Source organism: Corylus avellana, chromosome 2, assembly GCF_965113065.1.
Source record: "Corylus avellana chromosome 2, dhCorAvel1.hap1.2, whole genome shotgun sequence".
NCBI lineage: Eukaryota > Viridiplantae > Streptophyta > Magnoliopsida > Fagales > Betulaceae > Corylus > Corylus avellana.
The window spans coordinates 26852961-26925049 of NC_142491.1; the positions used below are offsets into that span (position 1 = coordinate 26852961).

At 37.8% G+C, this 72089-nt stretch overlaps 2 protein-coding genes and 1 pseudogene across 2 annotated transcripts; 1 reads left to right on the forward strand and 2 right to left on the reverse strand.

The window, feature by feature from the left end:
* Positions 1–11532: 11532 nt before the first annotated feature.
* LOC132190294 (Nucleotide-diphospho-sugar transferase family protein) lies at positions 11533–26354 on the reverse strand. Its single transcript, XM_059605243.1, has 4 exons — positions 26024–26354; positions 25031–25396; positions 11796–12277; positions 11533–11690 (listed from the first exon to the last, which is right to left on the reverse strand). Exons 1-4 carry the CDS (start codon positions 26183–26185, stop codon positions 11627–11629), a joined length of 1074 nt encoding a protein of 357 aa, XP_059461226.1. The 5' UTR covers positions 26186–26354; the 3' UTR covers positions 11533–11626.
* Positions 26355–28736: 2382 nt separating this feature from the next.
* On the forward strand, positions 28737–30079 carry LOC148587575 (uncharacterized). Its single transcript, XM_088512699.1, has 2 exons — positions 28737–29384; positions 29966–30079. Exons 1-2 carry the CDS (start codon positions 28737–28739, stop codon positions 30077–30079), a joined length of 762 nt encoding a protein of 253 aa, XP_088368825.1.
* Positions 30080–45851: 15772 nt separating this feature from the next.
* On the reverse strand, positions 45852–52746 carry LOC132167433 (uncharacterized; annotated as a pseudogene).
* Positions 52747–72089: the final 19343 nt, after the last annotated feature.

The following is a 72089-nucleotide window of genomic DNA, read 5'->3' on the forward strand; positions in this document are numbered from 1 at the left end:
TTGATGTCATTGTTTATTTCATTGGAAATCACTTTATAACTGGATTCCGCTTCATCAGAATGCTCAGATTGCTTATCATTTTCATTATCAGAATTGTGATCTTGAAAACAATTTTGGATTTTTAGTATTAACAATTGTTGTTTTAAATCATTATTATCAGTTTTAATAGTAAAAATGTCATTTTTTAAATCTGCAATTTCTTTCTTGATGTTACTAATCTCATGCTGCAAATCTAAGATAGTAACTTCTTTGGATTTTTGTTTAGAAAATCTTTCCAAAGTTTCATCAACAGAGATTTTTGTATTATTAGGTTTATTAGCATTTTTAACCATGGTATTCTTGAGTTTTTTAAGGTAGTCTTCTTTTAATTCAGGATTTTCAAATTTTGAAATTAAAGTGATTAGTAAATTTTCTTGTTCTTCAGTTTTTGAAAGAACGTTGCAGGTTTTGACATTTTTGTAGCAAGAATCATTGCAACCTATTTTGAAATCATTATCAGAAAATTCACTGGCAGAATGATAATCTGAATCACTTGAAGTAGTTAAAAATTCACAATCAGAAGAACTTATTGAATGTAAGATTCTAAAAAGATTTGCTTTTTCATTGTCGTCAATTTTTAAAGTATTAATTTCTTTTTTCAATTTTTTGGGTGGTTCAGGGCACTTGTCAGCAAAATGTCCTGATTTACCACAATTAAACCCATCTTCAGTAAGACTGACCCCCAACTACTCATTTATCACAGCATTTATTTCGATAAAATCATTCTTGAAAAGGATGGGGGGGAACATCCCTCACATCTTAGGAACTTAGATGATTTCCCAATCCCTTTTTGCTATTATGATTACATTAATGCTTGGTACAAATTTTTCCTTTTCCAAAATTCCAGATTTGATCATTCCTGGTTCTTAAGCTTTGATAAAGAATTTGGAGGCATTCTCCCCCTCCGGTTCTCCGATTGGTGGAAGAAATTTGGCCTCATCTTTGACATTCTCCCATTAAAAATTGTTGAAGCTTTTAAATCATTCAAAAATCTTTACCACACTGATGAATATGGGAGCAAATTCCCCCATGCTCTCCATTTTGCCAAAAAATTCAAAGTTCCTTGGATCATCAAGTGGCAATATGTTATTCTTGATGACAAATTGGAACGCCATTGGTATATTAAGTGGTGGGATAATTACCCACGAACTAATCATTTAATTGAAAATGTCAAAGCACTAGCCCAGTTACCTAGAATCCAAGCTCCTTTTCCTTCCAAACCATTAACCATTGGCAAACTTGCCCAATTGATAACCCCCAGTGCTTTCCTTCCTCCTCCAAAAGAAGTTGTTACCCCTACTACTTCTTCTAGTTCTTCTAAGAAAAAATTATCTTCAAAGAAAAAAGAGTAGAAGGAAATCTTAAAAGCATTACTCATTTCCCTCGATGACAGCTCCAGTTCTGATGAAGACCAAAAACCCGATGATAATGACAAGAAATCCGATGCATCTTCTGAAGCAACCTTCAATCCCATACGGCAATGGTTCGGGAATTCTGGTTTTCCCGGAGATAGTGATAACTATTATCTTGGAATTGAAGATTTATAGCTCATTTGCCCTCCGTGGCACCATTGACCGCTCATTTGCCCTCCGTGGCACTAGACATCATTAAAATCTACTGAAGACATTTACCAAATCATCCTGGCACAGTTCCTGCCGACATTACAGTACCTGCCGACACTACAGTATTGCTACAATACCTGCCGACACTACAGTATTTACTTTCACTGTTCCACTGTTAAAAGCTCTGATGTAATTTTATTTTACCATTGGACTTCGTCTATAAAAGGACGCGTCCCCTTCATTGTAAGGCAGAAGTTTTCAGCCCAAACACCTGAAATCCCTCTGCTATTTGCCTACTGCTTTCAACTTGTAATCCTTTCCGTTTTCAACTTGTAACTTCACTACTTCCAATTTACATTTTAATCTGTAAGTTCTCTTGTTAATCATTAATTAAATCTTTTGATATCTTTTATTATCTACTTGCTCTGGAAACTCTTGCATCATGTTTATTTTCACTGCATATATCTCCTACATGGATGGTTCTACCTCCTACATGGAAGGTTTTACCGCTTTATTTTAAGTTATTTTAAGTTATCTTTTAAAGAGTTCTTCGTATCTCTCTTAAGGTTTTACTGCTTTAATTTTTAGTATTTTAATATCTCTCTTGGTATCAGAGCCGTAAGAGTTGTTGATCTGTGTTTCCATCTGCTCCGATCTTTTGTTTTCTTTGAATCATATCTCTTTTCTCAGTTATAAACCAACCACCCCGTTAGGTAACCTCGGTTGACCTTTAAGTCCCGTCTTAAGCCTGGGTTTGGCGTCTTAGGGCATGGTGAAGGGTTAGTTTTAGCCAAGGGTATGTGTTGTGAGTTATTGGAAGAGAGCCTATGATTAAAAAGAGAATTTTATATTTTAGCTTTCGAAGATGTGGAGATCCAGTTCTTCCGTTAGCTCTAGGTCTTCTTTGCCACCATATATTGTTAATTCTAAACAAATTTCTGTTGAAGATGATAATTCTTTTAGTTTTGATAAATGGAATATTTCTAAACTATCCCCAGATGAAGTTTACACTACTTCTTGGATAAAATCCACCTTTAAAGCTGAATACTCTGTTAAAACTGTTGAACAAACATTTGCCATTTCTGGCAACAATGAAAAATTTCAATTGTTTAAAAAAAATTTGTCAATGATTCTCTTGCTAAAAAATATAAATTCATGCATGTTGGTTATGTTCAAGTTGTTGTTAAACCTTTAACTAGATTAGGTATCAATGCTTCCATTTTATTATGTCTTCGTGATGCTCGATTTGTTAGTTTTCAGACTAGCATCCTTGGTATGATACAATCTTCTTTATTTAATGGTCCTGTTCATTTTGACACATTTTCTAACTTAACTCTTGCTTTAAATGATATTCACATTCTCAAAGCACTAACTTTAAATGTGTTAACCTCTGGTTATGATATGGAAGAAGGTAGCAGACCTCTTGCTATCATCTACCGTATCTACTATAAGTTATTAAAGATCAATCTAAATCCTCAGACTATTATTAAGAATGCTGGTGGCTCAACTGTTTTAATCCAAAGCTCTACTCAAGATGCTAATTTTCGAACTCCTAGAATGATTCGATGGGATGAAATTAATCTACCCAACGATTGGCTCTTGGAAAACGTATCTAAGCCTGCCAGAGTAGTAAATGACACCAGTAATCTTGATTATATCCAGCAGTATTTAGATGGATCTGTAAAAATTAGTTTTTCTGATTTAAATCTTACTAACAGAATTGAAAGACCTCTAATGATCAATGAAAGAAGAAATTCTTTTGCTGGCTCAACCACTTCAGAAGGCCTCCGACGAAGAGACCAAGATATTGATAAATTTCTGTCTCACCCTGATTTAAAATTAAAAGGTGTTTCTAATAATTCTCAAGTTTCTTCTGCTTTTTACACTGCCAAGCAAACTCCTCCCACTACTCAAGTTGATGATGATGGAGGATCCCTATCTCCATCCGCTTCAGATTTTAATGCTCCTCTTCCTCCTCCTCATCAGCTAAATGCCCTTCATACTCCTCTTAAAGATTTCTTTTCCCAAATTGATTGGCCTACTTTACAAAAAGATTTTTCTTCAAAAGAAAACCAAGCACTACGACATTCCTATAGATCTACTTTTTTCTGAAAAAGAAAGATCCATTATAAAAATACGTTGGACTGAAAAAATGATTGAAGCACAAAAACATATTCTGTTTTTTGATTTTCTTCAAAACTATTACCTCAGCAATAATGTTTTAAATGTTGTTAAAAAATCTTTTGTTAAAGAAAATAAAACCACTGTTAAAGCTTCACACCCACCTCTTGAAAATTTACTTATCAAGACTTATGGAACTGACACAACTATTAAAGCTTCCCCTTTTAAAACTCCTGATTCTGCTACTGTTCATAATGAAACCAGAAAAATCATTGAGCAAAACAATTTTGTAAATCAATCCCTTCATATCATTGGCCAACAACTAGATCATATTGAAGACAAAATTGACACTCCTACTTCCTCCGGAAGTAAAATTGAAAAACCCATCATCTCTCTTCCTGAAGAAAGAAAAAATCTTGGATTTAAAACCACTAACCAAAAAAATGTTGATAGAATTGACAAAATGCTAAAAGATTTGAAAACCAGTCAAGTTTCTGGCTCTGGACAAGCATGTACTGTCCACAAAATCAATGAAACATCTGATTCAGTTGATTCTGAACATTCTCAATATCCTTCTGATTTCAACATTAAAATGATTGAAGAAAATTTCGATCTTGATTAAAACCTCCATAGAATTTTTGATAAATCCAAACCCGTTAACCTCACAAAAAATTGGTATTCGAAACCCACTCCTCATGATTTACAGTTTGAAGAAAGATTTTTTCAATCCCAATTTTTTGTTTCTGCTGACAAACTCTATGAATGGAATATTGATGGTTTATCTGAACAAGAAATTTTGAATAAAATGAATCATATGTCCATGGTTGCTAATGCTTATGTTACTAATCACAATTTAAGCCAATCAGAAATTGTTGATTTGCTTTCTACGGGTTTCTCTGGAACTCTCCGAAATTGGTGGGATAAACACCTTACTGAAGAATCTTGATAAACAATTAGAAAAGCTGTCAAGAAAGATGAAGATGGCTTACCAATATTTGATGAGCAACATGGCACTGGTGAACCCGATTCTGTTAACACATTGATTTACACCATCATTAAACATTTTATTGGAACACCTTCTAACATCACTTCTCGCATTTCTGATTTCTTGAATAATCTTCGTTGTCCTACTATGTATGATTATAGATGGTATCAAGATGTTTTTCTTTCTCGTGTTATGGTTAGATCTGATAGTCAAAAGCCATATTGGAAAGAAAAATTTATTGATGGATTACCTTCATTATTTGCTCACAAAGTTAAAGATGAACTCATTAACTCTAATACTAGATTAATTGAATATGAAAACTTAACTTACGGATATTTGTTTTCTACTGTTAAAAAACTTGGCATAAAAATGTGCATTGATCAAAAAATGATAAGACAACAGTTGAAGAACAAAAAGAAAGCTAAATATGAAATGGGTAATTGCTGTGAACAATTTGGGTTACCTCCTATGGCTCCCTCCCGGAGAAATAGAAAGAAATCTGATAAAGTTTTCAAGAAAAAACCTGCTCCATATTACAATAGCTACAAGAAAAGAAAATTTAATAAACCAATTAAAACATATCCTGCAGCTAACAAATCCAAAAAGAATAACTCAAAATTTGATAAATATTTTTCCAAAGGAAAATATATATATATATATATATATATATATATATATATATATATATATATAATAGCCAAATGACTCTTTAGAGGTAGTCTAGAATTGCAACAAGTGTCTTTTTAATAATTTATTGCTACAACCACTGCATAGCCACCGGTTTAAGTATATACAATATATAAATTCCTTAATCAACTATTATTAAAGTTCAAATCAAATAAGGAAACAAATAAATACAAATCAAATTATATTGAGGAATTAATATTTACCAAATTATACAATAATGTTTTAACTTATTTCTTTTTTTTTTCTTTTTTTTTTCTCTCTCGATTCTAACTTTTTATGAATTTTTTTTTTCCACGTCTCTCTCTCTACTCTTCAAATGTAACAACCTAAAGTAATTATTCTTCTTAACCTTCCACGTGTATGCTTTTTATTTGAGAAAAACTACAACTCCAAAAATTAACTTTTTTTTTTCTCTCTCTCTCCACCCTTCAATAGTAATAACCTAAAAGTTCAATCCCGAGGTAATTTTTATTCTTAACCTTTTGTGTATCAGTTTCACAAAAAAAGAAAAAAATTGTATTTAGCTATCGATATATAGATATGAAACTAATGTTTTGTATTACTTAATAAGAATAACACAACACTCTCCAAACAACTGTAATTGAGTACTAACTGTATTTCTAGGTTGTTTTTTTTTTTTTCAATTTGTACATTGTTTGAATGTTTGTTCTTTGATAAAAGTTGAAACTTTTGAATTAAGATAATAAATTGTTTGGACTTTTACTAGGCTAATAGAAGATTATAGTGTGTTTATTTGATTGTTGTGCCCAAAAAAAGAAGAAGTTAGAATATAATCTTTTTCTAAATAGTAAAGAGATAATTAAACATTGAATCTGAGAGGATTTATTTGATTGCGTTAAATGTTGAGTGAAATATTTTGTTTTATTAGGTACTCATAAAAGAAAAAAGATTTTGTTTATTTTGCTTTGTATTTGATTTAGTCTAAGGTTTCTATTTAATCGAAAATTTCATTACTTGGATTTATCTTTGTGTATTTATGTATGAATTTTTCACGACTATGAATTGATTATTTTTATGTTTGTTTCTCTTGAAATTTTATTTGTATAGAAATATAATAGGTATCACACTAATGAGATTTTAGGTTTTAATTCATTTGAATATTTTACTTTATTTATTTTTTTCGATTTTGTGATTTACTCGAATTGCTTAACTCTTTTTTGAGAGTATTGAAAGAGATTTATTTGATTGCATTAAATATTGAGTGAAATATTTGTTTTAATTTGTACTTAAAAGAATAGAGAATATTTTGTTTATTTTGCTTTGTATTTTTTGTAATGATTAGAACTTTATGAGTTTTATTTATATTGAAATATAATAAGAATCATACCAACAATATCAAAGTTACACTAATTTTTTATTACTGTTTTGATAATCAAAATTCAAGCTTTCTTCTTGTTATTTTTATTTCTTTTATACTTTTCATTGTAAACTACAACTATGGGAACAAAGATTTTAACATGTTTTAGTTTATGTGGATTAAACTAAAACTAAGGGTCTTATGTTGTAATTCCTTAGAATTTTTTTTTTCTTTTTTTTTTGGGCGCTTGTGTTATACTCGAATTTTCATGCAAAAGAAAGCAAAAATTTATTTGATTACTATGCAAAAAAATATTTTCCTTTTTTAGAAATATGAAATAGATAATTAAGCATTGAATCTAATGTGAGAGCTTTATTTGATTACATTAAATTTGAAGTAAAAAATTTTGTGTTGTTTTGTATTCATAAAAAAATATTTTGTTTCTTTTTCTCTGTTTTTTTTTTTTTTTTAATCTCTTTATACTTCTTTTTATTTTAAACTGCTCCGATGGGAACAAAGATTTTACCATCTTTTAGTTTATATAAATTAAACTAAATTCAATGGTCTTATGCTTTTGTCTGTGTGATTGTATTATTAAGTACATGTTCAATACACTTAAAAAAAATGCATGTTCAATAGTGTACTGGTGTATAACCTTTAATATGTATTTTCGTTAAAAGAGGCATGATAAATTTTTTCACATGAAAAGTAAAATGGGGCTGTGTTTAAATTTTAAAATTAAATTATAATAAAGAATCACGCGTATAGCGCAAGTTATGTGCTAGTTAACTAATAAAAACCCTAATAAAATTGACAGAAAAAATTATTTATTTTTCCTTCTCTTCCTTCTCTTAAAAATAATCTCATCCTCGAGTTTAGCATATTGAGAATGATTTTGGTCCAAGCCCAATTCTTGGAGTTTAAAATGTAACTGGGCTTTCTTTACTTGTCCTTGGACTCGCACTTTATAAAACTAATCTCTATAACTGAGCCTTACTTTTTTCATTTTCTTTTTTTTTTTTTTTAATTTTTTGATTTGAAACTTGCTGGGATTTACTTTCTAGCAACTCCAGCAACTTAGGTAAAAGAGCAATATTAGCTACATTTAGCTACTATTATTCTTTTTTCAGCTTCAACAGATTAGCTTCAGAAGTGCTAAACTAACATTTTTGCTACGGTAATAGCAATATCTTACTATTCACTGTAGCACCATGTTCATGTTGTTTAATATTTTTTTCTCTCTCCTCTCTCCCTGTCCCTGTCCCTCTTCCTCTTCCTCACCGAGGCATTCTTGGTTTTCTGGACAAACCCACCCAATAACCCCTCCTCCCATATTTCCTTCTAGTATCAAATCATTCTTCCTCATCTACACCTCATGAGACTGACCCAATTCCTCAAGACCAAGCTTTTGATTTTCTCATGTTTGTTGCATTAGCTTTCGATTCTGTATGGTTTGCGAGTAAGGGAGCTGTCCATTGCAGAGAAAGCACCCAAGTCATGCCCAACATGAGCACCAAAACAAACAAAGGATCTGAAATCCAACTCCTAGCTTCAAATTAACCAAACCTAAAATCATCTGAAATCCAAACAAAAAATTTCCTAACATGAGCACTATAACCCATCGTCGCAAATGAGGTTTAGATCCACCATAGGCTGACCATATCAAATCCTTCTTCTGTAACAATGTTGTTTAAGCTCCAAAATTTAAAGTTTTCTTGAGTTGTGGTGGTGTGGAGGGAGAGAGGATAGGGAAGAGGTCAGGTTGGCCATGGGGTGAGAGAGAGAGAAAAGTGAAAAAAAAAAAAAAATTTAAAAAAAGTAAATAATAATATTTTTTTTAAAAAGTAGAGAATGAAATAAAGAACTTGTTGGAGTTTGTATAACAAAATGAGTAGGTAAAATTGAGAATAGTGCTTTTTCACTGGTAAAATACCTAGATGTCAAAATTGACTTTTCCAACAAGTCAAACATGAAAGGCATGGAACTTCGTTTTTTCTTTTCTACGCCAAACTTTGAAAAGTCCTATTTTTCTCTTCCTGAGGAGCCACGAAAAGTCCTTTGAGCTAGGGTGCAGAGGAGATGCGACTGGGGTGTGCAGCTCGACTGAAAACCGATCTGTAGTTGGGGCGGTGGAGCGCGAGCTGTCTGGCAGCACGACAGAGGCTGGTGTAGTGCGACGTGGGCGGTAGCTGTTAGCGGTAAAAGGGGTGGGAGGTCTTGAGGACGGCGACGCGGGAGAGCTCGTGGCGTTCGACAAAGATTGACGGCAGCACTGTAGTGGCAGAACGGCGCGCTTCTGCGACTGGGGGTGGTGCTTCCTGGATGGTGGAGGTGAACCGCAGGCTTGGTGTTGTGGTTCGATGGCGGACGTCATGGCAATCTGGCGGCGGGCTGACTATAGAGACGCATGGCAAGGGTGATGCGGTGATTCTGTGGTCGTCACTCGTCACAGCACTGGGCTGGCGGCAGGCTGGGTTGTTCGATGGTGCGTATGGGTATTTGGGTTTGCTTTTGCGTGATTGTGGGGTTTGGGTCTTTGGGTGGCAATGGGGTGCTATGGGTTGATCCGTTGATGCCGGGATGCAACTCCTTGTGTACGTGGCGGTTGAGTTTGGGTCTGTTGGCGGCAACGGTGGTGGTATGGAATATTGAGGCAGGGACGAAATTACTTCTTGAGTGGCGGTGGATTGCTATGTGGGGACGGATTTGTGTGTATCTTTTTGTGGGTTTTGCGGTGTAAAGGGCTGTGATGCAGCGCTCCGTTTGGTAGGTGGGTTGTTTGAGTGGCTATTGTTGAACGGTGAGGGTGATGGTTTTCTAGAAAGGAGGTGAAGACATATCTCCTCCACGCGACTATTGCAATATCGTTTGATCCGCTGCATGATGGAGCAAGAGATCTTCATGTGGGGTGAACTGAGTATATCCATAAGATCGGCCACTATAACGGTGTCGCCAATGACTCATGAGTTTTGTAACGTGTTACTAGTGGATCGTTCACTGCTTGAGAAAACAATCGAGATTGGAGCTTTGATACCAATTTGACGTCAACGGATTAAGAACAAAATAAAAATAAAGTTTCACCACATAAAAGAGTAGTCACAAGAAGAAAACATCTTTCTCTCTTTTCTTCATTTTTTATTTTATTTTATTTTTTCAATATCATGATCTAACTATTAGAATCAAAAAGTCTAGATCTAACTATTAGAATCAAAAAGTATGCTTAAATAGACTAAGACACTAAACCCTAACCCTAATGTGGCTAACTTTTGGGCTAAGCTCATTATTAAATACGAACTCTTAAAACATAAATTAAATATTAAAAACAATTATAAACTTATATTAACTTTAAACTAATATTCTTTCTTCATTCTTCATCAAAAACACTAGTGATAAAATCGTCACCTTCTGAATCAAAGTGAAGCCAAATCCCAAAATCCCACTCTTGGGGTTCAACTTGTACACATTGTTAACCAATAGTTCCGAAGATGGCACTTGGAAGTTGGCCAACATTGATGAATTTTGCTTCAACTGTCTTTGAGGATGGAATGGAAAAAGAGGAGGATATAGGTGAAAGCCAAACTAGGATTTTGTGAGAAATATGTAGGAAAATATTGTTTGTTTCTCTGACTGGGAAGACTTCAATCGATAGGAAATTACCCAAAATTAATTCATTTTTAGTCACAATAAAAAGTTTGTATACAACTTTTACAAAATATGAAATTAATTATATGGAGAAATTACAATTTTCCTATTCTAAACAATAAAATTAATTCCAATATCCTCTCAAAGCTTTCAATCTGAACGATTAACCTTGTAAATTACTGAATCTAATATCCATCTTACATTAATGTTTCTCCATGCACGATCATGTAACAAATAAAATAGAAAAAAAAAAAAAGGGAAACCATAAGAAAATCTAGATTATATATGAAAAATTTAAGAAATTTTAACAAAGAAAAACATTACAACTAACCCCTAAATTTGTAGTTCAAATGTAAAATTTTAATGAAAAATTAAGAATATAGAGAGTAAGAAGTAAAAAGAATCCTAATACTATTACTATATATATAGGTGTGCAGTCCAAGGTAATTAACAAGGCCACCTAAATATTTCAAATTGTCCGATCAAGTATTTATGACCAAGGGGCCTCCAAGAAATTGGTACATAAAAATATCCCGAAGGATCTTTATAGGCAATCATTGTCTCAAAAAGCTGTACTACCCACTTTGGAAAGACACCCCCCCAAGGCTGTGGTTTCACTAGGTTCAATTCGTGACCCTACAGAAATTTTGGAATTAATTACACTGTTTCCTAATCTAAAACTACATATTCACCTACATCTATAAGCACAGACTCACTGCAAGTCGTTCCCCAAATTATATACTTTGTTCCAAATAGAACCCTTGAGTCAAATTTATGGATGAAAAATGCAGGACATGCCAAACATGTGACAAGGTTTGTGTAAGAGAAAATACGGTGCTAGTTTGGAAGATGAGTGTAATTAATTAACCCTAAAAGGGTAAATGTCACCTAAAAATGCTTATGTGTTACATGCAACTCGTGTGACGGTTTTCATCACAACTAACAGCCAAATCTAACACAGGTGCTATTCCGATCAAAACCGTAGTATGGGGGAAAGAGTTGTTGTGAGTCATTGTTTAAGGGTGTTAATTTTGGAGGCAAAGTGGAATTTATCCAAAATTTTGGTATGACACTTTCCCTCTTGGTCCTCTGGTATTTCTCTTCACACAACTATTTATTGAGTTGCGCCTGTTTCCAAAATTTCTTCTCATCGAGGTCATTGACATCCCATCAATATGTATACAAGAAACATTTACTGTGATACATTGAGATGAGATACCCCTACAAATTCACATGCAAAGCAAAATATTCTAGGCATACGTACAATTCAAGTCAATCTTGCCATTCCTCTTGAAGGTCTTTTCCCGGGGAATCATAATGCTGGAGAGAATCAAGACTGAAATGGAGTTGCACAAAATCAGAACCAATACAGGTAATTGAAAATGCTTAATATTTTAAGCGCTAAGAAACCATAACAGAATGGAAGAAGTGCTCATTGTACCTGCAATTCTGAGGAACCGTCCAGGATAAAATTGACACTCTCTTCAAACTTGGTGGCAAAGACATATATTGCTTCCAATCCTGGAGCATAATTCTGAGATCATGAAGCTTGCTGTCTAGACCATAACAACAATTTGCATGCATTGTACAAACTAGATTCAAATCTTTGCTAGGCTCACAAAGCCCACCAAAGTAAGCAGTGTCTAAGAATTTCATCTTCAGTCCAATGTCCGTGATGAATGAATGAAACTTGATGATATTGAGCACATCCTGATCATGGTATTCAGGATAAGTTTCATGTGAAGAGTACCAGAATTTGTAGAACTCTATTGACCGATTATTTGACTTTACATAGTTAAACCCTCCATTGGGTCTGTTCTGTACATCATCAGAGCTCCCTATGAAGTGATCGCATGCTATCTGGAAATCTGCATCCAAATAAAACTGTGGAAATGGGTCTCTGAACCACATGACATCAGCATCCTGGAGAAAAAACCAACCAAAAAGCCATTGAATATGAAGCAAAACTTCTCAACAACACTGATTGGAACTGCATAAGAAACAAAACAGGGAATGCCAATAAAAGTATCCCAGTTCATAGACTACAGCTGTAGTATTGACATTTTCTTAAGCAATTACCACAACAAAGCCACGTAACAAGTTGCAATGTGATCCACAAATACCAATACAGAAATAACAAGTTGCTATTATTGACGCACAGAAAAATACCAATAAAAAGACCTTTCTAAGTATTTTGAATCTAAAGCTTCTTATCAGGTTGGGTCTCTAAAACCCTAGACCCCCTAGGGAAATTTTATGATGTTGCTGTTTTATTTTATTTTATTTTTAATTTGTTGTGTGGTAGCTGTTTGCTTAAGTATTTCTTTTAATTTCGTAGGTTTAACAGGGGGCTATGTTAGAGGGGTGAAAAAGACTTATAAATAGCAAAAATGTCAATAATTGTTAAGTCTAAAACCTAATAGAATCTAGCCAGGTTTAGTTTCACCAGAAAGGAAAGTTTTCGTTGCTAAACCAAGCCCTAATTGTATACCAACTCCTTCCTATTTTCTAGGAGTTGTCTCCTAACTTATTTCAAGAAGAAAAGAAGTTCAGTTTACAAGGAAACTTAAACCTAATCTGCTGCCAGCCTGTAATCCAACTTAAAACCATAATTTCACCCCATAGAAGTCAGTCTACAGCTGCAAAACACCTCATGTTAGCTTGAAAAAAAAAAAAAAAACTCAGCTCTCTCTCTCTCTCTTTACTTAAACCTAAACCTACAAACAATCTCCTTCACAGCTGCAACCAAAATAGGTAGGATTCTCAACGTTTTTCTCAAACTTTTCTATTGAAAACTGAATTTCAGGTTTTCTGTTGGGCTTTCTTTCTCTGTTGGGTTTCGGATGGGAGGGCTTTCTTTTTTTCTTTTTTTTTTCTTTTCTTTTTCTATTTTTTCTTTTTTTTTTTCTGATTTTCTTGTCCCCTTCTCTGTCTCTTCCTTTTATGGCGTTCTCTTGTATACTTACTGTGTACTAGGGTTGCGCCCCTCTGCGCTCTTGATATTTGAAACATTACTTATAAAAAAAAAAAAAAAAAGAAAAGAGAAACTGAATTTCAGATTGCATATAACCTACCTAAAATTTCCATATAGTTTTTTTCGTAAAATCAGTTGCAATTTGAGCCTCCAACATGTTTGAAGCGAGTGAAAAGTCCTGTATCTCATGCTGGAGTTTATTTGACAGAGATGTCAAGATGAAGGAGATGTTTGGTGAACAAAGTCGTCCTACTAGGCAGGACACGACAAAGAGCCTAATTAATACTGGAATGACTGAAGCAACACCAGTTCACAATCATTGTCAAGATATGATCGCATGCTTAAAAGTACTGGAGGTGTTGAATGAAAAGATTGATGATCAATCTCAAGTGGATGAAATCCTCCAGTCACTGTCAAACTCATTTAATTAATACAGACTTAGGCACCGTTTGGTTTGCAGAATGGGTATTCCATTATGAAATTGAATAGGTATTACTAGGAATAGAAGAAGTTGGAATTGAATAATTATTCCAATTCTTTAGTTTGGTAGCAACACATATTTCATAATTGGAATTGAACTAAAGTTACTAAAAAGCCCATTCGATTTCTAATTTTTCCAAAACTCAAATTATACAAAAAAAAATAAAAAAATTGGTTAACGTGTGGTGGCCGGCCACCCACAACCCCCGGTGCCATCGGGGGTGGCGCGACCACCCCCGATGTGAATCGGGGTGGCTAGGCCACCCCGGAATCTCACCGAGGGTGGTCTTGGCCACCCCCAGGGTCTTCTATGGGTGGCCGGCCACCCACAAGAAAAAAAAAAAAAAAAAAAATTGTTTTTTGGGAAAATCTTGTCATTTCCCTCAAGAATAGTTATTCCTCTCAAAAAATGAGAGGAATAGCTATTCTTGTGTGAAAGGGATTAGTGATTCCCACAGAAATAACTATTTCTATGAATAGACCCTTACCAAACAAAAGAATGACTATTCTATAGGAATAGCTATTCTATTCTACGGGTCTATTCCGCGAATCAAACAGGCCCTTAGTCTTTCCAAACACGAAAGGGCTTACACTTCATCTGAGTTGGTGAATGTGATAATCGCAATGGATAGCATCTTGGAAGCCAAGGCTAGTGTAGCATGAGTGACTTGCATTTCTCAAGTCAAGCGTGGGCCCCATTGTTTGTTGTTTTTTGTTAGCAACACATTTTGTCTCTCCTTGTTTTACTTCTCGATGAAGTTGGCTTCTTAGTTAAGTTTTGAGATTTTACTTCACCATGAAGCACTTGACCAACTACCTCTTATTACAAGACTTGGCCTACTCGGTCTACATATATTAGTACAAGGTAGCAACTTCGTAGAGCAGAGAAAAAGAGACAGAAAAGAAGCAACTTCGTGTGAGAGAAAATAAAGAAGTCTCATTTGTATTTTCACAGTGTAGGAGTGCCGAACGGCATAAAGAGAATTTAGAAAAAGATTTCTCTTTTGTTTTTAATTCTCTTTTTGTGTGAAAGTAAGATTTAACTGTATTGGGTCTTTTGGATTTGAGTGGTTTATTTGTACTAGTCTTTTTGTACTTCATTCTTTTGATAGTGAATTTTCTCCGGATCGTCTCCGCCAGCAGACGTAGGCTTGTTAAGCTAAGCCACTTAAATCTTTGTGTCTTGTGTGACTGATTGTGTTATTTTCTATTATGCTATTTTTTGCTTCATTGGAGATCCTATAATTATTTTTTTATCTCAACAAACCGGTATCAAAGCCTAAGTCTTTATTTTGCGGGATGGCTACAACAAAATTTGAAGTAGAGGAATTTGATAGTCATAATAGTTTCAGTCTTAGGCATATCAAGATGTGGTTTGTACTACGGCAACAAGCCTTGGTGAAAATTTTGGATGACGAGGCGCCATCAACATCATCAACGAAGGAAACGAAGGAACTTGAAGAAAAAGCCCACAGTGCAATTTTGTTCTCTTTCAAATGGAGTTTTGAGAGAAGTTGCCGATGAAGAAACTGCCACGGAACTTTGGAAGAAGCTGAAGAGCTTGTACATGAAGAAGTCCCTCACTAACCGGTTGTATTTGAAGCAACGGTTATATACCCTTAAGATGAAAGGTCCTCTTTGTGATCATCTTGATGACTTTAATATAATTATTTTGGATCTGAAAAATATTGATACTAAAGTAGATGATGAGGATCAAGCCCTGATTTTGTTGTGTTCAATACCGGATATGTTTAATAATTTTATTAATTCGATGTTGTATGGTCGAGATACTATCTCCTTAACTGATGTTAACTCTGTTTTGAATTCTATGGAGTCGAGAACAAGATTGAATAGTAAAGGTAGTGATGCAGATTGGGAAGTCCAAGGAAGTCAGATAGAAGCCACCATTCAAACCACCGTTCGAACGGCCAAGTGGAACAAAAGGCTGGCAGAAGGCTCCGTTCGAAGCCCATTCGATCTCTGTTCGAATGGCCATATGTTAATTTCATGTTTTTATGCTTTCAGTAGTTCCCGTTCGAATGACCATTTGTCCCGTTCGAACGTGTAGCCATATCTGTTTTATTATAACCGACTTTAATTTGTGTTTTATTAGGTTTAGGGTTTTATGGAGTCTTTATTCCCTATTTTATTAGGTTTAGGGTTTTGGGGGTCTATAAATACATGCTTATAGCCACCAGAAGGCAGTTGTTTATGAATCAGTTTTGATGAATAAGAAGCCTCAAAGTTGAGCTTTCTTCATATTTTCCTTCAAACCATAGATAGACTCTATAGTTTTGAGAAAAATTCTAAGATCTTTGATAGAGTTAAGATCTAAAATTATTTATCTCGTTCTTTATTGATATTCTTCGCTGCAACCCACTAAGTCACACTGCATTAGGTAGTGATAATCAAGTAGAGGGTTTATTTGTTAAGGGTCGTTCAAAATAATTCCTCTAATTTTAGAGGTCGATCCAGTGAGAGGGATTCGGGTAAAGGAAAATTAAGAGATCGACCGCAGTCCAGGTCGAAAAAGAAAGTCAAGTGGGCATTATAAACCCGAGTATTCAAAGTAAAAAATAAAGAGGATAATAAGCTAAATACCTCTCCGGTGGCTGGTGTTGTCGATGGAAAATTCTAGGGGTAATTACCTTTTTCATCCATCAACTACCACGCTATGTCAATATCCCCCCATGAACTGCCAACCTTACTGCCCAACCCCATTAGACTACCATTTTCTTCCCAAAACCCCATTTTCGTCAGTCAAACTCGTTAAAAATTTTGAAATGACTTAAATACCCTAACTTTATAAACAAAATTTAAATATAATACCCTTAAAATTAAACAAATTAAAATATATATATATATATATATATATATATATATATATATAAAAAAAAATCAAAAATCAAAATTAAAAAACTAAATAAAAATTAAAACAAAAAAATATAAATATATTAAAATTAAAAAAAAAACTTATAAATTAATTTATAAAAATAATAAATAAATAAATAAATAAGTCAATATAAGAAACTAAAACACAGTTAAAAAAGACTTAAACTAAAAAAGAATATAAATGCAAAATCAGTCAATGTGATTGTCTAAATTAAAAATCAATTTGTGTGATATAAAAACAATAATAATAATAATTCAGAGATTATCAAGATAAGCCAAAATAACAATTTAGTCCTTGTAATCACATTCCGTCAAAATACTTTACTGATTCTATTAGTGTATCACATCATTACCAATAGAATGATGATATGTGTCATTTTTTAATTAAAAGTAAATAACTATATTAAAAATATAAATTATTTTTAAAATTAAAATTAAAAAAAAAAAAAAAAAGAATTTAAGAGTCCACAGGCACTACCACCCTCCAACGCGCGCCACCCCCGACCACCCTAGGGTGGCTCGCGTGCCATCCCTGAGGTGGGGGTGGCCTTCGGGCCACCCTTGGTCTGGTTGGGGGTTGGCCGCGCACCACCCCCAGCCACCCCAGAGGTGGCTGGGGGTGGCGCGCGGCCACCCCCATGGCCTAGGAGTGGCTCACAGGCCACCCCCAGCCAGATCTGGGAGTGGCCCTCGCGCAACCAATTTAACGAGTTTGACAGACAAATGAGGGGTTTTGGGAAGAAAATAGTAATCTGATGGGGTCGGGCAATAAGGTTGGCATTTCATGGGGGGATATTGACATAGCGTGGTAGTTCATGGGAGAAAAAGGTAATTACCCCAAAATTCTAGGAATTTAGAACTTGTTCTTGGCGTTACTGTTTCAGATGGTTGTCTTAACAACAAGTGGGTCTTTGATACTGGTTGTACATTTCATGTCCCTGAAAAAGGATTGGTTTACTACCTATGAGTTAGTCAATGGTGGTTCAGTCTTGATGGAAAATAATGTTGCCTGCAAGATTGTTGGTATTAGTACAATCAAAATAAGAATGCATGATGGGATCATGAGGACTTTGAAGAATGTTCGACATATATCAGATTTGAAGAAAAATCTTATTTCTTTAGACACTTTAGATTCCATTGGTTACAAGTATTCTAGTGAAGGTGGAGTCAATTGGGTTAGCAAAAGCTCAGTGATACAAGCGTTTTGTGTATTACAGGCAATTGTCAGATGGTTCTTTGGTTTATTTGTTGCTCTATTTGGATGACATGCTTATTGCTGCTAAAAGCATGTCTGAGGTTAAGAGATCGAAATATCTTTTGGGTGATAAGTTTGAAATGAGGGATTTGAGTGGTACAAAGAAAATCCTTGGGTTAGTGAGTACTCCATATGAAGCTCATTTGAGACTTTCAGCAGGACTAGCACCACAAAATGAAGAGGAGGAACAGTTCATGTCACGTGTTCCTTACTCTAGTGTAGTTGGGATCATCATGTATGCTATGGTGTGCACTCGCCCAAATATTTTATAGGAAGTCAGTGTTGTTAGTCTCTACATGGTGAATCTGAGTAAGGTTCATTGGCACGTAGTGAAATGGATACTCAGTTATTTACAATGGGGCCCACACTTGACTTGAGAAAGAGGCAGTGGTATTGGTTTAGTCTATGACAGAGGCAATGGCATTGGTTTTAGTGTCATTGGGTATGTGAATTCAGATTATCCTGGTGATCTAGATAAGAGAAGATATTTGACAGGTTTTGCTTTCGCTCTCTTGGGATGTGCCATTAGTTGGAAGGCGACATTACAGTCGACAATTGCTTTGTCTATTACAAAGGTAGAGTATATGGCAACGATAGAGGCAATGAAAGAAGCAATTTGGCTCAGGGGTTTGGTCAATGATTTGGGTTTGCAGGATGAGACTATTGTATTTTGTGATAGCCAAATTGCAATACATTTGACCAAAAATCCAATGTATCATGAGAGGATCAAACACATTGATGTCAGATATCACTTTCTTCAGGAGGTCGTGACACAAGGTGATATCACAATGAAGAAAATTGGTATAGAAGAAAATCCAGCAGACATGTTGACTAAGCCAGTTCCAGTTCTCAAGTTCAAGCATTGCTTGCACTTGATTGGTGTATGTAGTTTGAGATTACCCTTAGGAGTATTGGAGGAGATGTCATGAGGAAAGTTGCCGTGAGGACTTGATGAAATTCAAGTCAAGGTAGAGATTTGTAGTGTGAGTGACTTGCATTTCACAAGTCAAGTGTGGGCCCCATTGTTGTTTTTTCTTAGCCCACACATTTTCTCTCCTCGTTTTACTTCGCGATGAAGTTTGCTTCTTAGTTAAGTTTTGAGATTTTACTTCACCATGAAGCACTTGACCGACTACCACTTATTACAAGACTTGGCCTATTTGGTCTATATATATTGTACAAGAAGCAACATCGTAGAGTAGAGAAAACGAGACAAAAAAGCAGCAGCTTCGTGTGATAGAAAATAAAGAAGTCTCACTTGTATTTTCACAATGTAGGAGTGCAGCATGGCATTAAGAGAATTTAGAAAAGATTTCTCTTTTGTATTTAATTATGTTTTAGTGTGAAAATGAGATTTAGGTGTATTGGAGTTTTTGATTTTGAGTCAGCTCCATTCTTTTGATAGTGAATTTCCTCCAGGTTATTTCCATCAGTAAATGTAAGCTTGTTAAGCCAAACAACTTAAATCTTTGTGTCTCATGTGACTGATTGTGTTATTTTCTATTATGTTATTTTCTGCTTCATTAGGGATCCTAGAATTATTATTTTATTTCAATAGCTAGCATGCATATGGTCCGAACTTCTTCTAAGCCGAAAGGAGGGGAAAAATGGGGATGGTTCCAAACGAGATGGGAAGCAAGTTGCCACAAGAGTGAATAAAGTAGGAAACAAAGCAAAAACAAAAGCTAAGTCCAAAGGAAAGTAGTATCCATTGTGGCAAAGCAAAGCACTGGTTAAGAAACTACTCAAAGTATCTGGCTGTCAAACGCCAATGTAAAGGTTCTCCTTTTATTTGCAACATGCTTTGTGTTGAATCCCACTAGTTCTTGGTGCGTAGATTCAGATACACTAATCACGTACGTAATGTGAATGTAAGGGGTTTCAAGAGACAAAATACTAAGAGAAAGGAAGATGTGCCTCACGTTTAATGTGATGTCTTTGGCAGGATAGGAATGCTCGACACTTTGAAGACATAGACATCAGTGATAGAGTTGCGAAAGATTATGCTTAATATGTTACATATATGGACCACAGCACAATAACTTAATTGTTTCTACTTTTACAAATTTTTCGAATTTATGTTCTTTTTCTTCCTATTAGGAGTTCTCTTGTATACTCCTTATGTACTAGAGTTGCACCCCTCTGGGCGTTATTAATTATACGAAATTACTTATAAGAAAAAAAAAAAAAAATTGTATTCTTAATCAATAGTATTAAATTTTATTAGAGTATGTACTCTATTTACATAAATTTGATTTCTAAAACCTTTTGGGTAAATGCGGTCATATTTTTGTATGCCATGGAAATAAAGAATGATAAATTGTTTATCTATTTTGAATTTGTTTGTGTTAGTTTGGAAATTATTACTTAAGATTCTCACATTACAGAATAACTCTAATATTTTAAAACCTAGGTTTTAGCTCTTTATCATTAAAGAAAAAGTTCCCTTCTACTCACGAAGCATATATTTGGCGTGTATGTCTTGAACATATTAATCCAAGTAGGATCCAAAGATTGGTCAAGAATAAGCCCCTGGGCTCATTGAATCAAACTTTTTAAACTTTGATACACTAACTTCAGAGTTTTTCAAGTTTAAGGAAGTGATTGTAAATACGATAAAAGTTCAGAGAGGTTAAACGAAGTTTTCCCATCATTTTATTAGAGAGAGTTGTCTTTTGAAGACGTGGTGTCCCACATCACCTGGGTATGGTGATGGAGATGTGCTTATATGTATACTCACACCCTTTATGACAACGCATTTTAAAGCTGTGATGGTCATGATCCCATCAAAATCCTGCAGTTGAGCGAGCTTATGCGAGAGTAGTACCAGAATAGGTGACCTCCTGGGAAGTCTGGTTTAGGGGAGCCAAAAGCAGACAATATTGTGTGTCATTTAGGGTGGGGTGTTACAAATGATATCAAAGCCATTGCTCAGCCTGAGATGGGGGGATCGTGCATAAGCCCATGAAGATCACTAGCGGGCACTCGCTGGGACGCCTAGAATGGGCTAATCCCATGAGGGTCGCCAGTGGAGACGCTGGGCCCTAATAGGGGGTGATTGTGGCCTCCCACATCGCTTGGGTATGGAGATGAAGATGTGCTTATATGTATCTCACACCCTTCATGACAACGCATTTTAAAGTCGTGATGGTCATGATCCCATCAGAACTCTGTAATTAAGCGAGCTTATGCGAGAGTAGTACCAGAATGGGTAACCTCTTTGGAAGTCTGGTTTGGGGGAGCCAAAAGCGGACAATATTGTGTGTCATATGGGATAGGGTGTTATAGAAGAGATGAAATTGTTGAAAGGATTTAATTGGTTAAGATTCTGACAGACCCTTTCAAGAGCTTGCCTTTGTAGACTTGTGAAGTCTTACTTAGAGCTAGAGGGAATGGGTGTCAAATGCATATCGTATTGGAATTAAGGGAAAATAGGAGATTGTTAGAGTTTATGCCCTAAAGTCCAATTACTTTGAATGACATTTTAGTTTTCATTAAATAAATTTGTACATTTACTGTTTTATTTAATGAAGATTGGGCATATAACTGTTTACATGTGTGCTTTAATGATTATTATTTATCATATACATGTAAGCTTCATAAGTTGCATTAAATATGACTTAGGTGTGAGTAATGAAATTATCACACAGAATATCTAAGTCATAAACCTTGTAACTTATAAATTATTATTTGTAGTCAGTAAAAGAATTGGGCATTCCATTTGATAAGACTATAGCACATCAATCATGATGATCTATCTTGATCATATGAAGTTGGGACTTTGGGTTGACATATTGGTGTAGGTACAATACACTAAACGGGCCACGTGAGTTGATATATTCTCATAACACTATCAAAAGAATTATTAGAACTCATGACTCTTATAACATTAACTCTCAATCTGCGAGGGTCGTGAAGTGAAAGTCACTTTGATACATTTAGAAGTTAAACCTTTTTGCGTCAAAATTCTTGATGTGTTGGGTGATTACATGTAACATTGTAGGAATATCACTCCTCAAAAAGGAATCTAAATCCTTTGATTTAATCAAAGAGATAAGAAAAGATCCCTTTAAGATAGATTTAATGGAATTGGTTATTCTAAATCCTAGGCCTGGATGTTTTAGTAAAAGTTACTAAAACTTTATGTACAAAGTGAAATGAAATTTCAAAAGTACGAGAATAATCAAGGTTTTAAATTTAGTGCTTAAGGATAAGAGCTAATGAGTTAAAGTGACAATCATTTTAAGACTTTAATTCTACTACAGGTTATTTCATTGAGAAGTCAAATGTAAAATATAAGAATGTCATTGGGAGTATTTGAAATAATCAAAAATAAAATACTATAATGCAATTACAATTGTTTAGTGTAATAATGCAATTATTACACTATAATGCAATTAAGACCGATCGGAAACCCTCTCTGGCAAAAGGTATGTTTCGGCGGGGGTTTTTTGGGTCGAGATCTGTGACTCCTCCTCTGTATAAGGTGAAGGAGGTGTCCTCATCGACCCTGGTTGGTTCAGGATCTAGATCGGAACTAGCTCTTGCTTTGGCTCAACCTCCTTATTCTAGTCTTTGTTTGGTTCCCGGTTCGAATTCCTTGTCGGCGTTAGAGTTTCCAAAGACTACCAGGATTGAACAGGTACATTTAGCGGATACCTCTATCCCTTCACATTCTTTTTCTTTGATACCCCTGGCTGCCCATTCGTTAGAGGCGCTAGCATTGGGAGATAGATTACACTCAATTTATTGGTTATCGGATAATGGCACTCCCATAGTTCCTAACAAGCAGATGTTAAGCTACTATCGGAGAGCTAAGAAAGAACGAGGAAGCCGGGTGAATGATTCTCTTCTTCTTGAGACAGTGGAATCCCTTAGTGCTCCACTGGTACAATATCATGCCGACCCAATCACTGGGTTCGCTGGGTTTGCTGCTTACAATGCTCAAGTGAAGCCTGTTCCTAAGAACACTAATCCGATGAGGGGCATAAGTCCGATGGAGAAAGGGAATTTTGTTTCGGAAGTGGAGGTCGCACAACCTAGGACCAAAGGCACTTCTGACACCATAACTGTTGAAAATGGTTTGACCAAACCCCAAAAGTGGCTGATTGAGTGGATGAGGGTAGGTGTAAAGGACGATGATCCGCATATGGAGAGCTTGAAGGTCATGGAGGAGGATTGTCGTCGGGCAAATAAGGTAGCACGCAATGGGAAGCTATCCCCCAACCTTCCTAATCAGGGGCTGGATGGCGATGAAGATGATCGGAAGTTGGTGTTGCTGAATGAGGTGAAAGAGAATTTCCTTCGGGAAATAAAGGTCGCGCAGCCTAGGGCTAAGGGCAAGAGAGAGCTGTTAAATTTAGAAAGTTCTATTAATTACGGCATTGCTAGCGCGTCTCCTCGGAGAAGGAAGGGCAAGACTATTGGGATGTAACGATTCATGTGGGTTTTGAGGGCTTTGGGCTTCTTTGGGTTTTTGTTTTTGAGGGTTTTTGGGTGGATTTGTTGGGGTTCTTTTGTGGGTGAGCTTCGGCTTTCTCTTTTCTTTTTCTAGTTAGGCGTTTCCACTTGTATACTTCCAGTGTACGTTGGGGCACCTTACGCTTCTAATAAAACTTCTTATTACTTATCAAAAAAAATTGTTTAGTGTAATAAATTGAAATTATTACTAACCTAGGAGTCATGAGATGACAAGTGTGTTAGGCCTACTTGAGCTAGTTTTTATTTTCCCTCTAGGCCCCTCTCCAAGCTGATTCAATTTAACCTAATTTACACAACCATATTAACCCATATGGCCATGTTTCTCAAGGAGGAGTGGAGGCTAGGTAATTTCCTAACAACTTCCATGAGCCTACATATGTCTATAAATAGGGAGCTTGAGTAGTATACAGCATGTGTACAAGGGTTGCGCAGCCTTTGTGCTTTTTAATAATACTAGCGATTACTTATAAAAAAAATAAAAAAAAATAATAATGGAAGGGGCATTGTCTTTAAGAAATCTCAGAAGACCAGGGATATATCTAGATTCCATCGCAAAATTTTAAGCAGCAATATCTTAACCAGGAAAAATAAATTGGAAGCGATTCAACCATAAAGAAGGGAGGGTGGAGAAAAAGCTACCATCACTAAGGATTTCCTGGGAGAAGGATTTAGACACGGTCCAAACTTTCAGCAATAAAGAATTTTCTATCTGTTAACTCACACCAGAAGAAAATCAAAGATATATTAACTACCAAAGAATGTGGCTAAGACAGCATTCTTCCACTAACATCCACAGCAGTTTTGCCCACAAATAAATTCCTAGCATGAAGAAACAAGAATTTATTTTTTATTTTTTATTTTTAATTCTACAACATCAACGTATTATAGTTTCTCCAGAATACTCATCCAATACATGAAGACATAGACAGAAGAACCATAAACAAATATTTTTTTCTTTCTTATGTGAGTGCCAATGCAGTTCAAGTTTGATTTTAAGAGAGACTATATTCCCAAATTCTTGACAAATCCCTAGCTGCTTTTGTATAATAATTCGCGCACCACTTTACTCCCTAGACTATAGTATACTGCTCTTTTTTTGTCAGTTGGAACCCTAAACTATACCCATTCCTCCAACGCAGCCAGCTTTTTCTTCTTATCTTTGGCCCAAACAACCTTGCAGTAAAACCTTACACTACCCTGTTACATCTAGCCCCATCAAACCAAACATAGATGTAGTGTACTCTCCATTTCTTCACTATATAACAACCTTGCATTTTCCCAATCAAACCAAATAAACAGATAAACTCAACTTTTCATTTCTTCAACATCAAAAGCCAAAGGGTAGTTTTCATCAGGTACTCATAATCAGTTCTATTAAAATGTTTCTTCTTTTTCTTTTCAAATGTCAATTCACACTGTTAAATTCACGAGGGGCACACACTTAGTCAACCTAAAAAAAATCACCTACCTGACAGGAAAGTTCGATTCAGCAATGACCAAGTCTCACAGGAGGTTTTACAAGTCAATAAAATTAATTTCGGGCATGAGTGGTAGTGCACTTGTTAGGGTGCATAGGATACAGAGAAGAGATTACCGTGAAAACAAAATTGTAGCCCATCTCAAGAACAGAGCGCAGGAAATCAATCCTTCTCCACATCATCTTCAAGTAATCAGGGGTCATAAAGTAAGCCTCGCGATGAAAATCAACTCCTTCACTGACAAGAGAAAAGCAGTGGGTATGTACAACCAGACATCGTGCAAACGCCTTTTGATCCAAGGCAATGATCACCAAATGGTTCAAAAGCCTAAGCGTGCCATCTCCAAGTCTAAAGCTTTCTAGGAAGAGATCAATCACTGAATTTGGAGCTGCCCATGCTTCATTTAGAGTTGTTAATATAACAGTTCTGCCCCCCATGGCAGCATCCTTCAAAACCTTTTCAAGCTTATTTCCACCACTAACCTACAATAGTTTCATCATAAAGCAAAAACTATTCAATGAACTCTTCTATAGAAGATGAAGTCAAACACATAAGCGCAAGGGTAAAACATGGAATTGCTTTCATTCCCGCATCAGCTATGCAGGCAGACTATGCATTTTCTTAAAAAACTGGTATTTGGTTCCAGGTGTGAGTAATGTGAACCACCCTGGGTTCTGGAACCTCACATGGTTATACAAAATGGCTAAGTCCTCTACAAACTCAACCATGCCGATGGAAATGAACTGAGGTGCATATCTACTTAAACTACCATACCAGAGTCGCTTTACAAAATGGTTCAAAATATTGATTTCCACTGCCTGTTAATTGAAAACCAAAAGCACCTTGGGTTTCATTTGGAAACATTTACCTCATCATTTCTATTTATACATTATACATTATAAACACGCGCGCAACATGCCATACTCTTGTCATTCAGTTTGGTTAATCAAAAAGTTGTTTCTAAATTCTTTCTATCACATCAAAACCAATAACCAGGGCAGGAGATTAGATAAGGAAAAGAAAATTGATAATCGATTAGCAAATTCACAACACACCTACCTAATAACCAGAAAATTAATTAATTAGAGATAATGAGTAAGTGAACAAACCAGTGAGGAATCGTCGGAGGCAGAGGAACCTGAGGGGAAGGAGAAGCGAGGGGGGAACCCGAGGGAATCTGAGGCTCTGAAAAGGACCAAGAAGGAGAGGGAGACCGCGGCCAGGAAGAGAAAGCGGCGGAGGACGAGAGCTCCGGGTTGTTCCGGCGGCATTGTTGGAGCGGCGGCGGAGCAGTCATCGGCGCTTCGAAAGGACGCAGTCGCCGGAGGGGATGGCCTCCGGTGGTAACGCACTCGCTGCGGGCTTATTATCCACCGCTACCCGGGTCATATTCGTAACCGACGCCGTTCTGATTTTTTTTTTTTTTTTTGATGATTTGAGTGTGCAAGCTTCCACGGAGTCAAAATGGCAAGAGCAAGACAGAGAGTTTTGATGGGGAGGACAGATAGGGATTGTGTGGGTCCACGATTATGGAATTTGGTTGTTAAAAAAGCTAAAACAGTTTGTATGGTATGACCTGATTTGTGATAAACTCAACTTATCGGGGATAGGATTGTAAACAAGTTGATCCTGATTTGTGATAAATTTAACTTAGGATTTGCGATAAACTCAACTTATCGGGGCTAGTGTTGTAAACGAGCCGATACACTCGACAGCTTGCTTGATACCCGCTCGGTTAAGTTTGACCCGAACTCGAGATCGACATTATAGAAGGTTGCTCGTTAATGTTGAAACCCATTTGATTAGCTAGTTATACATACCCGGCTAGCTCGATTAAACTCAACGAGGTTTCGTGAGTTTGACTTGTTTAACTCGCGAATCACCCAGCTCATTTAGGGCTTGCAAGCTTGACCCATTTATCACCCGGCTAGCCTGGCTCGTTTAGGGCTCACGAGCTCGACCCGTTTATTGCCCGACCCGACACGCATGACAATGTAACTAAGTTTATGGACTATGTTATTAATCATAGATTTAATGTGTATACTATTAACTAATTAAGGGTATAACTAACGTTATATGGAATGGGAATGAGTGTTACTCTCTCTTAGGTTTCTCTCTACGAAAACCTAGAGGTGAAGTTGAATATCTCCATCGTTTTCAGGGTGGTAGAGGAGTGATCCATTGTGTCTTGGTAGGCAAAACGGGAAGGGAGTGGTTCAAAAAATGGGAAACACGATAGAGGAGTTGACGAAGTTATGGGGAAGGTTAACTTTGATGGAGGAGGAGATTGTGAGTTTGGGCATTATTGAACATGGGATTGCACCTCTTGTGGATAGAGGCCATGCCTGTGTCGTAGGAAAACTGTTGGTGGATCGCACAGTGGGAAGGGAAATCGCGAAGACTCCGTTGATCCATGCTTGGCAACCAACGGGAAGCGTTTTGTTCAAAACTTTGGGGGTGAACCTTTTTTCTCATTGATTTTGAGCATGAGTGGGACAAATCCAGAATCATGGAGGGTCGACCATGGACTTTTGACGGGCATCTAGTTTCACTAGTAGACTTTGATGGGATAACTCCACCCGCTCAATTGGATTTCGAGAAGGTGGCATTCTGGGTCCGTATGTACGGTCTGCCACTTTCGTGTATGGGGAAAGAGATTGGGAAGCAGATTGGGGCATCGGTTGGAGAGGTGGAAGAGGTGGAAGTCGACGAGGAATGAGTTGGGTGGGGAGAATTCTTAAGAGTGAGAGTCATCTTGGACCTCTCAAAACCTTTATCCCGGGGGAGAACTATAACACTGAGGAACAAGACAATTTGGGTTGCTTTTCAGTATGAAAAAAATCCCAAAATATTGTTTCAAGTGCGGGGTCATTCGACATGGCACCCAGGGATGTGTAAGGGTCAGAGAACAGAGGATTAATGAAAGAGAGGCAGAGCCTAAATTTGGGCCGTTGCTAAGGGTCCCATCACCTACAAAAGACGGGGAATGAGCGGAGGTAGGAAATATGGAGGAACAACCACAGCCAGAAAAGTTATTTGATATAGTTTGCCATTACAATCAGTGGCGAGGTAGGGAGGGTACAATTGGAGATAGTGGGGCTGGTCATGGCAGAGGCTCAACGGGAACATCCACAACGCCGGTGAAGGAAGGGAGCGGGAATGTCTCACGAAATTCCAGCTTGTCTCTTTCCATAAGAGGTAGCAGGAATAAAGGAACATTAATGGAGAAAGAAGGGGAGGTTATGGAAGGAGGAGACCTTGAGAAAGATTTTATGGAAAGAAGTTATGGGGATCCTAGCAGGATTTGTGGAGAGAGGGAAGGTAGGAGGGATATGGGGGATGTGAATAAGGGCAATCATAATGAGAAGATCAATTCAAGCAACAACAAGAATATCTACGTATGGCAATGGGATACCATTAAAGAAAAAATGGCATGGGATTCGCTGGACAGAGTCAATGATGCGCATGTAATTAAGGAAATTTCTTGTGGTGGCAAGCTGGAAGGGAAAGTGAATTACGCTGTGACACGTGTACAACATGAAATGGGAAATGGGGTTTTCACGTTTGGAGCCAAATCCATGCAACCTAAGGGGTATGTGGCTGAATCTCCAGCTAATAACCCGAGAGGTGGGAAAAAAAGGCAGCCCACAAGAAGATAGTTTCGGGCCGTGATGGAGTAGTGAACAACACAGGAAAAAGGAAAATACATGAGGGGGAAACAGAGGTGGACAGTATGCCGGGGAAGCGAAACAGGAAGGAGGTGTTATCAAAGGGAAATTGTCATGAATTGGCAGAGGTTGCGATGTAGTCCCGCCACCAACTATGAGTCTCCTAAGCTGGAACTGCCGAGGGCTTGGGAACTCTCGGTCAGTTCGTGACCTTCACCATCGGGTGAAGGAAAAGAAGCCCAATGTGGTTTTCCTCATGGAAACCAAGGTGCACAATAAAAATTTAGATTATTTGAGAATAAAATTGGGAATGTCCAATATGTTCGTCGTGAACAGTGTAGGGAAAAGCAGAGGATTGATCTTAATGTGGAGGGAGAGGTTTAATGTGGACATCCAAAATTATAGTCGTTGCCATATAAATGCTATTATAGCTGTGGATGAGGGTGGAGTGGCTTGGAAATTTACAGTTTTTTATGGATATCCTGAGGTTGCAAAAAGAAGAGAAGCATGGGGTTTACTCCGACATCTTTCTAACTTTTCTCCTCTTCCATGGTTCTGTATGGGAGATTTCAATGAGATTGTGAGCTTCTCAGAACAACGGGGGGCTGTATCAAAAACTAGGGGACAAATGGAGGATTTTCAAAAAGTTTTGGAGGATTGTATGCTTAGCGATCTGGGTTTCAAAGGGCCACTGTTTACGTGGAATAATGGCCGTCAAGGTGCTGACTTTACTCAAGAAAGATTGGACAGGGCTATTGCCAACTCTGAATGGTGTTCGGTTTTTGAGGGAGTAGAGGTGGAGGTGATAGCAAGACATAATTCAGACCATCATCCTCTTCTCCTCTCTTTCAAAGGGAATGTCGGGAATAGGAGGAGGGGTGGTAGACCATTCTGAATTGAAGCTAGTTGGGACGCCCACCCAGATTTCAAAAAGGAAGGGAAAAAAAGTTGGCAGGCAAAGCCGAGAAGGGAGAACCCTTTGGTGAATGTACACTGGAAGCTCCAGCAGTGTAAACATTCCATTCTAAGATGGGTCAAAAAGATAGTCCGTGTCACGGAAGATCTTATTCGGTCCAAAACAAAGAACTTGAGGTTAAGTAGGAGGGGGAGGGGAGCTTAGACTTGGAGGTTGAGAAAGCACTCAGGGAGGAGGTGAACGGGCTGTTGGAGAAAGAAGATTCAAAATGGAGGCAGAGAGCCAAGCAGGACTGGCTTCGTCATGGAGATTGCAACACCAAGTTCCTCCATGCATGTGCCACTCAACGGAAAAGAGGTAACATGATCTCTCAAATTCTTGATGACCATGGACAGTTATGTTCAAGGTTAGAAGGAATTGAGTAGGCCTTCGTGCATTACTACAAATCTCTGTTTACGTCTGCAAAGCCCCAGGCTATTGAGGAGTGCACGGGAGCAGTGGCTAGGAAGGTGACTCCAGAGATGGCTTGCAAGCTTTTGGACACTTTCACGATGGTGGAGATGACAGCTGTACTTAATTAGATGGTGCCTTTAAAAGTGCCGGGACCAGATGGGTACTCTGTTGGGTTCTATCGATAGCACTGCAGTACCATGGGAGCCAAGGTATGTGAAGCGGTTTTACATTTTCTCAATTCCTCTCTAATGGAACCTATTATCAGTTCCACCAATATTGCTTTGATTCCAAAAAATAATAATCCTAGTAGTGTTACGATTATAGGCCTATTAGCTAATGTAATGTGAAATATAAGATTATTTCTAAAGTTTTGGCTAATAGGCTCAAAGAGGTTCTTCCTCATGTAATATCACCCTTTCAAAGTGTTTTTCTTCCAGGGAGATTGATTACAGATAACATACTAGCAACTTACAAAACTCTTCATTCCATGCATACTCGAATGTGGAGTAAAGTGGGCTTCATGGGAATCAAATTGGATATGAACAAGGCCTATGATAGAGTGGAGTGGGTATTCTTGGAATCTGTCATGGGTAAGATGGGGTTTCCGGAAAGATGGATACAACTGATTATGGAATGTGTTCGCACAGTCACATATGCAATCATTGTGAATGGTCAACCTTTGGGCCACATAATTTCGGAAAAGAGGTTTGCGCCAAGGTGATCCCTTGTTGAGCACCGAATATTGCAATTTTGGGCCCCTTAATTTATATTTGCTAAGCCTTTGGCTTTATTATTTTCTGATGTTTTTGGTAATTTTGGTGCTTTAGTGTTTTGTAGGTGGCTAAAGGAAAATTGTGGTTCAAATGTAGAAGATGCAAAGAAATTGAAGAAAGGCATTTCAAGAGCTAGGATTGAGCACATTACACTGGCAATCGAGCACACATGCACTCGAGCGCAGAAGCCTTGCGCTCGAGCTTGGACATCGGCGCACGGGCGCTGAAGACATGAAGCCCGAGTGCGATCGAGCGCACCTGGTGTGCGATCAAGAGCACTCGTCTGACCTGGCAGCGCTGAAACCATAATTTTTATTATAAATACCATTTTTTTATTGAAAATGCACGAAGGGGGCGCCGTTCATTGTACTTATGACGTTTTTTCTAGCATTTTGAGGTCTAAACGTGATTTCCCTTTGTACGTTTTTGGTTTTTGATGAATTCAATCCATTTAATCATGTCATTTGAAGTCAAGAGAGGTTAAAATCTTCAACTAATGTTGAGGATGAAGCCTCGCCATTGATTAGTTTTTATGTTTTCATGTTTGTTCGTACAATTCCGACCTTAACGTAATGTATGTTCGTTTCAATTCAATTATGTGACAAAATTGTGTTTAATTGTGCCGAAGTTGGATATTCATTGTGCTTCACTCGACGGATACATTGCATCTTTTGATTTACTTTGAATATCCATTGTCTTTTGTGCAAAGCATGGATACATTGGATCTTTTGAACTAAATTGGATATGCATTGTTGTTAAGCGCCAAAATATTCATATCTTAGCCCTTAACTTATATGTGTTAATTCCTTAGTTTTGTTAGTTTATACAATTTTATTTCATTTTTGTATTTTTTTTGGTTTTATAGGTTTTTGGAAGAAAATGAAGCAAATCTAGAAGTATCAGGTTTAAAGAGCAATTTTGGAAAAAGCTAGAAGCTTGGTAGTGCGATCGAGTGCACTACAAGCATGAGGACCAGACGAGCGCAAGGCATGTGCTAGTGCGTACAAGAAGCAGCCTCGATTGCACTTGCGATCAAGCACCCAACACAGGAGATCGATCGTAATCTTGAGATCGATCGCACACGAGATGCGATCGAGCGCACCCGTGCGTGAGGAGCAAGTCAGCCACAACCCTATTCTGGAAAGTGTTTTCTTTTAGGGTTTTGAAACCTTGTGCGAACTATGGCTCAAACCCTATGATTTTTAGGGTTTCTAGAGTGTTCCTTGATAAGTGCCAAATATTGCATATTTGGACCCCTTTATTTACATTAGTTAATCCTTTAGTTGTTTTGTTATTTAATGTTTTGTGTTTTTAGTGTTTTGTAGGTTGTTGAAGAAAAACTACAGCTTTAAAGGGAAAAATGCAAAGTTTGAAAGAAAGCATACTTTGAGAAGACCTAGATGATGTGGTTAAGTCTAACCAAATCCAAGAAAAAGGTTAAATCAAATTAAATTGGATAAAAGATCAGATTGGATAAGATTTCGGATCGGATTCAAATTCAGATTATATATATGTCTCAGTATTTTGACCGTAACTTTTTTCTCAAATATCGGATTAAAGTGATTCAAGCGGCATTGAAAAGCTAACTCAAAATAATACAATTTGTTGTGAAATAGGATTTTCCTAATTCGGACGGTTAATATGCCAAAATCACCCTGCAATTAAAGGACACAAATCTGGACGAATCCTATTCCGATTTCAGACTTCTATTTTGACTGGGAGACATACCTCCGAATTATCTAGGTTTAATAGGGAGTTTAGGACTTTCCTAAGCCTAGAACTCTTTGAATTCAAGAAAAGACACAATTCCAGAGAGCAAAATTCTACAGTTTTTCTCTTTTTAGTTTAGGTTTTCTTTAGTTTAGGTTTTATTTTTATGTGGAGCTAATTCCCAACTAAGGTTGGGGATGAAGCCTCACCGATGAAGAACGCCATCACTTTTATGTAAGTCTTTATTTATCCGATTTTATTGAGTTTTATATTTCAATTGTTTTACTTCTAATCAATATGTAGAGTGATTCTTGGATATCTCTTGTGATTGAAGGATACATGTGATGATTTGAGATAATTTCATATGATTGATTGCTTGGTTTTTAACTCATAAATATTGGATATCCCTTGTGATTTGTTCTACGGATACATCTGGTGTTTCAATTGAATTTAGATTCCTTTTGTGATTTGGTCAATGAATGGATACATGGGATGGTTTTGATTAATTCTTTGAAGCATAGTAAAACATACATAAGATTTAAATTGTGAGAACTTCGGATAAATATTGATGAACATGCAGTATGTTGTTATGATTTGGTGAGTGTGGATTCCTAAACCTTAGTCTTTACCTTTTGTTTTATTTTAATTAGTTTATGTTTGCCTTTTAATTTCAAAATCAAATTCAAAATCAAAAACCTTTTGGAACTAGATTAGGATTTAATTAGTTTAGATTTAAATTGCTCTTTCAAAAATACAATTCTCTGTGGGATCGACCTCACACTTGCAATCCATTATATTACAATTGATTCATGCACTTGCGAGTTAAATAAATTTGCACAACAAGTTTTTGGCCTATAAATAGACCCCTAAAGCTGTAGAATAAACACACAATTTTCAAGGAGAAGAATTGGAGCTCTTCAAGTTCAAGTTTCGGGTTTATTCTTTTCCTTTCTATTTTATTTTATGAAGATGTTTAACATCAAACTCATGTATAACTAAACTAATTAGTAGGGCTAGATTGAAGTCCTAATTATGTTTATTTAATATTTAAATATTGGCACCTTTGTGAGAATCATATTGTGATACTTAGCTTGATTAATTCATGTTTTATTGAATTCCTCATATGTGTTTGCCTGATCAACATATGCATGTAGTATAGATTAGTTAATTAAATCAATTTGGATGATCGAGTCCTGGGTTTAATAAGAGTAACAAAAGAAATTCACACCGGGTTCTTGGGTTAATTAACATGGGGAATCGGGAGTAGACACCCATACCCTAGGCTTCATGTGTTTGTCGATTTCCATATATTTATGCTTTCTTAAAGAACAACTTAGTAGACACCCATGCTAAATCCTTTAAGAAAGAAAAGAATTAGAGTAGACACTCATGCCTAATTTGTTGCTTAGGAAAATCAATAGCTTAAGCAGTAGACACCCATACCCTTAGGTTGGCAAACATTAAGTGTTCATAATATGATTGGATCATTGACATATTATTATATTATCTAAGCATGATTAGTGGTGGATATCAATGCCCTAGCTTTTATTATTATCAACTTAAAATCAATCTTTGTTTTGTTTTACTTACGGAATTTATTTTAAGCAAAATTTAGCAATCCTCGTGGGAATGATCTCGTACTTGCACTCTATGCTTTTGCTTTGACCTTGTGCACTTGCGAGTTAAACGTACAATTATTTGCCTATTAATTTAGGTAGATATTTGCACAACAATTGTCTTTTGTCAAATGGATGGATTCATTGAATCTTTCAATAGGAACAATAGAGCATGCATAGGGTTTAATTGTTTGTTGGATTTATGAACTAAAACATGAGAATATATGCTTTAATTTGGTGAGGTGGATTCTGAAAACCTTAGTACCTTTTTATCATTCCATTTAATCATTTTTAATTTTACTTTATTTTTATTTTGCACGACAAAAATCCCAAAATTCAGAACTAGATAAAAATAGAATTAGTTTAGCTAAAAATTGATTTTTGCAACGCAATTCTTTGTGGATCGACCTCGCACTTGCACACACTATATTGCACATGACTCATGCGTTTGCGAGTATAATTATAATTTGCACATCAAATTTTGGCGTCGTTGTCAGGGAATTGTTGATTTGTGAAATTTAATTTTTGCCTCAATTAATTTTATTTTTCTACTACCTATTTTCTTTTTGCAATTTTCTTTTTTTTGTTTTGTTGCAGATTTGGCGAAAATCAGTTCCCTGCCAGTGCGATTGAGCGCGCCTCACCTGCGCTCGAGTGCACTCGGGCCTATCATAGCACTTTCCGTGTGCCTGCGCTCGACATTTCCACACTTGCGCACGAACGCACAGCAAACTGACGCTCGAGCGCACCAGCGTGTCTGCGATCGATCGCAGATTACCTGCGATCGAACGCATTTCCAGAGCCATCTTCAAAATAATTTGTGAACATTGTTTTCTTCTTTTTTTTTTTTTTTTTTTTTTTCTTCTTTTGTGAATATTTCATTTTAGTTTAGTCAGTTTATTTTAGATTTTTCTTGTGATTGGTGTATGCTTGGTCAGAGATCCCTGAATTTAGATTTGACATCCATAGATCCCGACTTAGAAAGAGCTCTTAGGAGAAAATGGAGAGCACCTGTTGAGAGAGAGACAGTTGAGATGGGAGATAACATACACCAGAATGTGGAGCAACCTAGGGTTGAGAATGAGGATGCCATAGCTGAAAATTTTGAGGATTTTAGTTCATCCCTCAGGGATTTGTTCACACCCGTTGCGACTAATTCGCATTCGTGTATAGTGTTACCACCAACCAATGCACCATTTTGATCTGAAGCCACACGTCATCCAACTCCTACCATCATTCCATGGCCTAGAACTTGAAAATCCTTATTGTTATGTAAAGAAATTCAAGGACATGTGCGCCACTTTAAAATTTCAAAATTTTTCTGATGAGTTTGTTCACCTTAGACTATTTCCTTTCTCTCTACACGATAAAGCCAGGGCATGGTTGGATTCCAACACGCCCGGGTCCATTACATCTTGGGAAAGCTTGTTGAGTAAGTTCTATAACAAGTTTTTCCAAATGTCAAAGGTAAATGAATGTAGAAAGGATATTAGCTCTTTCACTCAGGAGGAGGATGAGAAGTTTTCAGAAAGTTGGGAGAGATTCAAGGAGTTGTTGATAAGATGCCCCCTACATGGATATGAGAAGTGGAGACTCGTTAAGTTCTTCTACCAAGGATTGACCCAATCCAACAGTAGTATGATCGAGTCAATGAATGGGGGGGGGGGGGGGGGCATTCTTAAGTTTGACGGGAGATGAAGTGTATAAGGCATTGGACAAGTTGCTCGACAACTCACAGTAGTGAGATTTTTTGAGTTGTCAGGATAAATCTGCCCGTATCCCCAAGAAAGGAGACATCTATAAGGTTAAGGTGGACACTGATTTGAGGTTAAAAATAGATGCCGTCACCAAGAAGGTTGAAACTCTCGCTGTGGATCAGTCCATCAATGCTGCAAATACTTTCAATGTTGATAGTTGTTCCATCTGTGCTAGTCCTATGCACTTAGCACCAAATTGTCCATCTATGCCAGCTTTTGCCGAGTATCTTATGGAATAAGTGAATGCTTTCAACAACTATCGGAAGCAGTCAAATGGACCATACTCAGAGAACTACAATCTAGGGTGGCAGAACCACCCAAATTTCTCATGTAAGCAGAACCAACTGGTAAATCAGGGAGGAGCTCCTCATCATGCCCACAATCAATACCCTCCTGGATTTCTTCTGCCGACTCAAAATCATGCCTTCCAAGCCCCCACTCAAGTGCCAGTTTCTTCTTCCCAGTCCTCGTTGGAAGACACTATCAAGGAACTCCACTCTTAGACTACACAAACCCTCCAAGACTTCATGAAGATGACTGGCCAATCCATAAGTGAAGTGAGGAGTGCGACCATGGTAAACACCCAAGCAATTGCCAAGCTGGAGAGTCAGATGGGTAAAATTGCAAATCACTTGGGTGAGAGAGAAAATGGGAAGTTACCAAGTCAACTTGTGCCCAATCCCAAGGTGTATGCGATTGGAGATTCTTCAAATTCTCGGCACGAGCATGAACAAGTGTAGTCTATTGTCACACTTAGGTCAGGGAGACAAGTGGAAAATAAAGTGGATCAAGAAGATGAGGACCTTGCAGAGCCACAAGGGCAAGAGAGTGGCAAAGATGAGAGGAGAGAAGTTGAGCCGACCACTATGCAGCCCATTGTTGATGATCCCCCTAGGAGTTTTATCCCAAAAGCTCCTTACCCAGAAAGATTGAAGGCTCTGAAGAAGAATGCACAGTATGCTGAAATCCTGGAGGTATTCAAACAAGTTTAGATAAACATTCCATTTTTGGATGCCATCCAGCAAGTGCCTTCTTCTTATGCTAAGTTCCTAAAGGATTTGGTCACTGTCAAGAGAAAGACCAACGTTGACTCCAGATTGAAAGGGCTTTATTGGATCTTGGAGCAAGTGTGAATCTCTTGCCCTATTCAGTCTACTTACAATTGGGGTTGGGAGAATTGAAGCCCACATCTATGACATTCTAATTGGCTGATAGGTCAGTGAAGAGACTAAGGGGAATAATTGAGGATGTATTGATCAAGGTGGACAAGTTTTATTTCCCTGTGGACTTTATAGTGATAGACATGGAGCCGGTGCATAATGTTGGGAGCTAGATTCCAAAGATTTTAGGGTGACCTTTCTTAGCCATGGCTAACACCTTAATCAATTGCAGAACTAGGGTGATGAAAATTTCTTTTGGGAATATGACCGTAGAGGTCAACATATTTGACATCCATAAGCAGCCACTTGGCGATGAAGAAGTCCACAATGTGTGCTTAATTGAAGAGATAACAGATGAGGCGGTAAGTGAGTTAAGCTTGGAGGACCCTAAGGTAAAGAGCTTTACTTAAGATGGAGATGATATGGGCTTGGATGAGTTGGTTGAGCAAGCTGAGGCAGTTTTGGATCCCATTCCTGAGATGTAGTCAAAGTGTGGGGAAACCACTGAGGTATCATTCCCCACACCATATTCATCAGCAGTTGAGCCGCTCGAGTTGATTTCTAAGAGCAAATGGGTTAGACCCATTCATGTGTGGCCTAAGTGGCCAAGTGTGACTGTGGGGAGGAATAAGGATAATGAGTTGTTCCCAACTCATTTTCAGATAGGATGGCTAGTGTGCATTGATTACAACAAGTTGAAGGCCATCACAAGGAAAGATCACTTCCCTCCCCCATTCATTGATCTGTTGGTGGCACGATTAGCTGGACATTCTTACTACTATGTGCTTGACGGTTACTCCAGCTACAACCATATTACTTTGGGACCCGGCAATCAAGAGAACACCATTCTCACATCTGTCTTTGGTGCGGTTGCCTATTGTCGGATGCTGTTTGGATCATGCAACGCACCTGCTGTGGAAAGTCTGGCTGAAGACTGTAAACTTAGCGCTTGTGGGAGGCAACCCTTTGTTACTTTTAGTTTTTTGTTGTCATTTGATTTGGTTTTATTTGTTTGATGTTTGTTTTTATTGTGTTTTTCAGGAAATCTGTTTGCCGTTCAAGTTTAGGGGTGCTTTCTGCTACATTACACCCGACTTATGTTGCCCATCTGGTATTGTATTTATGGACACATTGGGGACAATGTGCCATTTTAGTTTGGGGGTGGGGCTGACATTTCTTTCTTTTTTCTTTTATTATTTTTTTGTGTGTTTGTGTTAAAAAAAAGAAAAGAAAAAAAGAAGAAGCTATGTTGTTGATAGAGCATGATTACATCATTACTGTGATTTATATATCATTGGTCTATTTAACATCTTGAACACTACATGTCATTAGAAATCTGAGTTGTTTGACTCATTTGTTGGATTAGAGGGACTTCACTTGTCCGAGTGTTTATCACATGCACATTAGCATAGGGTTTGTGAGGTATGAGATTTGACTTGAGGAGTGTGTGTCTTGAGATTTGTAGGTTAATTTAGTGATGAAAACCTTGGCTTTAAAAAAAATAAAAATCATTAGTTTGAGTTTCTCATTGAGTAACCGAACCTCGTGCCTCACTAAGCAATGAGTGTTCGCGTAAAAAGATGAGAAATTCGAGTTGATTGATTGTATAGCTAGTTAGGCTTCGTAGCTCTTTTTGACTTGAGTCATTAAGCCCTTAGGGATGTTTTTACATCTAGTGCCCTAAAACCACTTGGTTTGGGAGTCATTTTCTTTTTAATGTGTGGAATAATTCTTGGATATCTTGTCGTGATTCAAGGATACACTTGATGATTTGAGATAACTTCACATAATTAATTGCTTGGTTTTATATGCCTAAAAATTGGATATCCATTGTGATTTGTTATTCGGATACATTTGGTGTTTCAATTAAATTTGGATTCCGTTTGTAATTTATGTAATGAATGGATACATGGGATGGTTTTGATTAATCTTTTGAAGCATAGTAAAACATACATAGGATTTTAATTGTGAGAATTTCAGATTAATATTGACGAACATGGAAGTATGTTATTTTGATTTGGTGAGTGTGGATTCCCAAACCTTAGTAACTTAGTATCTTTATCTTAGTTTAGTTTGTTTTATTTAGTTTATGTTTTTATTTTCAAAATCCAAATTCAAAACAATTTTGGAACTAGGTTAGGATAAAATTAGTTTAGATATAAGTTGCTTTTTCAAAAATACAATTCCCCATGGGTTCGACCTTGTACTTGCAAAACAGTATATTGCAAACGATTCATGCACTTGTGAGTATATTAAAATTTGCACAACAAGTTTTTGGTGCCGTTGCCAGGGAATTGTTAAATTTTTGAAACCAATTTATGTCTAAATTTATTTTATCTTTCTACTAGTTATAATTAGGATTTTTTTTTTTTTTTTTGCAATCTATTTTGTTTTATTCCTGTTACTAATAATAAAAAAAAAGAAGAGGTTTCCATTTTTCGTTTTGTTTTATCACTGTTTTGCAGTTCTGCCGCATTCTTTGTCTACACATTGACTCGAGTGTGATCGAGAGCAAGTGCATTACGCTCGAGCGCACTCGCGCAACAAGGGAACCCCAAATTCCTTTGTGCGCACCTATGCACGACTAGGTCTTGCATCAGCTTGAGCGCATCGTAGCAAGCTAGCAGCATCAGATGGATCAGAGCCCCTACGATCAATCCTACCAATGCAACGCTCGAGCATACCCGCTGTTGTGCAAAAATCTACCTAAATTAATAGGTAAATAATTGTATGTTTTAACTCGCAAGTGCACAAGATCAAAACAATAGTATAGTAGGCAAATACGAGATCATTCCCACGAGGATTGGTAAATTATGTTTAGAAGTAGATTCCTATTTAATTAAAAGATAAAATTCAATTGTCACGATTGAATTCAATAAAATAAAAGATAAACAAAAACTAAAAAGGATTAGGGTTTTGATATCCACCACTAATTATATTAAACTAGTATTTCAATATGCCAATGTTTTGATCAAGTTATGCATATTTAATGTTTGCCAACCTAAGGGTTAAACTCTAACGCCTTAAGCTATTGATTTCCCTAAGCAACGGGTTAGGCATGAGTACATACTCTAACTTTTTTTTTTTCCTAAAGGATTTAGCATGGTATATACTAAGTTGTTCTTTAGAAAAGCATATGTTCTATGAAAATCGACAAACACATAGGGCCTAGGGCATGTCTACTCCCGGTTCCCCATGTTGATTAACCCAAGAATCCGGCGTGGATATCTCTTATTACTTAAGTTAAACCCAAGACTCGGCCATCCAAATTGATCTAACTAAGAAGTCCATACCATATGCACATGTTGATCAGGCATACACATATGAGGAATTCATGCAAGCAGGTATTAATCAAGTTAAATAGCACAACAAGATCATCACAAATGCGCCAATATCGAAATATTAATTAAACATAACTAGGGCTTCAATCTAGCCCTAAATAAAATATAAATTACATAATAAAAATAAAAGGTGGAAGAGAAGAAAAACCTAAACTCCTCTTGTTTTAGCCTTCAGTTCTTTTCCAGAGCTTGTGCCTCTTTCTCCACACCTATTCCTAGAGGCTAAGAAGTTTATTTATAGGCTTTAGAAGTCCTTGTTTCACAAGCAAACCTAGAAAATTCGGAGTTTTAAGTCCAAGTCCAATTAGGATAAAGAAAACCTAAGTCCAAATCGGAGTAGGATTGCCCAAAATTGGGGTCTTAACTTGTGGCACGATTTGGACCTTGCGACACTCCGAATTGGGAAAATGATATTTCACAATGATTTGTATCCCTTTGAGTTAGCTTTCCAATGCCGCTTGAATCACCTCAATCGGATATCTGAGCTGAAAGTTATGATCAAAATACCGAGACGTGTTCAGAATCCAATTTTGCATCCAATCCGATTTGACTTCAATGTGAGAAATTCCGAATTGATCCTTTCCTTTATTTGATTAAACTTAATCATGATTGGCTAAGCTCAACCATATCTTCTAGGTTTTCCCAATTTGCCCTTTAAGCTTGTAATTTGTCCAAAAACGCTTCTTTTCTTCCAAAAGCCTGTAAAAACATCTAAAACACAAAAAGGAAGTAAAATGGCCTAATTAACCAAAACCAAATGATTAAAACATGCAAGTTAAGGGCTGAAAATATGAATATTTTAGCGCTTATCACCCGCGTAGCAGACAGCATCATCAACGAGGTCACGCTTGATCCCACCTAGCATGCACTCAAGCGCACCTCTGTTGACTGCACCAAGACGGATCAGTACCTGAATTTGGCAAATTTAATTTTGGTCCGTTTTGTGTGTTTTTAAGTTTTAGTTTTTAATTTCTGGTTATTTTATATTTAGTTTGTGTAAGTAGTAATTTTTTATTATTATTATTTTTGTTTTTTTTTAAAAAAAAAAAAAAATTTAAAATATGGTTAATGTTTTATGTGGGATATTTGCATGCTAAAGAGTGATGGTGAAGCATGGATTTTCATTTTAATGATTTTAATAATTTTTCTGTACAACATGCTTTTCCTAGTTGTAGGACACCACGTCCTACCAACTACCCTAAAATGTTTTTCCCACATGAGCCATGTTCATACTGCTCTAGTCTTTTTTATCATTATAGTGATTGTCCATCGTGGGGACAAGTTTCTAATTTTTCATATTAGCAAATGAACACTAGTTTTTCCAGCCTGAGATTTGAATCAAATTTCAATTTTTACAACCCGGACTGGAGTAACCAATCTAATTTCTCGTGGCAAGCACGGGCTACGAAAAATTATGCTCCCCAATTTGATGAATTGCATCATTTAGACTATCCTCAGTTCGATCATCAAGTTCAACCCCTACTTATCAATCCACCATTCAAGTGCCATAACTTTCTCCATAGACATCACTGGAAGACATGATGAAAGCATTCATGCAAGCAACTGACAAGAGCATACAAGAGATGAAGAATGCCAACTCCCAAGCCATACAAGAGCTTAAGAATGCCAATATGGTCAATAGCAGAGACATACAAGAGCTTAAGGGTTTCACTCAGATCGACACTCAAGCTATGTCAAGGTTGGAAGGACAGATCGGTCATCTAGTTGCTGAATTCAACAAAATAGAGGAAGAAGAGTTTCAAAGTCAATTGATGACTGAAAGGCACTACATGATTGATGAGGATGATTTCGAAAATTCTTATCATGAGCATGCCCAAGTCACCACCACACTTGAGAGTGAGGAAATCGTGGATAACAATGATTAGAAAGTTGAGCACCCTGAGCAAGTTGAGCACCATGAGAACAGTGAGCCACCAACAAATCTTGATCTGCCTAGTGACATGGAAGTGAGTGCTAAAGCTCCTGCCTGCATCACTATCCCTCTTGAGACATATCAAGAATCCAAAGCTTCATTGCTTGAATGTCTCAAAGAGCCATCTTATGTCAAGATACTCAAGGACTTGTGCACACAAGCACACAAATCTAGGAACCACTTTCCTAAGAAGATCCTTCGAAGCAAGCAATTCTACATAAGATGACAAAACATCCTTCCAGAGGGCTATGAAATTTTGAAGAAGAAAGGGTGGAAGGGATTGGCTGGACATTTGCATGATCGGGGGAAGTGCCGTAAAGTTTTCTTCTCCACTTTATTTTCTGCACTTCACTCCACAAACTCTTTCTTTCCTTTTTCATTACATGTTGTTTTTATTTGTTTTTGTTTCTAACAACAATTAATCTTTTGATGTTTGTTTCTATGAAAAATATTGCTGTTAGTTTTGTTCACATGTGTTTTGTTGTTTAAGTTTGGGGAACGCCCTGGCCTTGTTCACACTCAAATTTCCTTACTTCTGGTAATGTATTTCTATTCTACACATTGGGGACAATGTGTAAATCAAGTTTGGGGGTATAGAAAGACACTCTGTCTGTTTGTTTATATTTGTTTATTTTTATTTGTCTTTTTGTGCTAAAAATATTTTGAAAAAATAAAAAATAAAAAAATAATAATTTGCTATGTTGTCAAGTTTGTTGTTGTCAAGTTTGAGTTAAACTGTAACTGTGGTTGCATTTCATTGGCTTGTTTAAAGGGTTGAACACATCATTATGTCATTAGGAGTCTGAGTCCTTTGGCTTATTTTTAGGTAAAAGAGATTTCACTTGTTTTGAAATAAATTTTTATGAGCACATTAGCATGTTTTCTGTGAGGTATGATGTTTGAGCTTAACCTTGTTCCTTTTAAAATTTGTTGGATGACCTATTGATGAATAACCTTGGCTTGCAAGATAAAATAAAATTTTTTTTTAAAAAAAAAAAGAAAGAAAAAGAGAAAACTAAAACATCATTTTGAGTTTCTCATTGAGTAACCAGACCTCTTGTCTCTTTAAGCATTGAGTGTTCGCGTCAAAAGGTGTAAAGTTTAAGTTGATTGATGGTATGGCTAATCTGGCTTCGTAGCCTTAGGGATGTTCTACATCTAGTGCCCTAAAATCATTTGGTTTGTGAGTCATTGGCCTAACACTCACTACATGGGTCAATTAGAAAGCTTAAGGGAGTTTGACATTGCATAGCCTGTGATTAAAGAAAAAAAAAAGTGCATATCTTGCCTTGGTTGTTTCATCTATTAGGGATTTTTACAAATTTTGAGGAACTTGTTTTGAGTTTAAATTGAAAGTTTCATGATTGCATGCTAATTTCACTTTCCACTTTTCAAAACATATGATGTCTTAATTTTCCATTTATGAGTGATTTGATTCTAGATTCTGTTTATCTTTTTAAGCTTGCTCATGAATAAGAACCATGGTTTGTGTGAAACTTCTTTCTTGTTGACAACATAGTGCTACAACGTTCGTGGCTATCATTTTTGTTAAACTCTCACGAGACTTCACTCGTCCACTAGGGATGCATAGGGGTTTAAAAGGCTTGTTGCATAGGCTAAATGCAATTGTCTCTCCCACGAAATAGGATTTATGTTTCTTACTTTCATTTTATTTTTTGTTTTGTTTTGCTAAGGGACTGCAAAATGTAAGTTTGGGGGTGTTTGATAAGTGCCAAATGTTGCATATTTGAACCCCTTAATTTACACTAGTTAATCTTTTAGCTGTGTCGTTATCTAATGTTTTGTTTTAGTTTTGTGTTTTTAGTATTTTGTAGGTTGTTGAAGAGAAACTGCATCTTTAAAGGGAAAAATGCAAAGTTTGGAAGAAAGCACACTTTGAGAAAACCTAGACGATGTGGTTAAGTTTAACCCAATTAGGGAAAAAGATTAAATAGAAATTTCTCTAATTGGAGTCAAAATCGGATTGGATTCAAATTCAGATTCTGAACATGTCTCAGTATTTTGACCATAACTTTCTCCTCAAATATTGGATTGAAGTGAGACCAGTGGCATTGGACATCTAGCTAAAAATACTACAATTCAATGTCAAATAGGATTTTTCTAATTCGGACGTTTACTATGCCAAAATCATCCATCAATAAAAGGACACAAATTTGGACGAATCCTATTCCGATTTCAGACTTTTATTTGGACTGGGAGACAGACCTCCGAATTATCTAGGTCAACTAGGACTTCTAGGACTTCCCTAAGCCTATAAATAGACTTCTTTGCATTCTAGAAAAGATAGACAATCCCAGAGAGCAAAATTCTACAGCTCTTCTCTTTAGTTTAGTTTAGTTTAGGTTTAGATTTTAATTTTATTTATGTGGAGCTAAATTCCCAACTAAGGTTGGGGATGAAGCCTCACCGATGAAGAATAATGTTACTTTTATGTAAGTTTTTATTATTCCGATTTTATTGAGTTTGATCTCAATTGTTTTACTTCTTTTCAATGTGTGGAATAATTCTTGGATATCTTGTTGTGATTCAAGGATACACTTGATGATTTAAGTTAACTTCACATAATTGATTGCTTGGTTTTATATGTGATGTACAAATTTAGTTATACTCGCAAGCGCACGAGTCATGTGCAGTAAAGTGTGTGAAAGTGCGAGGTCGAATCCACAGGAAGATGTGTTTGCAAAAATCAATTTTCTAGTTTAACCCAATTTTATCTTAACCTAGTTCCAATTTTCATATTTGTGTCGTGCAAAAACATAAACTAAACTAAACAATTTGAAAACAAGTAATGGAAAATTACTAAGGTTTCCGAATTCGCCTTGCCAAATCAAACAACATTTCTTGCATTTTATGCATACAATAATCAACCCAAATACATTATTCAAAAATTGTAAACACGCAAATTAAATCATTCGATGAATCCATCCGTTAAAAGAATCACAACGAATATTTAATTGAGATCAAATCATCCATTGTATCCGTAGATCACAATGGATATTAGTCTCAATCCAATCATTCGATGTACCCCCGGACAAAATACAACGAATATTAAATTAAGCATGAGTAAAATACCAACATCCCATCAAGTGAACGTAATCAAATAGTTGAATTGACTTTTGAACAACACTTTCATAAAACAATCTCATTGTATATATAAAACGACAAGAACATGTATGTTTATCAATGACGAGGCTTCATCTTCAACCTTAGTTGAAGGTTTTAGCCTTTCATGATAACAAAAACAATAAACAATTGAATTGAAATCATGAGAAAAATAAAACTTACAATGGAAAACGAAGCGAAAGCTTTAGAACGACAATACGTCGTATTTTTGCTTAAAATGGCACCTCCCAATGTATGGTTACAAGAGAAAAAGTTGTATAAATAATAAAAAAAAATAGGGTTCGGTGTTGCCAGGTCAACATGAGTGCGCTCGATCTCACCTACGGTGCGCTCGAACGCACTCGGCTCTTTAGGGTTCCTGCGGCGTAGCACTTAAGCGATGCATGCTAGGGTTGACGTGGTCGTGTGCTCGAGCATGCCGTGCATGGGCTCTAGCGTAGGTGCGCTCGATCGTCACTCTATGCGCTCAATTGTACTTCCAGGGATCTTCAATTCCTATGCTTATTTCTACCCTCAAACCCCAGTTTTCTCTTAATGACCTGCAACACACCAAAACACCAAAACAAACAAAAAACATCATAAATTAACACAGCTAAGAGCTTAACAAACATAAGTTAAGGGGCCTAAATATACAATATTTGGCACTCATCAAATACCTCCAAATTTACATTTTGCTAGTCCCTTAGCGAAACAAAATGAAAACAAGAAACATAAGTCCGCTGTCGTGGGAGAAACGATTGCATTTAGCATATGCAACAAGCCTTTTAAACCCCTAGGCATCCCTAGAGGACGAGTGAAGTCTCGTGAGGGTTTAACAGTAATGATACCCACAAACATTTATGCACTATGTTATTTGACAAACAAGGACTTCCACACAAACACATGGTTTTTTACATCCTGAGCAGGTTTATCATAGTGAACACCACAATCACATCATCAAGACAACCATAAATCATTCGACTCAAAGATGGAAATTTGAGACAACACTTGTTCCAATAAGTGCAATGTGAGACTAACATATAATCATCAGGCTTCAATTTATTCTCAAACTTGGGTGTACCTTGAAAGTGATAGGAATTCGCTCAGATGAAACAACCAAGGCTTTAAAACATGCAAATTTTTTATTTATTTTTTATTTTTTTTGTGTAGGTTGTGCAATGCTTGGCTTCCTTAAGCTTTCTAATTGACCTATGTAATGGGTGTTAGGCCAGAGACTCCCAAACCAAATGGTTTTAGGGCACTAGATGTAGAAACATTCCTAAGGGCTTAGTTACTCAAGTCAACTAGGCTACGAAAACAAACTAGCCATACAACCAACCAAGTTAGATTTCTCATCTTTTTACGCGAACACTCAATGCTTAGTGAGGCATGAGATCCGGTTACTCAATGAGAAGCTTAAACTGATATTTTAATTTTTTTTTTTTTTTATTTTCAAGCCAAGGTTTCATCACACTTCATCCTACAAATCTCAAGATACACCCTAATCAAGTCAAATCTTATACCTCATAGATTCTATGCTAGTGTGCTTGTGGTGATAAACTCAAACATGTGAAATCTCTCTAATCCAACAATGAGTTAAAAGACTCAGATTCCTAATGACATGCTGTGTTCAACATGCTAAACAAACCAATGACATGCAAACCACAGAATAGGTGTTACCCTTGCTTTTTTTTTTTTTTTTTTTTTTTTTACAAAACAACAAGAATAATCAAGGAAAAAGACAGAGAAACGTCTACCTCACCCCCAAACTAAAATGACACATTGTCTGTAATGGGTCCAGAGATACAATACCAGATGAGCGGTGCAAGTCGGGTGTAAAGTAGGGGAACGCTCCCCCAAACTTGAATGGCAAACACTTGCCCTGAAAAACACAACAGAAACAAACAAACAAGATAAAATGGTAAGGGAAAGAATGAGGGTTGCCTCCCACAAGCGCTAAGTTTTAAGTCTTCAGCCAGACTCTCCACAAAAGACGACAATCACTCAGAATAACTCGGATCCTCCAACAATGTCGTCTTGATCTCCTTACTCCTCAACTCCAAGAATGGTTTTAATCTCTGTCCAGTCACCTTGAAGGTGTTACTATTCTTTGGATCCTCAATCTTGATGGCCACATGAGGAAAAACTGACCGAATGATAAATGGGCCTGTCCACCATGATTTCAACTTGCCTGGGAAAAGATACAGCCATGAATTGTAAAGAAGATCTTTCTCACTAGGCTCAAAAGATCGTCTCAAAATGCTCTAGTCATGAGCCTTCTTCATCTGTGCCTTGTACAACTGCGCAAAATCATAAGCATCATTCCTCAGCTCCTCCAAGTCATTGAGTTGGAGCTTCCTTTGTGAGCCAACCTTCAAAAGATTGAAGTTTAGCTGCTTGATGGCCCAATATGCTCTATGCTCCAACTCCATGGGAAGATGACATGCCTTCCCATACACAAGCCGATAGGGTGACATCCTAATCGGGGTCTTGAAAGCTATCCTATATGCCCACAGTGCATCACTCAATTGCAGAGACCAATCTTTTCTATTGGGGTTTACCGTCTTTTCCAAAATATGCTTGATCTCTCGATTGGAAACTTCAACTTGTCCACTCGTCTGTGGGTGATACGGGGTGGCAACCTTATGTGTGATGAAATACTTCTTCATCAACTGCTCAAAAATCTTATTGCAAAAATGCTTACCTCCATCACTTATAATTGCTTGAGGCATACCAAAACGAGCAAAGATAGTGTCTCTCAAAAACTGGACCACAACTCTGTGGTCATTGGTCTTGCATGCAACCGCCTTCACCCATTTGGACACATAGTCCACAACAACCAAGATGTATAGATAGCCAAAGGAGTTTGGGAAAGGTCCCATGAAATCGATGCCCCATACATCAAAAATCTCAACAATCAAAATGGGACTGAGGGGCATCATATTCCTCCTAGAGATACTCCCTAGCTTCTGACAACGCTCACAAGATGTACAATAAGCATGGGCATCTCTGAAAAGGGTAGGCCAATAGAATCCACATTGTAAAATCTTGGCAGCGGTCTTCTTAGCACTGAAATGGCCTCGACAAGCATGATCATGATAAAAGGAGATGACATTGGATTGGTCATGCTCAAGTATACACTTCCTAATGATCTGATAGGAACAATACTTGAACAGGTAAGGATCGTCCCAGAAAAAGTGCTTTACCGTGGACAAAAATCTGGACCTATCTTGTTGCCCCCACTGCTGAGGTAGTTGGCCGGTGACGAGATAGTTCACTATGTCAGCAAACCATGGTGCGGGATTATGAGCAATGTGCATCAGTTGCTTATCAGGGAAAGTCTCCGAAATGGGGCTGGCATCCTCGGTGTAATCCACAGTCAATCTAGACAAATGATCCGCCACCACATTTCGAAACCCTTCTTGTCCTGAATTTCTATGTGAAACTCCTGAAGTAGCAAAATCCATCGGATCAGACGAGATTTAGCATCTTTTTGGAAAAAAGATACTTCAATGCTGCGTGATCCGAAAAGATGATGACTTTAGATCCTAGCAAATAGGATCTTAACTTATCTAGCGCGAAAATGACTACCAACAACTCCTTCTCTGTGGTGGAGTAATTGAGTTGTGCATTGTTCAGACTCCTGCTTGTATAGTAAATGACATGGGGGAGTCTATCAACACACTGTCCCAAAATAGCTCCAACGTCATAATCCGAAGTGTCACACTTGATCTCAAAAGGTACTACCTAGTTGGGTGGCTGAATAATGGGTGTGGACGTCAGAATGCTCTTAAGGTCCCCAAATGCTCTCTTACAATCCTCATCGAATACAAATGGGGCATCCTTCACCAACAACTTGCACAAAGGCTTGGCAATCTTGCTAAAGTCCTGGATAAACCACCTGTAGAATCCTGCATGGCCCAGAAAAGAGCGAACCTCCTTCACTATACGTGGGGGTGGAAGGTTGGAAATCAGATCCACCTTCGCTTTGTCAACCTCATTCCCCCTTTGAGATATGACGTGCCCCAATACAATACCTTGCTTGACCATAAAATGACACTTCTCCCAATTGAGCACCAGGTTCTTCTCCTTGCACCATGCTAATACCAAATTCAGGCGGTGAAAATACTCATCAAAGGATGAACCGAAGACAGATAAGTCATCCATGAAAATCTCCAAGAAATGCTCTACCATGTCAGAAAAAATACTGATCATGCACCGTTGAAAAGTAGCAGGTGCGTTGCATAACCCAAAGGGCATGCGACGGTAGGCGAAAGTCCAAAGGATAGGTAAACATCGTCTTCTCTTGATCTTCAGGGTCCACAGGGACCTGGTTATATCCAGAATAACCATCCAAGAAACAATACTATTCATGCCCAGCCAAGCGCTCCACCATTTGATCAATAAATGGAAGCGGGAAATGATCCTTTCTAGTGGCAGCATTCAACTTCCAGTAGTATATGTATACTCTCCATCCTGATTGAATACAAGTTGGGACCGACTCGTCATCCTTGTTCTTTACAACCATCAATCCAGCCCGCTTGGGCACAACATGAATCGGGCTCACCCACTTGCTATTAGAGATTGGATAAATGATCCTTGCATCCAACAACTTTATCACTTCAGTCCTCACAACCTCTTGCATAGCTGGGTTGAGCCTCCTTTGTGGCTCCCTCGATGGCTTGGCATTCTCCTCCAAATGTATCTTATGCATCACCACCGAGGGACTGATCCCCTTGATATCTGATAAGTGCCAAATATTGCATATTTGGACCCCTTTATTTACATTAGTTAATCCTTTAGCTGTGTCGTTATTTAATATTTTGTGTTAGTTTTGTGTTTTTAATGTTTTGTAGGTCAATAAAGAAAAACTACAGCTTTAAAGGGAAAAATGCAAAGTTTGGAAGAAAGCATACTTTGAGAAGACTTAGATGATGTGGTTAAGTCTAACCAAATCAAAGCAAAAGGTTAAATCGGATTAAAGAACAAATTGAATTAAAGATCAGATTGGATAAAATTTGGGATTTGATTCAAATTCAGATTCTGCACATGTCTCAATATTTTGACCATAACTTTCTACTCAAATATCTGATTGAAGTGATTCAAATGGAATTGGAAAGCTAACTCAAAATACTACAATTCATTGTGAAATAGGATTTTCCTAATTAAGAAGGTTACTATGCCAAAATCGCCATGCAATTAAAGGAGACAAATTAGAGCGAATCCTATTCCGATTTCAAACTTCTATTTTGACTGGGAGACAGACCTCCAAATTATCTAGGTTTAATAGGGCTTTTAGGACTTTCCTAAGCCTATAAATAGACCACATTGCATTCAAGAAAATATATAGAATTTCAGAGAGCAAAATTCTACAGTTTTTCTCTTTTTAGTTTAGGTTTTCTTCTGATTTAGATTTTATTTTTATGTAGAGCTAAATTTGCAACTAAGGCTGGGGATGAAGCCTCACCGATGAAGAACATCAATACTTTCATGTAAGTCTTTATTTATTTGATTTTATTGGGTTTATTATTTCAATTGTTTTACTTCTTTTCAATATGTGGCATGATTCTTGGATATCTTGTTATGATTCAAAGATACACTTGATGATTTAAGACACTTGATTTTATTTGCCTAAATAATTGGATATCCCTTGTGATTTGTTCTACCGATACATTTGGTGTTTTAATTAAGATTTGATATCTTTTGTGATTTACGGATATATTTGATGATTTAATTGATATTGGATTCCTCTTGTGATTTGTGCAATGAATGGATACATGGGATGGTTTTGATTAATTGTTTGAAGCATAGTAAAACATATCTAAGATTTTAATTGTGAGAACTTCAGATTAATATTGATAAACATGAAAGTATGTTGTTATGATTCGGTGAGTGTGAATTCCCAAACCTTAGTATTTTATCTATTAGTTTATTTTAATTAGTTTATGTTTGTCTTTTAATTTTTAAAACCAAAATTTAAAACCCTTTTGGAATTAGGTTAGGATTTAATTGGTTTAGATTTAAATTGCTCTTTCAAAAATATAATTCTCTGTGGGTTCGACCTCGTACTTGCAAAATATTGCAAACGATTCATTCAATTGCGAGTATATTAAAATTTGCACAACAATAGCCTCAATAGTCTAGCCGATAGCTTCTTTGTGCTCTTTTAAAACCTCTAACAGTTTCTCCTCTTGAGCATCAACAAAATCTGAAGCTATAATCACAGGCAAAGAATCTGCTGGACCTAGGAACTTATACTTGAGTGTGTCCGGTAGAGGTTTAAGTTCCTTCTGGGGGGATCTGGTACTGCTGTCTTCTCCTTCTCACTGCTCACCAGAGGAGTAGTCTCCAAAATCGCATCTGCTTGCTCAAACAATTTGTTCAAGTCCAAATCCTCTCAGAACTGAGCAAAGCATGCCTCCAGGGGGTCCTCTATGCTTGATTCTTCAACAACCTCCTCAAAGATCTCCTCTATCAAGCATACCTGTTGCACTTCCTCATATTCCAATGGTTGCTTTCTAATATGGAAAATATTTAGCTCCAATATCATATTCCCAAATGAAATCTTCATCACCCCCATTCTACAATTGATCAGGGCATTAGCTGTAGCTAGAAATGGTTGCCCTAAGATCACCGGTATTTGACTCCCCACATTCGGAACCAGCTCTGTGTCAAGCACAATAAAATCTATCGGGAAATAAAACTTATCCACCTTAATCATGACATCCTCTACTATTCCCCATGAAACCTTCACTGACCTGTCAGCTAATTGCAGTGTCATGGATGTGGGTCTCAACTCTCCTAGCCCCAACTGCACATAAACTGAGTAGGGCAACAAATTTACACTTGCTCCGAGATCCAATAATGCCCTCTCAATTTGGCTGACTCCTATCATGCAAGAAATAGTAGGACACCCAAGGTCCTGATACTTGAGGGGCAACTTGCATTGCAGGATTGAACTAACCTACTCGGTCAGGAATGCCTTCTTTGGAACATTCGTCTTCCTCTTCACTGTAATCAAGTCCTTCAAGAACTTGGCATATGAAGGTACTTGTTGGATGACATCCAAAAATGGGATATTGATTTGGACCTGCTTGAACACCTCCAAAATGTCTTCAAACTTCCCCCTTTCTTGGGTGCTTGCAACCTTCAGGGTAAGGTGCTGTCGGTACAAATGACCTAGGAGGGTCCTCAATAATGGGTGTGGCTGTAGATGGCTCGGCATCTCTCTTCTCTTTGTTGCCACTCTTTTCCCTTTCTTGCCCCACAGGGTCTTCTTCTTGCTCAACCACCTGATTGTCCACTTGTCTCCCTGACCTCAGTGTGACAATCGCTTGCACATGTTCTTGCCCGTGTGCAAGACTTGAAAAATTTCCAACCATATATTGTCCTTTCGGGTTGGGCACGAGTTGACTGGGTAACTTCCCCTTTTCTCTCTCACCCAAGTGATTGGCTATTTGTCCAATCTGACTCTCCATCTTCACAATTGGTTGGGTGTTAACCATGGTGGCATTCTTCACTTCATCTATCGCTTGGGTGTTTGCCATGGCAGAGTTTTTGAGCTCTTGTATGGTTTGGCTATTCGATTGTATGATTGCCTTCATTGTTTCTTCTAGCGATGATTGTGATGAAGATGCAGAAGGTTGCACTGGTTGAGCTGAACGACCATGATTCTGAGCATGTGGGGGAAATCCTTGGTTCATTGGTTGGCTTTGCTTCCATGAGAAATTAGGGTGGTTTTGCCACTTTGGATTATATGTCTCCGAATAGGGTCTGCTCGCTTGCTTCCTAAAGTCCTTGAAAGCATTCACTTGTTCCATGGAGCACTCGGCAAAAGCAGGTGAAAATGGACAATTCTGTGCTAAGTGCATAGGATTAGCACAAATTGAACAGCCATCAACATTGAATGTGTTGGCAGCATTTATGGACTGACCCACTGCAAGAGCTTCAACCTTCTTGGTCAGGGCATCTATCTTTATCCTCAAATCAATGTCCTCCTTAACCTTATAGATGCCACCTTTCTTGGGGATATGGGCAGATTTATCCCAACAACTCAAAAAATCCCACTGCTGTGAGCTGTCGAACAATTTGTCTAATGCCTTATACGCTGCATCCCCCGTCAAACTTAAGAATGCCCCCCATTCATTGACTACATCATACTACGGTTGGATTGGGTCAATCCTTGGTAGAAAAATTGAACGGGTCTCCACTTCTCATATCCATGTGGAGGGCATCTTATCAACAACTCCTTAAATATTTCCCAACTCTCCGAAAATTTCTCGTCCTCCTCCTGAGTGAAGGAACTTATTTCCTTTCTGCATTCATTGACCTTTGACATTGGGAAAAACTTGTTATAGAACTTGCTTAACAAGCTTTTCCAAGATGTAATGGATCTGGTGTTAAGTGCTAAAATATTCATATTTTCAGCCCTTAACTTACATGTTTTAATCCTTTGGTTTTAGTTAATTAGGTCATTTTAATTCCTTTTTGTGTTTTCCATACTTTCGTAGGCTTTTGGAAGAAAATGAAGTAAATCTGGAAGATTTGGGCTCAAAGAGAGAAGATGGGAAAAGTGGAAGCCCTTGACACTGTGATCGATCACAGGTTCCCTGCGATCGAGCGCAGTACCAGAGAAGACAAAGCATGAAGCAGGCTACGAGCGCTCGAGCACACAACAGAAGAGGCTCGATTGTAGACCTGCAATCGAGCGCACACGGGTTACGATCGATCGCACCCGTGCACAGGAGACACATCAAAGCTGTGCTAGAATGCTAGTATTTCCATATTAGGGTTTTCCAACTCTCAATTGTAATAGGTTTTGAAACCCTATGAAATTCCTAGGTTTAGTAGCTTGTCAAGGATTTCTAAAGCCTATAAATAGACCCTTAAGCCTATAGAATAGGTATGCTTTATAAGGAGAAGAATTGGAGCTCTTCAAGTGCAAGTTTCGGGTTTATTCTTTTTCTTTCTTTTATTTATTGAAGATGTTTAACATCAACTTTTTGTGTAACTAATTTAATTAGTAGGGCTAAATTGAAGCCCTAGTTATGTTTTGTTAATATTCAACATTGGCGCCTTTGTGATGATCTTGTTATGATATCTAACTAGATTAATACATAGTTTCATGAATTCCTCATATGTGTGTGCTTGATCAACATGTGCATGTGGTATGGACTAGTTAGTTAAATCAATTTGGAAGACCGAGTCTTGGGTTTAACATAAGTAACAAAAGTAATCCACACCGGGTTCTTGGGTTAATCAACATGGGAACCGGGAGTATACACCCATGCCCTAAGCCTCATGTGTTTGTCGATTTCCACATAAGATATGCTTTCCTAGAGAACAACTTAGTATACACCATGCTAAATCCTTTACGGAAGAAAAGAGTTAGAGTATACACCCATGCCTAACTCGTTGCTTAGGGAAATCTATAGCTTAAGGAGTATACACCCGTGTTTTTAGGTTGACAAACATTAGATAGACATAACTTGATCAAAACATTGGCATATTGATATATTAGCTTAATATAATTAGTGGTGGATATCAAAGCCCTACCTTTTTATCATTATCAATTTAAATCCAATCTCTTGTTTTATTTTACTTTGGGAATTGATTTTAGACAAGATTCAGCAGTTCTCGTGGGAATGACCCCGTATTTGCACATTATACTACTATGTTGACCTCGTGCACTTGCGGGTAAAACATCTAGTTATTTGCCTATTTATTTAGGTAGGTAATTGTGAACAACAAGTTTTTGGCGCCGTTGTTGGGGATTGCGGCGAATTTTGTTTAAAATTATTTTCCTATAGTTGTGATATTTTAATTTTTAATTTTCAATTTTGTTTTTGTCAAAAATGTTTTCTGTCGATTCTTAATTTTTTTGTTTTCTGTTTTAGGTTGCGGACTAGCATTCTGTGATTGCGATCGAACGTCAACTAAGTGTGATCGAGCATATTGCGATCGAGCACACCACCCTGCGATCGAGCGCAGTTCCAGGGAGCATCCGGACCAGTAGCACTGAACCTGCCTAACTAAAGATGCAATTCAGTTGATGCAAGGTTGTCTATCTCAAGCCTCAACCGTTATTCCACTCGATCCTAAAATTGAGCGGACAATTCGACAATGACCTAGAAACAAAGATGAAGAGGAAGAAATTGAGATGGAAGATTTGCAAGAAAATCCAATTGGGCCAAGACCATTAGAGGCAAATCCACCACGGGTGAGGAGACCGATGAAGCAGGCATTCGCTCCAGCAAACCTCCATCAACCTTCATGCATAGCATGTCAACCGGAGGTGGAAGGCAGCTATTATATTTCTCCTCAAATCCTTAATGCATTGACTCACTTCAAAGGCACAGCTACTGAGGATCCCAACTTGCATCTTAAAGAATTCTTTGATTTATGCAAGTTGCAGCATGTCCAAGGCCTAACTCAAGAGAGACTCAGGTTAGTCCTCTTCCCTTTCTCTTTGAAAGATAATGCTAAACTGTGGTACAATTCCTTGCCAGCAGATTTTATCCATTCTTGGGAAGAATTAGCCACCAAGTTTCTGAAGAAGTTTTTCCCAGCTCAAAGGACAAGGCAACTTAGAAAGGAGCTGCAATTGTTCCAACAAAGAGATGGAGACCTTTCTTTGAAGCATGGGATCACTTCAACGCGATGCTCCTTATGTGTCCAAATCACAACATATCTCAAGATGACCAGGTACAAATCTTTTATGAAGGTTTAGATGACACTAACAAAGGGATGGTTGATTCAGCTTGTGGAGGAGCACTTATGGAGAAGAGTAGTGAGGAAGCAATGGAGCTTTTTGAGACATTAAGTGAGCATTCCCAGTAATTCTGCTCCAGAGGAAGGAGAGGAGCCAAGAGCAAGGGCATGTATGAAGTATACTTCAATGGGGGATCGCCAAATCAGATGGCTGCTGTGGAAAAGAAGTTAGACATGATTGTTAAGGCCATGACTGCTCAGAAAATTTTACCTTTGCAACATGACACACCAATCCAGGTATGTGCTATTTGTTCCCATCTAGATCACACTACTGAGACGTGTCCTTTATCTCCATTTGCAGAGCAAGAAAAGACGAATTATGTAGGACAAAACAATTACCCCCACAAGAACAATCCATACTCCAAACTTATAATCTAGGATGGCGTAACCATCCCAATTTCTCTCGGAGTAACAATCAAGGACAACAGAAAGGGCCCCAACAAGCAAGCCAACCAACTCAAGAGTCAAAATTGAACCAACTGGAGAATATGATACACAACCTGGTGACCTTACAACAGCAATTCTCGGCTGATCAGAAATAATTCAATACAACGACTGATCAAGCCATTCAAATATTGGAAGTGCAAAAGGGGCAAATCGTAAAGGAGCTGAGTGAGAGGAAGCAGAGAGAATTTCCAGCTCAAACAATACCTAACCCAGGGAGTCACCAGCAGCTGAAAGTAGTCACAGTGCTCAGGAATGGCAAAGTCATTGGAACTGAAGAGCCACCTCAAGCAACTCCAGATGAACCATCAACTTCTAAGGCAAACAAAATGGAGAAGGTAAATGCACCTCCCCCCCCTTTCCTCAAAGGTTAGTCAAACCAAAGAAAGAAAAGCAACTTATGGATATTTTTGAGACTTTGAGGAAAGTAGAAATCAATATTCCCTTGTTAGATGCAATTAAACAGATTCCTTCTTATGCCAAATTTTTAAAGGATTGTTGCACTAACAAAAGGAGATTTCAGGAGCATGAGACTGTGGCCCTAACAAAAGAGGTAAGTGCAGTTTTATTGAGAAAATTACCACCTAAGCTAACAGATCTAGGTAGTTTTACCATTCCTTCCAGGATAGGAGACCACCTTTTTGAGCATGCATTGCTAGATCTGGGAGTAGGGGTCAATTTGCTACCTCACATGGTTTATGAAAAGCTAGGTTTGAGGGAGCTTCAACCAACATCTGTTACCTTACAATTGGCAGATAGAAGCATCAAAAGACCAAGAGGTATACTTGAGGATGTGTTGGTAAAGGTAGGTACATTTATTTTACTTGCTGACTTCATTGTGTCAGATGTGGAAGAATCCCCTATGCCATCACCCTTGCCTATCGTCTTAGGAAGACCCTTTATGAGAACTGCTGATACTACAATAGGTGTGAAGAAGGGTACAGTAAGTATGAAGGTGAATGGTGAGACAATATAATTTAAAATATTTGATGCAATGAAGTTACCTCATGATGATCTAGAATGTTTTGATGCTTGTATGATCCAAAGTGTTAGTGAACCAGTTTTGCAGGACCCACAGAAAGATCCATTGGAGGCCACCTTCACTCATAGTCTCACAAGAAAAGACATTGAGCCAGAACATGAAGATGTTACTGATGACATCATTGAAATAGTGCACCGCCTTGAGGCCTCTCCAAAATACTCAAGTAAGTATACTCCTCCCTTTGAGATTCTTGAGCCTACTAATACTTCTCTTGCTCCTTCTATTGTCCAGGCACCCAAGCTAGAATTGAAGCAATTGCCAGAACACCTAAAATATGCATACTTAGGAGAAAACAAGACACTACCGGTCATAATTGCTGCAAATCTGAGTTGTGGGGAAGAAGAAAAGTTGTTGAGAATTCTTCGAGAACATAAAACCGCTTTGGGGTGGAACATTGCTGACATCAAAGGAATAAGTCCAGCTAAGTGCATGCATCAGATATTCCTTGAAGACAAAGCAAAGCCAACCAGGGATGCACAGAGAAGACTCAATCCTCACATGAAGGAGGTAGTTAAGGCAGAACTGCTAGATGTGGGCATCATCTATCCCATTTCAGACAGTAAATGGGTCAGCCTAGTCCAAGTAGTGCCAAAAAAGAGTGGGATCACAGTGGTGAAGAATGAAGATGATGAGCTGATACCCATAAGAGTAACCACTGGATGGACGGTATGCATCGATTACAGAAGACTGAACAAGGTAACCAGAAAAGACCATTTTCCTTTACCCTTCATTGATCAAATGCTAGAGAGGTTAGCTGGCCATAGCCACTATTGTTTCTCGGATGGGTACAGTGGCTATAATCAAATTGCAACAACACCAGAGGATCAGGAGAAGACCACCTTCACATGTCCTTTTGGCACATTTGCCTACAGAAGGATGCCATTTGGCTTATGCAATGCCCCAGCCACATTCCAGAGATGCATGATGAGCATTTTTTCAGATATGTTGGAAAAAACCATTGAGCTATTTATGGATGACTTTAGTGTTTTTAGGTCTAGTTTTGATGAATGCCTCCACCATTTGAAGAATGTTCTCAAGAGGTGTGTAGAATGCAACCTAGTGCTCAATTGGGAAAAATGCCATTTTATGGTTCAACAAGGCATTGTATTGGGTCATGCTATTTCAAGCAAGGGAATCGAGGTGGACATGGCCAAGATAGATATCATCTCCAAACTTCCCCCACCTTTGACAGTAAAGGGGGTGAGGAGTTTTCTTGGACATGCTGGATTCTATAGAAGGTTCATCAAGGATTTCTCCAAGATCTCTAGACCCCTCTGTGCATTGCTAGGGAAGGAAGCCAAGTTTGAATGGACTAAAGAATGCATGACTGCCTTCAACACACTAAAAAAGCTACTCACATCTACACCAATAATGCGGGCACCTGATTGGAGTCTACCCTTTGAGCTCATGTGTGATGCTAGTGACTTTGCCGTAGGAGCTGTCTTGGGTCAAAGAATCAAGAAGGTACCTCATAACATTTATTATGCTTCTAGAACATTGAATGATGCCCAGCTAAATTATTCTACTACTGAGAAAGAATTATTAGCTGTCATATTTGCTTTGGAGAAGTTCAGGTCCTACCTAATTGGTTCTAAGGTTATTGTATTCACTGATCATGCTGTGTTGAGATTATTTGTTTGCCAAGAAAGATGCCAAATCTAGATTGGTCAGATAGGTATTATTACTACAAAAGTTTGACCTTGAGATTAGAGACAAGAAGGGTAGTGAGAATGTGGTGGCGGATCACTGATCCAAATTACTCCACGAGGAGGAAGGAGATGAGCTTCCATTGAATGAAAATTTTCCAAATGAGTAGTTGTTTGTAGTTGATATCCAACTCCCATGGTAGACAGATATAATGAATTATATCACTGCCAAGGTGTTTCCTCCAGGTATGTCTAGCCAAGAAAGGAAGAGGTTAATATCCATATCTAGACAATACCATTGGGATGACCCCTATTTGTTCACATTCTGCCCTGATCAAATCATTAGAAGGTGTGTCCCAGAAGAAGAGCCCTTGAGTATTTTGCAGAACTGTCCTCAATTTGCTTGTGGTGGACACTTTGGGGCCAAGAGAATAGTGCTTAAGGTATTATAATCTGGTTTTTATTGGTCTAATATGTTTAAAGATGCTTTCTTATTTTACAGCTCTTGTGATAGATGCCAAAGGACAGGTAACATCTCATCTAGAAATCAAATGCCACTGCAAAATATTTAAGTTGTAGAGCTCTTCGATGTTTGGGGTATTGACTTTATGGGACCATTTCCTAACTCATTCGGTTATTTATATATTCTTGTGGGTGTGGATTATATGTCTAAATGGGTCGAGGCTATCCCCTCAAGGACTAATGATCACAAAGTGGTTGTGAAGTTTTTGCAGGAAAACATCTTTGCAAGATTTGGGACAACTAGGGCAATCATTAGTGATGGGGGGAGCCACTCCAACAACTATGCCTTTGCCTCTATGATAAAGAAGTATGGCATCACTCATAAGGTTGGCACTCCATACCATCCCCAAACCAGTTGCCAAGTGGAGATCAGCAACAGAGAGATCAAAGGTATCCTTGAAAGGACAGTGAACCCTAGTAGGAAGGATTGGTCACTACGCTTGAATGATGCACTATGGGCTTATAGGGCTGCTTACAAAACACCTATCGGTATGTCTCCATATCGTTTGGTTTTTTGGAAAGCATGTCATCTACCAGTGGAATTGGAACACAAAGCATACTGGGCCATCAAGAAGTTTAACTTCGATAAAGCAAGCTGGTGACAAAAGGAAGCTCAAATTAAATGAACTGGAGGAACTGCGGCGTGATGCATATGAGAATGCCATACTCTACAAGGACAGAACCAAAGCATACCATGACAAGCTACTGGTCAGGAAGGAGTTTCAAGTAGGACAGAAGGTTTTGATCTATAATTCAAGATTGAAACTCTTCCATGGAAAGCTTAAGTCAAGATGGTCTGGGCCCTGCATTGTTACACAAGTATTCCCTTATGGAGCTTTGGAGGTTCACAACCCCCAGACCGACCAGTCATTCAAAGTCAATGGACACATAGTCAAGCCATATCTTGAAGTAAAGTTAGCACCAAGAGATGAAGATTTGGCACTCCAATCCGTCCCAAATATTGCACCACCAACAGGAGCATCAGGTTCTGGACAGCACTGAGCAGGGACCACCATCTAGCTGAGGACGTAAAACTTAGCGCTCATGGGATGCACCCCATAGCATATCCCTTTTATTTCCTTTGTTTATTTGTTTTTATTTTATTTTTACTTTTAGTTCTTTTTGTTTTTCGCTGTTATTTTAGTATTTTGTTTTGCAGGGACAAGTGTGCTTCCGTTCAAGTCTCCCAATTGTAATAGGTTTTGAAACCCAACGAAATTCCTAGGTTTACTAGTTTGTCAAGGACTTCTAAAGCCTATAAATAGACCCTTAAGCCTCTAGAATAAGAGAGGCTTTGGAAGGAGAAGAATAGGAGCTCTTCAAGTTCAAGTCTCGGGTTTATTCTTTTCTTTTCTTTTCTTTTATGTAGGGCTAGATTAAAGCCCTAGTTATGTTTTGTTAATATTCAATATTGGCGCCTTTGTGATGATCTTGTTATGATATCTAACTTGGTTAATACCTAGTTTTCATGAATTCGTCATATGTGCGTGCCTGATAAACATGTGCATGTGGTATGGACTAGTTAGTTAAATCAATTTGGATGACTGAGTCCTGGGTTTAACATAAGTAACAAAAGAATCCACACCGCGATTCTTTGGTCAATCAACATGGGGAACTAGGAGTATACACCCATGCCCTAGGTCTTATGTGTTTGTCGATTTCCATAGAACATATGCTTTTCTAAAGAATAACTTAGTATATACCATGCTAAATCCTTTAGGAAAGAAAAGAGTTAGAGTATACACCCATGCCTAACTCGTTGCTTAGGGAAGTCTATAGCTTAAGGAGTATACACCATGCCCTTAGATTGACAAACATTAGATAGACATAACTTGATCAAAACATTGGCATCTTGATATATTAACTTAATATAATTAGTAGTGGATATCAAAGCCCTACCTTTTTATCATTATCAATTCAAATCTAATCTTTGTTTTATTTCACTTTGGGAATTTAATTTAGACAAGATTCAGCAGTCCTCGTGGGAATGACCCCGTATTTGCACACTATACTACTATGTTGACCTCGTGCACTTGCGGATAGACACATTGGGGACAAGTGTCATTTAAGTTTGGGGGTATAGGGACACATGTGTTCACACACACTTTGTCCCAATTTCATGTTTGTTTATTCAAAAAAAAATAATAATAATAATAATAATAATAATTATGCATGTTCATGTTACCCTAAAATTTTTAGTTAATCTAAAAGAATTGTGGCTTGAATTCATTAGTAAGCTTAAAATTTTGAACACATGATCTGATGAATGAATCTGTTCGTTTGGTTACTTGTTTAGGATAGTTGAAGAATCACATGTTTGATCTAATCACAAGCACATTAGCACATAATTTGTGAGGTATGACATGAGATCTGATATGTGTGTTTCTGCATCTTGGATGAAATTGGATGACTTATTAGATGACACTGTTGCATATATATTGAAAAAAATAATAATAATAAAAAATAAATAAATAAATGATCATTGATGGCTTTTCACTGAGTAACTGGACCTCTTGGCTCAAAGCATTGAGTGTTCACGTCAAAAGGTGAAAAATGTTGATTTGATCAATGTCATGGTTAGTTTGGTTTTGTAGCCTTTTTGACTCAAGTTAGTAGGTCCTTAGGGATGTCTCTACACCTAATGTCCTAAAACCATCTGGTTTGGGAGTCATTGACTTAACACTCGCTATAAGGGTCAATTAGAAAGCTTAAAGGAACCAAACATTGCACAACCTGACCAAAAAAGAAAAAAAAAAAAAAAAGAAGAGGAAAACAAATATGCCATGGTTGTTCATTTTAATAGGAATTTCAATGAATTTTGAGAGATGGAAACATTACATGTTGGAAAGATTTAGAAGCCTTATAATTTTGTGCTAATTCACTATACACAATTTTCAAACTTGTGATGATTTAGTATGTCCTTTGTAAGTAATTACACTTTGAGGTTCCAATTCAATGTGAAGATGGAGTTCATCTTTTTACGCTTGCTTATGAATGAAAATCATAATCTTGAAGTGATACTTTAATTTTTGGGATAACATGAACTGTGCATGATGTTTGTGGTAACATTTATGGAAAATCCTCACGAGACTTCACTCGTCCTTGAAGGAATTCCTAGAGGTTTAAAAGGCTTGTTGCATATGCTAAATGCAATCATACATCCCACGAAAGATGGATCTATCTTTTTGTTCTCTGTTTTTCACTTTTGTTGTTAGTTTTGTATTGCTAAGGGACTAGCAATATGTAAGTTTGAGGGTGTGTTAAGTGCTAAAATATTCAAATTTTCAGCCCTTAACTTACATGTTTTAATCCTTTGGTTTTAATTAAATAGGTCATTTTAATTCCTTTTTGTGTTTTCCATACTTTTGTAGGCTTTTGGAAGAAAATGAAGTAAATCTGGAAGATTTGGGTTTAAAGAGAGAAGATGGGAAAAGTGGAAGCCCCTGACACTGCGATCGATCATAGGTTCCCTACGATCGAGCGCAGTACCAGAGAAGACAAAGCATGAAGCAGGCCACGAGCATACAACAGAAGAGGCTCGATCGCAGACCTGCAATCGAGCGCACACGGGTTGCGATCGATCACACCCGTGCGCAGGAGACACATCAAAGCTGCGGCTAGAATGCTAGTATTTCCATATTAGGGTTTCCAACTCCCAATTGTAATAGGTTTTGAAACCCTACAAAATTTATAGGTTTACTAGTTTGTCAAGGACTTCTACAGCCTATAAATAGACCTTTAATCCTCTATAACAGGTATGCTTTGTAAGGAGAAGAATTGGAGCACTTCAAGTTCAAGTTTCGGGTTTATTCTTTTCCTTTCTTTTATTTATTGAAGATGTTTAACATCAACTTTATGTGTAACTAATTTAATTAGTAGGGCTAGATTGAAACCCTAGTTATGTTTTGTTAATATTCAACATTGGTGCCTTTGTGATGATCTTGTTATGATATCTAACTTGATTAATACATAGTTTCATGAATTCCTCATATGTGTGTGCCTGATCAACATGTGTATGTGGTATGGACTAGTTAGTTAAATCAATTTGGATGACCGAGTCCTGGGTTTAACATAAGTAACAAAAGTAATCCACACTAGGTTCTTGGGTTAATCAACATGGGGAACCGGGAGTATACTTCCATGCCCTAGGCCTCATGTGTCTTTCGATTTTCACAAAATATATGCTTTCCTAGAGAACAACATAGTATACACCATGCTAAATCCTTTAGGGAAGAAAAGAGTTAGAGTATACACCCATGCCTAACTCGTTGCTTAAGAAAATCTATAGCTTAAGGAGTCTACACCCATGCCCTTAGGTTGACAAACATTAGATAGACATAACTTGATCAAAACATTGGCATATTGATATATTAGCTTAATATAATTAGTGGTGGATATTAAAGCCCTACCTTTTTATCATTATCAATTTAAATCCAATCTGTTGTTTTATTTTACTTTGGGAATTGATTTTAGACAAGATTCAGCGGTCCTCGTGGGAATGACCCCGTATTTGCACACTATACTACTATGTTGACCTCGTGCACTTGCGGGTAAAACATCCAGTTATTTGCCTATTAATTTAGGTAGGTAATTGTGAACAACATCTGGGCGTTTTGAAATCGAACCATGCCCTGGCTTTGTCGTGCAGAGAGAAAGGAAATAGTCTAAGGTTGACAGACTCTTCTGACAAATTTTGTAATTTGAAAGTGATGCATATGTCCTTGAATTTTTTTACATGACTGTAAGGATTTTCAAGTTCTAGGCCATAGGATGATGGTAGGAGTTGGATGATATGTGGCTTCAAATCAAAATGAGTAGCATTGGTTGGTGGCAACACTATACACGAGTGGGAGTTAGTCACAACAGGTGCGAATAACTCCCTAAGTGATGTAGTGAAGTCCACATTCCAAGCTCTAGCTTGCTCGGGATTCCCAGCTCTAGCATCCTCATGTTCAACCCTAGGTTGCTCCACATTTTGGGGTATATCATCTCGTTGGTCTCCCATTTCACTTCTATTCTCGCTCTCAACAGGTGCTCTCTAAGTTCTCCTAAGAGTTCTATCAATGTCAGAATCTAAGGGTATCAACTCTAGATTCAAGGATCTCCGACAAAGCATAAACCTATCACAAGTGCTCAAATAAACTAGCTAAACAACAATGAAATATTCACAAAAAGAAAAACAAACAAACAAAAGATAATAAAACATAAACAAAATTTTAACAAAAAATAAACCAAAGAAATTGCATAACAAAGCAAAAAGTGCACTTTGCTACTTCTGGTATGCTGATGCTGCATGCAGAGGTGCGCTCGAGCGCAGGAATTTGCGATTGAGTGTAAGTGCACTCGATAGTCACAGGGGTGCGATCGAGCATATATGCGCTTTGAGCGCAGGCGCGGAGTGGCAAGCGCAGGTACGCTTGCTCCCTGCAATTGGCCCGAGTGCGATCGAGCGTAGGTAAGCAGCGCTCGATCACTCTGGCAGGGACTGAATTTCGACAAACTGCAACAAAACACAAAAACACAAAACACCCTTTTTTGTTTTTTGTTTTTTTAAATTTTTTAGATCAATACTGAAATAAAACAACTAAAATAAAAACTACCTAAACTAATAGAAAAATAAAATTAATTCAAACAAAAAAAATCAATTTTTACAAAATCTAACACTTCCCCAACAATGACGCCAAAATTTGATATACAAATTTAATTGTACTCGCAAGCGCACGAGTTGTGTGTAGTAAAGTGTGTGCAAGTGCGAGGTCGAATCCACAGGGAGACGTGTTTGCAAAAATTAATTTTCTAGTTTAACCCAATTTTATCTTAACGTAGTTCCAATTTTCGTATTTGTGTCATGCAAAAACATAAATTAAACTAATCAATTTGAAAACAAGTAATGGAAAATTACTAAGGTTTCCGAATCTGCCTCGCCAAATCAAATAACATTTCTTGCATTTTATGCATACAATAGTCAACCCAAATACATTGTTCAAAAATTGTAAACACGCAAATTAAATCATTTGATGAATCCATCTATTAAAAGAATGACAATGAATATTTAATTGAGATCAAATAATCCATTGTATCCGTAGATCACAATGGATATTAGTCTCAATCCAATCATTCGATGTACCCCGGATGAAACACAACGAACATTAAATTAAGCATGAGTAAAATACCAAAATCTCATCATGTGAACTTAATCAAACATTTGAATTGACTTTTGAACAACACTTTCATAAAACAGTCTCATTGTATATATAAAATGACAGGAACATGTATGTTTATCAATGACGTGGCTTCATTTTCAACCTTAGTTGAAGGTTTTAGCCTCTCATGATAACAAAAACAATAAACAATTGAATTGACATCATGAGAAAAATAAAACTTACAATGGAAAACGAAGCAAAAGATCCAATGATAATACGTCGTATTTTTGCTTAAAACGGTGCCTCCCAATGTATGGTTACAAGAGAAAAAGTTGTATAAATAATAAAAAAAATTCGGGTTCGGCGCTGACACGTCAGCATGAGTGTGCTCGATTGCACCTACCGGGCGCTCGAGCACACTCGGCTCTTCAGGGCTCCGGTGGTGCAACACTTATGCGATGCATGCTAGGGTTGACGTGGTCGTGCGCTTAGCGTACCGTGCATTGGCTTGAGCGCAGGTGCGCTCAATCGTCACTCTGTGCACTCGATCGTACTTCTAGGGATCTTCAATTCCTTTGCCCTCAAACCACAATTTTCTCTTAATGACCTGCAAGACACCAAAACACCAAAACTAACAAAAAAATCAGAAATTAACACAGCTAAGAGCTTAACAAACATAAGTTAAGGGGCCCAAATATACAATATTTGGCACTCATCAATATGCCTAAAAATTGGATATCCCTTGTGATTTGTTCTTCGGATATATCAGGTATTTAAATTAAATTTGGATTCCTTTTGTGATTTGTGCAATAAATGGATACATGAGATGGTTTTGATTAATCTTTTGAAGCATAGTAAAACATACATAGGATTTTAATTGTGAGAACTTCGGATTAAAATGGATGAACATGGAAGTAAGTTGTTATGATTTGGTGAGTGTGGATTCCCAAACCTGAGTGACTAAGTATCTTTATCTTAGTTTAGTTTGTTTTATTTAGTTTATGTTTAAGTTTTTATTTTCAAAACCCTTTCAGAACTAGGTTAGGATAAAATTAGTTTAAATATAAGTTGTTCTTTCAAAAACACAATTTCCTGTGGGTTCGACCTCGCACTTGCAAAACATTATATTGCAAATGATTCATGCACTTGCGAGTATATTAAAATTTGCACAACATGTTTTTTAGACAAAGTTTCTTTCCAGGTGTCTACTGCTTAAGCTATTGATTTCCCTAAGCAACGATTTAGGCATGGGTGTCTACTCTAATTCTTTTTTTTCTTAAAGGATTTAGCATGGGCGTGTACTAAGTTGTTCTTTAAGAAAGCATAAATCTATGGAAATCGAGAAACACATGGAACCTAGGGCATGGGTGTCTACTCCCGGTTTTCCATGTTGATTAACCCAAGAACCATGAGAGATTCTTTTGTCACTCTATTAAGCCTAGGACTTAATCATCCAAATTGACTTAAATAACTAATCCATACCACGTGCATATGTTGATTAGGCACATTCATATGAGAAATTCAATAAAACAGGAATTAATTAAGTTAAGCATCACAATATGATTATCACAAAGGTGCCAATATTAAAATACTAAAGAAACATAATTAGGGCTTTTATCCAGCCTTACTAAAGTATTTAGTTACACATAATTAAAATAAAGGGAAAAGAAAGAACCGAAAACCGCTCCTAGAAGTGGCCTCCAAATTCTCCTCTCCAAGCAAGCATATAAAAATTTGTCTATTAAATGGTGTCTTGAGTTGTGAGGCTTAAAGGTCTATTTATAGAGCTTAGGAGAGTCCTAGAAGCCCTAGTAATCTTAGGAAATTCGTAGGTCTAAAGTCCTAGTTCAACTAGGACTCGGGAAACCTAGTTTGGGAAGGAAAAGGACTCTTGCCGCGTGTCTAAATTTTCTCTAGCGCCTGAGTGTGCTCGATCACAAGGGTTGTGCACTCGATCCTAGTGATGGACGCTCAAGCGCATATGCGCTCGAGCGCACCAGCTGGGCTCTTCCTCTTGATCCAAGACTTTTAACTTTTTTCCAATTTTGTGCTTTATGCTCGAACTTTCCAGAATACTTCATTTTCTTCCAAAAGCCTATAAAACACAGAAAACACAAAAAGAAAATAAAATAGCATAAAATAATCAAAACTATTAAATTAACAAATGTAAATTAAGAGCTAAAATATGTATATTTTGGCACTTATCATATGGGATCTGACATCTACGTGCCTCGGATATCCGGCGGTTGGGCACGATCTTTGAGTTTTCAAATTCTTTGTCTTTATCCGCATAAATGCGTCGTTGCCCGCCCATGTGTTCCCCTAAGAATGGCTTGGATCCGAGTATGAGGACTTGTGAGACAGGTGTCGGTTAGTGGATGGCACTTCTTGTTGCGTCTTTTGAGAGGAAATACAGTCCGAGTCTCTTCGGTGTAGGCATGATTGCAGGCCCATGATGATTCCGCATTAAATGCCTTGTCACTTTACCCAAAGTTTCTTGTTTTATAAAGGGTTTTTTCTTCCTCCTCCTTTTTCATCACTTCAATTCTTCTATACTTTTACTTTTTGAAACTTCATACACACCCCATTCTCTGTAGTCATGTCTTCATCTCATCAATCTCAACTCTCTGGGGCCAAAGTTGCCGACAACCACTCACCGAAAATTCCCTTTGTTAGGTGGTCAAGAGGTTCAGCCGCCAGGGTTCACCTGCTTGGTGGGGAGTCTTCCTCCGATGCCGAGATGTCTCTGCGCTTAGACTACCCCTGTAAACAAAGGTCTTGTTTTTCGTCCTCCGATGAGAAGGTGCTTAGGCATAACTAAGAAATTCCTGCTTCGGTTTCTCTGCATTTTCCTAGCGACTCCATCGGAATGATAGGCAGTCATTGAGACATATGTGTTCACAAACGCATGTTTATGGCTGGGGTTTGTTTGCCATTTTCTCCCATCATATGGGAGATGTTGTCTTTTCTAGGGGTGGCCCCGGGGCAATTGATGCGAAATGGTTGGCAGTATTTCATTCCTACATCACTGCTGTGGCCTTCTATGTTTCCGGGACACTCCATGTCGGTTGCGGAGTTCTTAAACATATATGGTCCTCATATGTATTCGAAAACCAAGACAGTGACTTTTATGGTTCAGGAAAAGAACCAATTCATCGAGTTTGGCAAGACTCATTCCAATAACAAACACTGGGCGGAACAATTCTTCTATGTTTTCGGGGTTTGGGAAGCGTCCGCATCGGAAGCTCTGCCTTTGAAGCACATGGTTCCACAAGAGTGGGGAACTTTCTGAGAGTGTTGTGAGTATTTTTGACCCTTCTTTCCTTCTCTTTATTCAGCTTGTGTTTTTATATTTTTCTCTTCGACAGGGAAAGAGTGTCCTAAATTGGACTTGGAGCAATGAGGTCGGGTGGACTATATCTTGGAATTTTCTCAGCTTCCCAAGAACGAAGCTCGGATGGCTTTCAACAATATCGTTACCGATTCCGCTCTCTGATAGCATTTAGGTTACCAAATCCCTATCGGTTAGGTTCTTTGGGATCGTCAAGGGAATCCCAAGAAACTGATTCTACCTTCCCAAAAGGCGGTTCAAAAATCTCCGGATCGTCCTCAAGCTAAGAAGACCAGGGCGCAGAAAGTCGTTTAGTCTTCGGACAAGTCAAGTGGGGTTAAGATTTCTACTCCGAGAGACTTTGGTACTGCTTCTAGATCTTCTGCACATCCCAAATCTCAGAAACTACCTTGTTTGTTCCGTCTGCTGAGTCTAACCCCCTGCGCCCGAAGAGGAAGGCAGATAGAGGGAAGGCTCAATTGGGGTAGCCCTCCAAGAAGGCGAAAGTAGACAAGTCCTTAGAGCTTTTGCACTTGGTGTCATCAATCAGGTCTAGTTCCACCGCAGTGACCTTCTGGGAGCCCCGTTTGTTTGATGGCATTCCTGATGATGTCATTCCCGAGGGTGATGCTCTCGACCTATTCCCTTCGAAGGAGACGAAAACTTTACAAGTTACTCCTCTATACATTCGGCCTCGGGAGTCTGGGGAGCCAGCTGCTATTCGGAATAAAGCTCATGATATCCCTTCTTCCGAGACTAGCCCTCCGAGTCCTCCTGTTGGACCCTCAAACCAGGAACCTGTGTATCGAGGGTAGCTGTTGAGAGGGCATTTCGAAAGGAACTTGCCCTTGATCAGATCGTTGGCCAAAGGTTTGAGTGGACATCCTCTGATTGCGATTACCAAGATGTTGCCGGCAAACTATACTCGGGGAAAGGGTCGGCTTACTCCTAATATGTTTGTGGACAAATTGGTCCATTGTCATTATTCGGTAAGTTGCGCATGTCCTTTTCCTTTTAATTGCAATGTCTGACATGATCTTGTTTGTGCAGTCTTCTATTCTTATTGCTAGCTGGTATAAAGAGTTCCAAGAGGGTGTGTGGTAATATGCCGACGAAAGAGTTGAGCTTCGAGAGTTGGTTCAAAAGCTGAGCTATCGGCAAGAGGCTTCCAGCTCACAAGAGATTCATGGTTCGACTTCCAATTCAGAAGTGGAGAATCTTCGTCTTTTGCTAGCCGCAAAAGATCAGGAACTTCTTGAGAGCAAGCAGAAGCATTCTGAGTTGGAGACTGCTAACATGCATCTTCAGGAGCTTGTGGACCATGCCAAGGAAGTGGACGCCAATGTTCATCAAGCCACTACAGAGCACTTTAAAGTTGTGGAAGAGCTTCATTAGATTCGGACTTCCGAGGAGGTTTTATGAAAACTTTCCGAGACACTTGAGGCTCAACTATCCCAATCAGAGGATGCTCGTGAGAAGGTTGAAGCAGATTTGAAGGCTTCTCGAGACAGGTGTGGCCGATTCCGTCAAAGGTACCTTTATTGGAAAGCTAAGGCAACTGGTTATTTTTGTGGAGTTGTCTTTCATTCCTTCTCTCTGAGACTTGCTCTGGGCGCGAGGCTCCCATTGGGGCTTCGAGAATTGTCGTTACTTGATCATCAACCGGGAGTGATTTGATATTGACCCGGCCACAGTGAATTCTGACTTCTTGTCCATCCCGGCCAATGCCATTGACGAGCTGGTTGATACTGGCAGAGATCTGATTCCAGATGCTCCAGAAGTTAACACATACAGGTTCCGACCAGAAGTTAACTTACCCCCAAACCTCTTGGTCCCAAGATTGTCATAGGCGATCCTGATGATGTTGGAGTGTTGTGCCAAATACTACCTAAATTAATAGATAATATTTAGTACGTTTTAACTCGCAAGTGCACAAGATCAAAACAATAGTATAGTGCAGCAAATACGAGATCGATCCCACGAGGATTGTTAAATTTTGCTTAAAATAAATTCCTTAAGTGAAACAAAACAAATATTGATTTTGATTTGATAATAATAAAAAGGTAGGGCTTTGATATCCACCACTAATTATATTTAGATAATATAACAATATGCTAGTGCTTTGATCATGTTATGTATATCTAATGTTTGTCAACCTAAGAGCTTGGGTGTATACTCCTTAAACTATGGATTTTCTTAAGCAACGAGTTAGGCATGGGTGTATACTCTAACTCCTTTCTTTCTCAAAGGATTTAGTATGGGTGTATACTAAGTTGTTCTTTAAGAAAGCATGATTGTATGGAAATCGACAACCACATAAGGCCTAGGGCATTGGTGTATACTCCCGGTTCCCCATGTTGATTAACCCAAGAACCCGGTGTGGATTTCTTTTATTACTTTTATTAAACCCAGGACTCGGTCATCCAAATTGATTTAACTAACTAGTCCATACCACATGCATATGTTGATCAGGGAAACACATATGAGGAATTCATGAAAGCAGGAATTAATCAAGTTAAATATCACAACATGATCATCACAAAGGCGCCAATATTGAATATTAACTACATATAACTAGGGCTTCAATCTAGCCCTACTAAGTAAATTAGTTACACATGAGTTTGGTGTTAAACATCGTCATAAAATAAAAAGAAAGGAAAAGAATAATCCCAAAACTTGAACTTGAAGAGCTCCAATTCTTCTCCTCCTCCCAGAGCTAAATTTCGCAGCAATAATTACTGGTAGAGTTTGATTATCTCCTAGATAGGCATACTTCAAGTGTGAAAGTAGCTACTTTAATTCCAAGATGGGTGCCTAGACACAAGAA

What these genes read in the sequence shown, in the direction of transcription:
- LOC132190294 (XM_059605243.1), bottom strand. Translation starts at nt 26,185, where the DNA reads ATGCCGCCGGAACAACCCGGAGCTCTCGTCCTCCGCCGCTTTCTCTTC. An exon ending in CCTCCGACGATTCCTCACTG is followed by an intron (nt 25,397 to 26,023) that starts GTTTGTTCACTT and finishes AAACTATTGTAG; the next exon opens with GTTAGTGGTGGAAATAAGCT. An exon ending in GCTACAATTTTGTTTTCACG is followed by an intron (nt 12,278 to 25,030) that starts GTAATCTCTTCT and finishes TTTTTTCTCCAG; the next exon opens with GATGCTGATGTCATGTGGTT.
- LOC148587575 (XM_088512699.1), top strand. Translation starts at nt 28,737, where the DNA reads ATGAGTCTCCTAAGCTGGAACTGCCGAGGGCTTGGGAACTCTCGGTCA. An exon ending in TTGAGGGAGTAGAGGTGGAG is followed by an intron (nt 29,385 to 29,965) that starts GTGATAGCAAGA and finishes ACGTCTGCAAAG; the next exon opens with CCCCAGGCTATTGAGGAGTG.